Below are 72,089 nucleotides of genomic sequence, written 5' to 3' on the forward strand. Positions count from 1 at the left end.
AGGGGGTGGGGTGGTCAGTGGAGGGGGTGGGGTGGTCAGTGGAGGGGGTGGGAGGGTCAGTGGAGGGGGTGGGGTGGTCAGTGGAGGGGGTGGGAGGGTCAGTGGAGGGGGTGGGGTGGTCAGTGGAGGGGGTGAGAGGTCAGACTGCTCTGGGTTTTAAACCTTCTGGCTACTGTGGCCCGTCTTTAGAGGAAGGTTAAATAAACAAGGAATAGACTGGATGGACTGGGACGTCTCACCAGCGCCAGGTACCTGGGGAACCAAGGCTGGGTCTCGAATGGCCCCCTATTCCCTGGGGAACCAAGGCTGGGTCCTGAATGGCACCCTATTCCCTGGGGAACCAAGGCTGGGTCCCGAATGGCCCCCTATTCCCTGGGGAACCAAGGCTGGGTCCCTAATGGCACCCTATTCCCTGGGGAACCAAATCCCGAATGGCACCCTATTCCCTGGGGAACCAAGGCTGCATCCTGAATGGCACCCTATTCCCTGGGGAACCAAGGCTGCATCCTGAATGGCCCCCTATTCCCTGGGGAACCAAGGCTGCATCCTGGATGGCACCCTATTCCCTGGGGAACCAAGGCTGGGTCCCGAATGGCCCCCTATTCCCTGGGGAACCAAGGCTGGGTCCCGAATGGCCCCCTATTCCCTGGGGAACTCAGTCAGACATCTTCTGTCTCAGTATCCTGTATGTTTCTGTCTGTCTTTTGTCCTTTTCTGTTACAGGAGTTGATCCCCAGCATCATGGCCGTCAGTCAGGAATCATCAACAAGTTCAATGTCACTGCTGTCTCCTTCAGTTTGCTCTGAGCTTCTTGTGGCTTTAGAGAGTTCTATGTAATTAGTGTCTGTCTGTCTAAATTGCACAGCCCAGATGCTGAGGAGTCAGTGACGGAATGTGTTTCACTTCTTCTTCCCACAACGGTCTGGTCTAACCACTATCTAGCCAGGAGACGCAGTCATGTAGTCATGACTGAACTCAGTCAGACCCAGAGAAACATCAGAACAATCTAACCTGGTGGAGCCACTGGTCTGCTCAGAACAATACAATCTAAATGGACCTGGTGGAGCCACTGGTCTGCTCAGAACAATACAATCTAAATGGACCTGGTGGAGCCACTGGTCTGCTCAGAACAATACAATCTAAATGGACCTGGTGGAGCCACTGGTCTGCTCAGAACAATACAATCTAAATGGACCTGGTGGAGCCTCTGCTCTGCTCAGAACAATACAATCTAAATGGACCTGGTGGAGCCACTGGTCTGCTCAGAACAATACAATCTAAATGGACCTGGTGGAGCCTCTGGTCTGCTCAGAACAATACAATCTAAATGGACCTGGTGGAGCCACTGGTCTGCTCAGAACAATACAATCTAAATGGACCTGGTGGAGCCTCTGCTCTGCTCAGAACAATACAATCTAAATGGACCTGGTGGAGCCACTGGTCTGCTCAGAACAATACAATCTAAATGGACCTGGTGGAGCCACTGGTCTGCTCAGAACAATACAATCTAAATGGACCTGGTGGAGCCACTGTAGCAATACTGTGATAGGCTAGCCTTGTTAGCAGTAACCTAGCAGTAGCAGTACTGTGATAGGCTAGCCTTATTAGCAGTAACCTAGCAGTAGCAGTACTGTGATAGGCTAGCCTTGTTAGCAGTAACCTAGCAGTAGCAGTACTGTGATAGGCTAGCCTTGTTAGCAGTAACCTAGCAGTAGCAGTACTGTGATAGGCTAGCCTTGTTAGCAGTAACCTAGCAGTAGCAGTACTGTGATAGGCTAGCCTTGTTAGCAGTAACCTAGCAGTAGCAGTACTGTGATAGGCTAGCCTTGTTAGCAGTAACCTAGCAGTAGCAGTACTGTGATAGGCTAGCCTTGTTAGCAGTAACCTAGCAGTAGCAGTACTGTGATAGGCTAGCCTTGTTAGCAGTAACCTAGCAGTAGCAGTACTGTGATAGGCTAGCCTTATTAGCAGTAACCTAGCAGTAGCAGTACTGTGATAGGCTAGCCTTGTTAGCAGTAACCTAGCAGTAGCAGTACTGTGATAGGCTAGCCTTGTGTTAGAAGAAACCTAGCAGTTTCTAAATTCTCCAGACTTTAGTCATTCAGAGGGCTGTCTGACTGGGAGACTGAGTGGAAAATTGAAGCAGCAGCTGAAACATGAGTCTGATCAGCATCTTTAGCGCCATGCTAATCTGCTACACACACACACACACACACACACACACACACACACACACACACACACACACACACACACACACACACACACACACACACACACACTCTCTGCTAGAATGTACTCCAGCCACAGTCAGATCGGGGCAGAGGAATGGAAAAGCCATTATTTGGAACAAAAAGGGCCCATTATTTAGAGAAGCAGGCACAGAGCAGGAACATGACATCAGGAAACAATTACCCTGCTTTCCACACAGACTGGCTCTAAACCCCACCTCTACCTCTCTCTACCCCACCTCTCTACCTCTCCTCTCTACCTCCACCTCTCTACCCCCACAGCCCTACCCCCACCTCTACCTCTCTCTACCTCCACCTCTCTACCTCTCCTCTCTACCTCCACCTCTCTACCTCTCCTCTCTACCTCCACCTCTCTACCTCTCCTCTCTACCTCCACCTCTCTACCTCTCCTCTCTACCTCCACCTCTCTACCTCCACCTCTCTACCTCTCCTCTCTACCCCCACCTCTCTACCTCTCCTCTCTACCCCCACCTCTCTACCTCTCCTCTCTACCTCTCCTCTCTACCCCCACAGCCCTACCCCCACCTCTACCTCTCTCTAACCCACCTCTCTACCTCTCCTCTCTACCTCCACCTCTCTACCCCCACAGCCCTACCCCCACCTCTACCTCCACCTCTCTACCCCCACCTCTCTACCTCTCCTCTCTACCCCCACCTCTCTACCTCTCCTCTCTACCTCCACCTCTCTACCCCCACAGCCCTACCCCCACCTCTACCTCTCTCTACCCCACCTCTCTACCTCTCCTCTCTACCTCCACCTCTCTACCCCCACCGCCCTACCCCCACCTCTACCTCTCCTCTCTACCCCCACCTCTCTACCTCTCCTCTCTACCTCCACCTCTCTACCCCCACAGCCCTACCCCCACCTCTACCTCTCTCTACCCCACCTCTCTACCTCTCCTCTCTACCTCCACCTCTCTACCCCCACCGCCCTACCCCCACCTCTCTACCTCTCCTCTCTACCTCCACCTCTCTACCCCCACAGCCCTACCCCCACCTCTCTACCTCTCCTCTCTACCTCCACCTCTCTACCCCCACCGCCCTACCCCCACCTCTTCCAGCACCTCTTCCGCTCTCCCTACCCTGCTTTCCACACAAACTGGCTAAACCCCTACCTCTCTCTACCCCCACCACTCTAACTCCACCTCTCTCTACACCACCCCTACCTCTCTCTACCCCCACCACTCTAACTCCACCTCTCTCTACACCACCCCTACCTCTCTCTACCCCCACCACTCTAACTCCACCTCTCTCTACACCACCCCTACCTCTCTCTACCCCCACCACTCTAACTCCACCTCTCTCTACACCACCCCTACCTCTCTCTACCCCCACCACTCTAACTCCACCTCTCTCTACACCACCCCTACCTCTCTCTACCCCCACCACTCTAACTCCACCTCTCTCTACACCACCCCTACCTCTCTCTACCCCCACCACTCTAACTCCACCTCTCTCTACACCACCCCTACCTATCTCTACCCCCACCACTCTAACTCCACCTCTCTCTACACCACCCCTACCTCTCTCTACCCCCACCACTCTAACTCCACCTCTCTCTACCCCACATCTCTACCTCTCTCTACCCCCACCACTCTAACTCCACCTCTCTCTACACCACATCTCTACCTCTATCCATCTCTCTACCTCTACCCCACCTCTCTACATCTACCTCTCTCTACCCCACCTCTCTACCCCCACCTCTCTACCCCACATCTCTACCTCTACCTCTCTATCTCTACCTCTCTCTACCCCCACATCTCTACCCCACATCTCTACCTCTACCTCTCTACCTCTAACTCTCTCTACCCCAGCTCACTGCCCACAAAATGAGGTAGAGGTAGAGAGTTGGGGGTCAGACATATGGTCAGACATTTGGCAGGAGGTTAGGAATTGCAGCTCAGTTTCCACCTCATTTTGTGGGCAGTGTGCACATAGCCTGTCTTCTCTTGATAGCAAGGCTATGCTCACTGAGTCTGTACATAGTCAAAGCTTTCCTTAAGTTTGGGTCAGTCACAGTGGTCAGGTATTCTGTCACTGTGTACTCTCTGTTTAGGGCCAAATATAATTCTAGTTTGCTCAGTTTTTTTTGTTAATTCTTTCTAATGTGTCAAGTAACTGTCTTTTAGTTTTCTCATGATTTCGTTGTGTCTAATTGTGTTGCGCTCCTGGGGCTCTGTGGGGTCTGTTTCTGTTTGTGAACAGAGCCCCAGGACCAGCTTGCTTAGGGGACTCTTCTCCAGGTTCATTTCTCTGTAGGTGATGGCTTTGTTATGGAAGGTTTGGGAATCGCTTCCTTTTAGGTGGTTGTAGAATTTAACGGCTATTTTCTCGATTTTGATAATTAGCGGGTATCGGCCTAATTCTGCTCTGCATGCATTAGTTGGTGTTTTACGTTGTACACAGAGGATATTTTTGCAGAGTTCTGCATGCGGAGTCTCAATTTGGTGTTTGTCCCATTTGGTGACTTCTTGGTTGGTGAGCGGACCCCAGACATTTACATTTACATTTACGACAGTTAGCAGACGCTCTTATCCAGAGCGACTTACAAATTGGTGCATTCACCTTATAGCCAGTGGGATAACCACTTTACAAATATATATATATATATTTATTTTTTTGGGGGGGTGGGGGGTAAGGGGGGGGGGGGGGGGGGGGGTAGAAGGATTACTTTATCCTTTCCCAGGTATTCCTTAAAGAGGTGGGGTTTCAAATGTCTCCGGAAGGTGGTGAGTGACTCCGCTGTCCTAGCGTCGTGAGGGAGCTTGTTCCACCATTGGGGTGCCAGAGCAGCGAACAGTTTTGACTGGGCTGAGCGGGAACTATGCTTCCGCAGACATAGGGGAGCCAGCAGGCCAGAGGTGGATGAACGCAATGCCCTTGTTTGGGTGTAGGGACTGATCAGAGCCTGAAGGTACGGAGGTGCCGTTCCCCTCACAGCTCCGTAGGCAAGCACCATGGTCTTGTAGCAGATGCGAGCTTCAACTGGAAGCCAGCGGAGTGTGCGGAGGAGCGGGGTGACGTGAGAGAACTTGGGAAGGTTGAACACCAGACGGGCTGCGGCATTCTGGATGAGTTGTAGGGGTTTAATGACACAGGCAGGGAGCCCAGCCAACAGCGAGTTGCAGTAATCCAGACGGGAGATGACAAGTGCCTGGATTAGGACCTGTGCCGCTTCCTGTGTAAGGCAGGGTCGTACTCTCTGAATGTTGTAGAGCATGAACCTGCAGGATCGGGTCACCGCCTTGATGTTAGCGGAGAACGACAGGGTGTTGTCCAGGGTCACGCCAAGGCTCTTCGCACTCTGGGAGGAGGACACAATGGAGTTGTCAACCGTGATGGCGAGATCATGGAACGGGCAGTCCTTCCCCGGGAGGAAGAGCAGCTCCGTCTTGCCAAGGTTCAGCTTGAGGTGGTGATCCGTCATCCATACTGATATGTCTGCCAGACATGCAGAGATGTGATTCGCCACCTGGTTATCTGAAGGGGGAAAGGAGAAGATTAGTTGTGTGTCGTCTGCGTAGCAATGATAGGAGAGGCCATGTGAGGATATGACAGAGCCAAGTGACTTGGTGTATAGCGAGAATAGGAGAGGGCCTAGAACTGAGCCCTGGGGGACACCAGTGGTGAGAGCACGTGGTGCGGAGACAGCTTCTCGCCACGCCACTTGGTAGGAGCGACCGGGCAGGTAGGACGCAATCCAAGAGTGAGCCGCGCCGGAGATGCCCAGCTCGGAGAGGGTGGAGAGGAGGATCTGATGGTTCACAGTATCAAAGACAGCAGACAGGTCTAGAAGGACAAGAGCAGAGGAGAGAGAGTTAGCTTTAGCAGTGCGGAGAGCCTCCGTGACACAGAGAAGAGCAGTCTCAGTTGAATGACCAGTCTTGAAACCTGACTGGTTTGGATCAAGAAGGTCGTTCTGAGAGAGATATCAAGAGAGTTGGCTAAAGTAGTTTTGGAGAGAAAAGAAAGAAGGGATACTGGTCTGTAGTTGTTGACATCAGAGGGATCGAGTGTTGGTTTTTTGAGAAGGGGTGCAACTCTCGCTCTCTTGAAGACGGAAGGGACATAGCCAGCGGTCAAGGATGAGTTGATCAGCGAGGTGAGGTAAGGGAGAAGGTCACCGGAGATGGTCTGGAGAAGAGAGGAGGGGATATGGTCAAGCGGGCAGGTTGTTGGGCGGCCAGCCGTCACAAGTCGCAAGATTTTATCTGGAGAGAGAGGGGAGAAAGAAGTCAAAGCATAGGGTAGGGCAGTGTGAGCAGGACCAGCAGTGTCATTTGACTTAACAAACGAGGATTGGATGTCGTCAACCTTCTTTTCAAAATGGTTGACAAAGTCATCCACAGAGAGGGAGGAGGGTGGTGGAGGGGGAGGAGGATTCAGCAGGGAGGAGAAGGTGGCAAAGAGCTTCCTAGGGTTAGAGGCAGATGCTTGGAATTTAGAGTGGTAGAAAGTGGCCTTAGCAGCAGAAACAGATGAAGAAAATGTAGAGAGGAGGGAGTGAAAAGATGCCAGGTCCGCAGGGAGTCTAGTTTTCCTCAATTTCCGCTCGGCTGCCCGGAGCCCTGTTCTGTGAGCTCGCAATGAGTCATCAAGCCACGGAGCTGGAGGGGAGGACCGAGCCGGCCGGGAGGATAGGGGACATAGAGAGTCAAAGGATGCAGAAAGGGAGGAGAGGAGGGTTGAGGAGGCAGAATCAGGAGATTGGAGGGAGAAGGATTGAGCAGAGGGAAGAGATGATAGGATGGAAGAGGAGAGAGTAGCGGGAGAGAGAGAGCGAAGGTTGCGACGGCGCATTACCATCTGTGTAGGGGCAGAGTGAGTAGTGTTGGAGGAGAGCGAGAGAGAAAAGGATACAAAGTAGTGGTCGGAGACATGGAGGGGAGTTGCAGTGAGATTAGTAGAAGAGCAACATCTAGTAAAGATGAAGTCAAGCGTTTTGCCTGCCTTGTGAGTAGGGGGGGACGGTGAGAGGGTGAGGTCAAAAGAGGAGAGGAGTGGAAAGAAGGAGGCAGAGAGAAATGAGTCAAATGTAGACGTAGGGAGGTTGAAATCCCCCAAAACTGTGAAGGGTGAGCCATCCTCAGGAAAGGAACTTATCAAGGCGTCAAGCTCATTGATGAACTCTCCAAGGGAACCTGGAGGGCGATAGATGACAAGGATATTAAGCTTAAATGGGCTAGGGACCATCAGCAAAAAGTAGACATTTGACTTCAGTTTCTAGTAGGGTGAGGCCGGGTGCTGCAAACTGTTCTAGTGCCCTCACCAATTTGTTGAAATATAAGTTGAAGAGGGTGGGGCTTAAGCTCCATCCCTGTCTCACCCCACGGCCCTGTGGAAAGAAATGTGTGTGTTTTTTGCCTATTTTAACCGCACACTTGTTGTTTATGTACTTGGATTTTATAATGTTGTGTTTTTCCCCCAACACCACTTTCCATCAATTTGTATAGCAGACCCTGAGTCAAAAGCTTTTTTGAAATCAACAAAGCATGAGAAGACTTTGCCTTTGTTTTGTTTGTTTGTCAGTCAATTAGGGTGTGCAGGGTGAATACGTGGTCTGTCGTACGGTAATTTGGTAAAAAGCCAATTTGACATTTGCTCTGTACATTGTTTTCTCTGTGGAAATGTACGAGTCTGCTGTTAATGATAATGCAGAGGATTTTCCCAAGGTTGCTGTTGACGTATATCCTACGGTAGTTATTGGGGTCAAATTTGTCTCCACTTTTGTGGATTGGGGTGATCAGTCCTTGGTTCCAAATATTGGGGAAGATGCCAGAGCTGAGGATGATGTTAAAGAGTTTAAGTATAGTCAATTGGAATTTGTCGTCTGTATATTTTATCACTTCATTGAGGATACCATCAACACCACATGCCTTTTTGGGTTGGAGGGTTTGTATTTTGTACTGTAGTTCATTCAATGTAATTGGAGAATCCAGTGGGTTCTGATAGTCTTTAATAGTTGATTCTAAGATTTGTATTTGATCATTTATATGTTTTTGCTGTTTGTTCTTTGTTATAAGGCCAAAAAGATTGGAGAAGTGGTTTACCCATACATCTCCGTTTTGGATAGATAACTCTTTGTGTTGTTGTTTGTTTAGTGTTTTCCAATTTTCCCAGAAGTGGTTAGAGTTTATGGATTCTTCAATTACATTGAGCTGATTTCTGACGTGCTGTTCCTTCTTTTTCCATAGTGTATTTCTGTATTGTTTTAGTGATTCACCATAGTGAAGGCGTAGGCTCAGGTTTTCTGGGTCTATGTTTTTGGTTGGATATGTTTCTCAATTTCTTTCTTAGGTTTTTGCATTCTTCATCAAACCATTTGTCATTGTTATTAATTTTCTCCGGTTTTCTGTTTGAAATTTTTAGATTTGATAGGGAAGCTGAGAGGTTAAATATACTATTCAGGTTTTCTACTGCCAAGTTTACACCTTCACTATTACAGTGAAATGTTTTGTCCAGGAAGTTGTCTAAAAGGGATTTAATTTGTTGTTGACTAATTGTTTTTTGGTAGGTTTCCACGCTACTTTACTTCCATCTATAGCATTTCTTAATATTATTCAGTTCCTTTGACTTTGATGCCTCATGATTGAGTATTGCTCTGTTCAAGTAGGCTGTGATTTTGGCTGACTGAACGCTCTGAGAGATTCTGGGTTGAGGTCAGTGATAAAGTAGTCTACAGTACTACTGCCAAGAGATGAGCTATAGGTGTACCTACTGTAGGAGTCCCCTCGAAGCCTACCATTGACTATGTACATACCCAGCGTGCAACAAAGCTGCAGGAGTTGTGACCCGTTTTTGTTGGTTATGTTGTCGTAGTTGTGTCTAGGGGGGCATATGGGGGAGGGAATGCTGTCACCTCCAGGTAGGTGTTTGTCCCCCTGTGTGCTGATGGTGTCAAGTTCTTGTCCAGTTCTGGCATTTAGGTCGCCACAGACTAGTACATTTCCCTGGGCCTGGAAATGATTGATTTCCCCCTCCAGGATGGAGAAGCTGTCTTCATTAAAGTATGGGGAGTCTAGTGGGGTGATATAGTCAGCATACAGGAGGACATTTTTCTCTGTTGAGATCATTTCCTTTTGAATTTCTAGCCAAATGTAAAATGTTCCTGTTTTGATTAATATAATAGAGTGGGTTAGGTCTGCTCTATACCAAATTAGCATACCCCCTGAGTCCCTTCCCTGTTTCACACCTGGTCGTTTGGTGGATGGGACTACCAGCTGTCTGTAACCTAGAGGGCAACCAGTGGGTCCATCTCCTCTATACCATGTTTCTTGTAGGATGACAATTTCTGTATTTCTGATTTAGTCCAGGTTCCTGCTCTTTAGGCCAAAGGCAGATGACTTCAGGCCTTGGATATTCCAGGATGAGATAGTGAAGGCTTTGTGCTCCATAAAGTGTCCAATGTTGTTAGTCGTGTGGTTTGGCCTCAGACCAGTAAGTGTGTGCAGAGCTTGCTGAGCATCTGGTACATGCCATTTGCTTGGGCTAGTGTAAGAGTGGGGGTTGGGCATGTTTGCCTGCTCACGGCCTGGGCGTATGTGTGACTTTAAATAATAAATAATAATAATATGCCATTTAGCAGACGCTTTTATCCAAAGCGACTTACAGTCATGCGTGCATACATTTTTTTTTTTTGTGTATGGGTGGTCCCGGGGATCGAACCCACTACCTTGGCGTTACAAGCGCCGTGCTCTACCAGCTGAGCTACAGAGGACCACTTTCATGTCGAGGCCCTCTTTGCGGGAGTGGGGGGCATGGGGTGGGCATGAGGGGCATAGGTCTGATCTGAGGGGGCCTAAATGGGGTGTGGGCATGGTGGACTTTGGGGGGTGTTGATTGGTTGGGGTGGGGTTGTGGATGTGGCTGGAGGTGCTATGGTCTGGATGTAGGTCCTCTCGGCGTGGGTCCTCTATGTGTAGGTCCGGGAGAGTGTCTCGCTGGTCTGGGCTGGTCTGTTGATCTGTTGCTTGACACAACGGGCCAAGCAAGCTGTACAAACAAAATGGAAACATCACAGGACGTCTTATTTAATGAAAGGGGTTGCAGTCTGCCGTGAAGCGTTCATCCATGTATCGGGGTAAGAGTCTAGCTACAGTTTCAGATATTATACGTTCCAAATTTAGTCAGAAAGTCATTTTCATTGCTAGTTAAAGCGTACTGTTATCTAGCTAGCGGACGTTAGCTGGCTGGCTAGCTAGCTAACATTACGTGTATGATCTGTGTAGTAATATTATCTCAGAAAACCATTTGCATTGCTAGTTATAGCCTAATGTTAGCTAGCTAACTAACATTGAACCTAGTTGGTTAGCTTTAACTACTATGACAATCGGTTTGTATTGCTAGTGCTCAATGGATTGGGATTATGGTTCATTGTTTAGTTAACTAGCTAGCTACATGTCTAAACAAAAGACTCCACTTCATCAGATGATTACATGACCCATCAAGTTATCCAGGTGTGTCTGGCGGTGATTACCGCCATCTATTGTATAATAATGCTAAAATATTTGTATCTGGAATGTGTCTTTCCGCATCAGTAGAACACGCCTGACTCTCCTCCACCAGTAGTACAAGGAGAATGGTCTAGTGCCTCCCATCAAAAAGAGAGCTGGCCCAAACAAGCACAGGTTACACCTGAAGCACGAGGACTTGCAGCGAGTTGTGAAGTTCATCAACAACTACGCAGAGGATAATGCAATAGTATTACCAGGACGCCACCCAGGACACAAACTGCAGCCATCTCGAATCCCCTGTAGCTCAGTTGGTAGAGCATGGCACTTGCAACGCCAGGGTTGTGGGTTCGTTTCCCACGGGGGGCCAGTATGAAAATGTATGCACTCACTAACTGTAAGTCGCTCTGGATAAGAGAGTCTGTTAAATATGTAAAATGTAATGTGACAAAAGCGGCGGAGTGGAATCGATGACAACACTTGGTATGTAAAGCATAAACAACACATATTTTGATGAATTCATTTACCTCCAACATTATTGGCACTACATTTATTGATCTCACATTATGTGTGTATTTTTCAGAGGTACGTGTAGTCGGGCTGCCTTCCTTCAGGAATCTGTGGAGAGATGGCTGGTGTGGTGAAGGACAGCACTGTGACAGGGGTCAACATCCCACAGCTGGTTGGACTGGAGGATGGTACGGTGCTGGTGGAAAGCTATGGCAAAACTGCTCCAGCTCCTTCAGGTTGGATGGTTTCCGCTGGTGTACAGCAATCTTTAAGTCATACCACAGATTCTCAATTGGATTGAGGTCTGGGCTTTGACTAGGCTATTCCAAGACATTTAAATGTTTCCCTTTAATCCACTCGAGTGTTGCTTTAGCACTATGCTTAGGGTCATTGTCCTACTGGAAGGTGAACCTCCGTCCCAGTCTCAAATCTCTGGAAGACTGAAACAGGTTTCCCTTAAGAATTTCCCTGTATTTAGCGCCATCCATCATTACTTCAATTCTGACCAGTTTCCCAGTCCCTGCCGATAAAAAACATCCCCACAGCTTGATGCTGCCACCACTATGCTTCACGGGGATGTTGTTCTCGGGGTGATGAGAGGTGTTGGGTTTGCGCCAGACGTAGCGTTTTCCTTGATGGCCAAAAAGCTCAATTTTAGTCTCATCTGAGTACCTTCTTCCATATGTTTTGGGAGTCTCCCACATTGCTTTTGGCGAACACCAATCGTGTTTGCTTATTTGTGACACTTAGATTGCACACAGGTGGACTTTATTTAACTAATTATGTGACTTCTGAAGGTAATTGGTTGCACCAGATCTTATTTAGGGGCTTCATAGCAAAGGGGGTGAATACATATGCACGCACCACTTTTCCGTTATTTATTTTTTAGAAGTTATTTTTTTCATTTCACTTCACCAATTTTGACTATTTTGTGTATGTCCATTACATGAAATCCAAATAAAAATCTATTTAAATTACAGGTTGTAATGCAACAAAATAGGAAAAACACCAAGGGGGATGAATACTTTTGCAAGGCACTGTAATTACCTTGTGTATCACTAGTATCACTGATATCGTTATTGATATTGTTCTTGTACATACTGTATATTATTTTGTTCTTTCTCTACTGGCATTGACATTTTCTTTTTTGATATTGCTACTTTGCAAATATGCAAGTAACCATTTTACTGTACCGTTTACACGTTCTGTAGAGACCACTTAGCAAGATGTGGCTGGGGGTTATAGCATTTCTTTCACATGACACATCAATTTAGAAAAGTGTGTCTGGGTAAGCGTCATCTAATATTTTCATCTGGACACTTTGTTTTTGATATTGCTACTATGCAAATATTCAAGCAACCATTACATCTTCTGTATCCTGTGCATGTGACAAATAAACTTTGATTTTATTTGATATAGTGTGTGTTTACCAGAGACGGTACAGTGAAGAACAACTTGACCTGCACCAAAGTCAGATTAGGATAAAGGCCAAGGACTAGATAAAGTGTATTTTACCTGGAGTTTTTCTTTATTGTAGGCTGCTACTTTCACCACTTTTAGTCTTGGAATCTTTGGTTGTTTACTACCTTACTCACTCTGTTTAGCACATGGCCTCACGTGAATCCTTAAAGAGATGGGTGGGGCTAAGGCTTAAGAGGGTGTGAACGATGCTGAATGGGTGTAGACAAAGAAGAGCTCTCCAGTAGGTTTACCATTTTGTTTATCAACTTTCAAAAGTTTATCAACTTTCAAAGCAGAATTACTTTCCCATTGTTCCTCAACTGCAGTGTATTTTATACCATTCTGTATCTCTGAGTGTCTACTTTTATCCAATGTAAAAAACACAATTCAAGATTTTGCTAGGTTGATAGGACCGAATCCAGGTGGTGGGTCACATATTTGACTAAAACATAATAATTTATAGAGGTCCTGGATGGCAGGAAGCTTGGCCCCAGTGATGTACTGGGCTGTACGCACCACCCTCTGTAGTGCCTTGCGGTCAGTGGCCAAGCAGTTGTCATACCAAGCGGTGATGCAACCAGTCAGGATGCTCTCAATGGTGCAGCTGTATAACTTTTTGAGGATCTAAAGGACCCATGCCAAATCTTTTCTGTCTCTTGAGGGGGAATAGGCTTTGTCGTGCCCTCTTCACGACTGTCTTGGTGTGTTTGGACCATGATAGTTCGTTGGTGATGTGGACACCAACGAACTTGACACTCTCAACCTGCTCCACTAAAGCCCCGTTGATGAGAATGGGGTCGTGCTCAGTCCTCTTTTTTTTCCTGTAGTCCACAATCATCTCCTTTGTCTTGGTCACGTTGAGGGAGAGGTTGTTATCCTGGCACCACACGGCCAGGTCTCTGACCTCCTCCCTATATGCTGACTCATCGTTGTCGGTGATCAGGCCTACCACTGGTTGAGAGAATGCCAAGAGTGTGCAAAGCTGTCATCAAGGCAAAGGGTGGCTATGTGAAGAATCTCAAATATAAAATATATTTTGATTTGTTTAACACTTTTTTGGTTACTACATGATTCCCTATGTGTTATTTCATAGTTTTGATGTCTTCACTATTATTCTACAATGTAGAAAATAGTAAAAATAAAGAAAAACCCTTGAATGAGTAGGTGTGTCCAAACTTTTGACCGGTAGTGTATGTTGAAGAGGGTGCACCCCTGTCTTACCCCACGGCCCTGTGGAAAGAAATGTGTGTGTTTTTGCCAATTTTAACCGCACACTTGTTGTTTGTGTACATGGATTTTATAATGTTGTATGTTTCCCCCCCAACATCACTTTCCATCAATTTGTATAGCAGACCCTCATGCCAAATTGAGTCAAAAGCTTTTTTGAAATCAACAAAGCATGATAAGACTTTGCCTTTGTTTTGTTTTTTTGTTTGTCAATTAGGGTGTGCAGGGTGAATACGTGGTCTGTCTTATGGTAATTTGGTAAAAATCCTATTTGACATTTGCTCAGTACATTGTTTTCACTGAGGAAATGAACTAGTCTGCTGTTAATGATAATGCAGAGGATTTTCCCAAGGTTGCTGTTGAAACATATCCCACGGTAGTTATTGGGGTCAAATTTGTCTCCACTTTTGTGGATTGGGGTGATCAGTCCTTGTTTCCAAATATTGGGGAAGATGCCAGAGCTGAGGATGATGTTAAAGAGTTTGTGGTCTGTATATTTTAACATTTCATTTAGGATACTATCAACCCCACAGGCCTTTTTGGGTTGGAGGGTTTGTATTTTGTCCTGTAGTTCATCTCAGGTCTATCTCTATAATACAGTCGTGGTCAAAAGTTTTGAGAATGACACAAATATTGGTCTTCACAAAGTTTGATGCTTCAGTGTTTTTAGATATTTTTGTCAGATGTTACTATGGTATACTGAAGTATAATTACAAGCATTCCATAAGTGTCAAAGGCTTTTATTGACAATTACATTAAGTTTATGCAAAGAGTCAATATTTGCAGTGTTGACCCTTCTTTTTCAAGACCTCTGCAATCCGCCCTGGCATGGAGTCAATTCACTTCTGGGCCACATCCTGACTGATGGCAGCCCATTCTTGCATAATCAATGCTTGGAGTTTGTCAGAATTTGTGGGTTTTTGTTTGTCCACCCGCCTCTTGAGGATTGACCACAAGTTCTGTATGGGTGGTCCTCTGTAGCTCAGCTGGTAGAGCACGGCGCTTGTAACGCCAAGGTAGTGGGTTCGATCCCCGTGACCACCCATACACAAAAATGTATGCGCGCATGACTGTAAGTCGCTTTGGATAAAAGCGTCTGCTAAATGGCATATTATATTATATTATTATTCTCAATGGGATTAAGGTCTGGGGAGTTTCCTGGCCATGGACCCAAAATGTCGATGTTTTGTTCCCCGAGCCTCTTAGTTATCACTTTTGCCTTATGGCAAGGTGCTCCATCATGCTGGAAAAGGCGTTGGTCGTCACCAAACTGTTCTTGGATGGTTGGGAGAAGTTGCTCTCGGAGGATGTGTTGGTACAATTCTTTCTTCATGGCTGTGTTCTTAGGCAAAATTGTGAGTGATCCCACTCCTTTGGCTGAGAAGCAACCCAACAGATGAATGGTCTCAGGATGCTTAACTGTTGGCATGACACAGGACTGATGGTAGCGCTCACCTTGTCTTCTCCGGACAAGCTTTTTTTCTGGATACCCCAAACAATCGGAAAGGGGATTCATCAGAGAAAATGACTTTACCCCAGTCCTCAGCAGTCCAATCCCTGTACCTTTTGCAGAATATCAATCGGTCCCTGATGTTTTTCCTGGAGAGAAGTGGCTTCCTCGCTGCCCTTCTTGACACCAGGCCATCCTCCAAAAGTCTTCGCCTCACTGTGCGTGCAGATGCACTCACACCTGCCTGCTGCCATTCCTGAGCAAGCTCTGCACTGGTGGTGCCCCGATCCTGCAGCTGAATCAACTTTAGGAGACGGTTCTGGCACTTGCTGGACTTTCTTGGGCGCCCTGAAGCCTTCTTCACAACAATTGAACCTCTCTCCTTGAAGTTCTTGATGATTCGATTAATGATTGATTTAGGTTCAATCTTACTAGCAGCAATATCCTTGCCTGTGAAGCCCTTTTTGTGCAAAGCAATAATGACGGCACGTGTTTCCTTGCAGGTAATCATGGTTAACAGAGTAAGAACAATGATTTCAGCACGGCGCTTGTAACGCCAAGGTAGTGGGTTCGATCCCCGGGACCACCCATACACAAAAAAAAATGTATGCACGCATGACTGTAAGTCGCTTTGGATAAAAGCGTCTGCTAAATGGCATATTATTATTATTATTATTATTATTATTTCAAGCACCACCCTCCTTTTAAAGCTTCCAGTCTGTTATTCTAACTCAATCAGCATGACAGAGTGATCTCCAGCCTTGTCCTCGTCAACACTCTCACCTGTGTTAACGAGAGAATCACCGACATGATGTCAGCTGGTCCTTTTGTGGCAGGGCTGAAATGCAGTGTAAATGTTTTTTTGGGATTAAGTTCATTTTCATGGCAAAGAGGGACTTTGCAATTAATTGCAATTCATCTGATCACTCTTCATAACATTCTGGAGTATATGCAAATTGCCATCATAAAAACTGAGGCAGCAGACTTTGTGAAAATTAGTATTTGTGTCATTCTCAAAACTTTTGACCACGACTGTATACTACTATTGATACCAGAACACATTGACCTTATTCTCACACATTGAAACATTTGCTTTTATTAGTCCATTGTAATAGTCAGCGTGTTAACTTTTCAGCTGCGCTCCAAATCGTTTTGAAATGGGAGCATCTCTCAATCTCTTTCCCTCTCTCTCGCTCTCTCTCTCTCTCTCTCTCACAGTCCTCCCCTCCCTCTCTCTCTCTCTCTCTCTCATAGTCCTCCCCTCCCTCTCTCTCTCTCTCTCTCTCTCTCATAATCCTCCCCTCCCTCTCTCTCTCTCTCTCTCTCTCTCTCATAGTCCTCCCCTCTCTCTCTCTCTCTCTCTTTCTCTCTCTCTCATAGTCCTCCCCTCTCTCTCTCTCTCTCCTGCCTGAGTGGTTTATTTGTTTTATTGTGTAGTTGCAGAGGGACCCGAGTTTCAGCTTTGAAGTTGTGAGCAATTGCAGGACCCTTGGCTTGTGTACACTCAGTTCACACGCCAGAGATAGAGGGAGAGGAGAGGAGAGGAGCGTGAGAGGGCAGAAAGGAGAGGAGAAAGTGGGAGGAGAGAGGAGAGAGGAGAAAGTGGGCCCGCCCATGTATTTAAAAGCAGTCCTTGTATTGCTCAACAGAGTCAGATTGTAGCTCCGTTTATTGCAGTTTGCATCTAATTTCTGAAATTCAAGGAAACCTCTGTAAAATGTGGAAAATGTATGCTGATAACACACAGACAACCTTTAGAAAAGGGAACAATCCCTTGATAAACATTTGACTTTTAAATTCCTCTGTACCGTGACAAATATACATTGTAAATGTTTGAATTTATTGCTGGGGATGGACTAAGGCTAACTGATATTTCAGCTGATTATAATGATGAGTTGTAGTAGGCTACATACAGTATTTGATGGTAGTTTAACAATGAGTTGGTCGTGAAAAGTAAGATTGAGGGTTTTTGTCCATATGGCTGAGGGAGTAGAGGTGTTAACATTCTCTCCTAGACCAGAGGGGTGTGTGTGTATTTGTATGTGTGTGTGTGTGCATATGTGAATGTGTGCGTGTGGCCTGTTTGTGTGTGTGTGTGTGTGTGTGTGTGTGTGTGTGTGTGTGTGTGTGTGTGTGTGTGTGTGTGTGTGTGTGTGTGTGTGTGTGTGTGTGTGTGAGAGAGAGAGAGAGGCGCAACACCTCTGTCTAAGATCTCTCAAACCACTAACGTTCAGGCTAACGACATTGAGTTGAAAATAAACACAGGAAATAAAAAAAGGTCAAAGACACAAACTAGACAACAGATGAACAATAAAACAAACAGTACACCTTGAGTGGGTTGCTCTGAAGGAAAACTATGCTCAACTGAGGTAGAGGTGGTTAAAAATATGTTTATAAAGTTATAGTTTGAACGAAAATGTACTCTTAGCAGTGCAGTAAATGTACTCTTAGCAGTGCAGTAAATGTACTCTTAGCAGTGCAGTAAATGTACTCTTAGCAGTATTCATAGTTCAAGTGTGGTTCATGTCATGTCACAAGAGTCAACCAGTAATCTTTCTACATTTGATAGACGCGTGTGGGCCCTTGAACCCAGACTTCTTGCCTTCTTCTCCAGCCTTCTGTATAAGCGGCCACAGTTTCTCCCTGGCGGTATCAGAGCCTGTCCCATGATATTGACAGTTTTCCTGCAAATAGTCTGTTATGAAGCTTTTTGGACCTAGACTTGGTGCTCCAGTACCGCTTGCCATGCGGTAGCAGAGAGAACAGTCTATGACTAGGGTGGCTGGGGTCTTTGACAATTTTTAGGGCCTTCCACCGCCTGGAATAGCCTGGTATAGAGTTCCTGGAGGGCAGGAAGCTTGGCCCCAGTGATGTACTGGGCCGTATGCACTACCCTCTCGATGGTGCAGCTGTATAACTTTTTGAGGATCTGAGGACCCATGCCAAATCTTTTCAGTCTCTTGAGGGGGAATAGGCTTTGTCGTGCCCTCTTCACGACTGTCTTGGTGTGTTTGGACCATGATAGTTTGTTGTTGATGTGGACACCAAGGAACTTAACGCTCTCAACCTTCTCCACTACAGCCCGTCGATGAGAAAGGGGGCGTGCTCAATCCTCTTTTTTCCCTGTAGTCCACAATCATCTCCTTTGTCTTGGTCACGTTGAGGGAGAGGTTGCTCTCCTGGCACCACACGGCCAGGTCTCTGACCTCCTCCCTATAGGCTGTCTCATCGTTGTCGGTGATCAGGCCTACCACTGTTGTGTTGTCAGCAAACTTAATGATTGTGTTGGAGTCGTGCCTGCCCATGCAGTCATGGGTGAACAGGGAGTACAGGAGGGGACTGAGCACGCACCCCTGAGGGGCCCCCGTGTTGAGGATCAGAGTGGCGGATGTGTTGTTACCTACCCTTACCACCTGGGGGCGGCCCGTCAGGAAGTCCAGGATCCAGTTGCAGAGGGAGGTATTTAGTCCCAGTGTCCTTAGCTTAGTGATGAGCTTTGAGGGCACTATGCTGTTGAACGCTGAGCTGTAGTCAATTAATAGCATTCTCACGTTGTGTTTCTCTTGTCCAGGTGGGAAAGGGCAGTGTGGAGTGCAATAGAGATTGCATCATCTGTGGATCTGTTGGGGCGGTATGCAAATTGGAGTGGGTCTAGGGTTTCTGGGATGATGGTGTTGATGTGAGCCATGACCAGCCTTTCAAAGCGCTTCATGGCTACAGACGTGAGTGATACGGGTCTCTAGTCATTTAGACAGGTTATCTTAGTGTCCTTGGGCACGGGGACAATGGTGGTCTGCTTGAGACATGTTGTTATACAGACTCAGTCAGGGACAGGTTGAAAATGTCAGTGAAGACACTTGCCAGTTGGTCAGCGCATGCTCGGAGTACACGTCCTGGTAATCCGTCTGGCCCCGCGGCCTTGTGAGGGTTGACCTGCTTAAAGGTCTTACTGGGGCTAGACTGGGGCTGGGCTGGGACTGGGCTGGGACTGGGGCTGATCTAGTCTGAGGCTGGGGCTGAGGCTGGGGCTGGGCTGAGGCTGGGCTGGGACTGGGCTGGGACTGGGGGATGGGCTAAGGCTGGGGCTAGACTGGGGCTGGGCTGAGGCTGGGCTGGGACTGGGGCTGGGGGATGGGCTAAGGCTGGGGCTAGACTGGGGCTGGGGCTGAGGCTGGGGCTGGGCTGAGGCTGGGCTGGGACTGGGCTGGGACTGGGGGATGGGCTAAGGCTGGGGCTAGACTGGGGCTGGGCTGAGGCTGGGCTGGGACTGGGGCTGGGGGATGGGCTAAGGCTGGGGCTAGACTGGGGCTGATCTAGTCTGAGGCTGGGGCTGAGGCTGGGGCTGAGGCTTGGCTGGGGCACACAGAACTACACTCCAACCCCCACTCCAACCCCCACTCCAACCCCCACTCCCACCCCCACTCCAACCCCCACTCCAACCCCCACTCCAACCCCCACTCCCACCCCCACTCCAACCCCCACTCCCACCCCCACTCCAACCCCCACTCCCACCCCCACTCCAACCCCCACTCCAACCCCCACTCCCACCCCCACCCCCACTCCAACCCCCACTCCCACCCCCACTCCCACCCCCACTCAACCCCCACTCCCACCCCCTTCCAACCCCCACTCCCACCCCCACTCCCACCCCCACTCCAACCCCCACTCCAACCCCCACTCCAACACCCACTCCAACCCCCACTCCCACCCCCACTCCCACCCCCACTCCAACCCCCACTCCAACCCCCACTCCCACCCCCACTCCCACCCCCACTCCAACCCCCACTCCCACCCCCACTCCAACCCCCACTCCCACCCCCACTCCAACCCCCACTCCCACCCCCACTCCAACCCCCACTCCCACCCCCACTCCAACCCCCACTCCCACCCCCACTCCCACCCCCACTCCAACCCCCACTCCAACCCCCACTCCCACCCCCACTCCCACCCCCACTCCCACCCCCACTCCAACCCCCACTCCCACCCCCACTCCAACCCCCACTCCAACCCCCACTCCCACCCCCACTCCAACCCCCACTCCAACCCCCACTCCAACCCCCACTCCCACCCCCACTCCAACCCCCACTCCCACCCCCACTCCAACCCCCACTCCCACCCCCACTCCAACCCCCACTCCCACCCCCACTCCAACCCCCACTCCCACCCCCACTCCAACCCCCACTCCCACCCCCACTCCCACCCCCACTCCAACCCCCACTCCCACCCCCACTCCAACCCCCACTCCAACCCCCACGCCAACCCCCACTCCAACCCCCACTCCCACACTCTTCCAAACCAACACCACCAGTACACACTGGTACAGATGTTGGAATAGGTCACCAAGGATATCGGCTCAATTCAATATCTATCTCACTTCGTAATGGGTTAGTAAGCCTTTGATGACATGGCTGTGTGTCTGTGTGTGTGTGTGTGTGTGTGTGTGTGTCTGTATGTGTGTGCCTGTCTGTGTGTGTGTGTGTGTGTGTGTGTGTGTGTGTGTGTGTCTGTATGTGTGTGTCTGTCTGTGTGTGTGTGTCTTCTAGTCTGGCTCCTCTAACACCCTCACAGTGTGTTGCTGTCAGATGGTACAATCAGGAACATGTGGGTGATGATGTCAGATGATATAATCAGGAACATGTGGGTGATGATGTCAGATGATATAATCAGGAACATGTGGGTGATGAGGTCAGATTATATAATCAGAAACATGTAGGTGATGATGTCAGATGATATAATCAGGAACATGTGGGTGATGATTTCAGATTATATAATCCTAAACGTGGGTGATGATGTCAGATGGTATAATCAGGAACATGTGGGTGATGATGTTAGATGGTATAATCAGGAACATGTGGGTGATGATGTCAGATGATATAATCAGGAACATGTGGGTAATGATGTCAGATTATATAATCAGAAACATGTAGGTGATGATGTCAGATGATATAATCAGGAACATGTGGGTGATGATGTCAGATTACATAATCAGAAACATGTAGGTGAGGATGTCAGATGATATTATCAGGAACATGTGGGTGATGATGTCAGATTATATAATCCGAAACGTGGGTGGGTAATGATGTCAGATGGTATAATCAGGAACATGTGGGTGATGGTGTTAGATGGTATAATCAGGAACATGTGGGTGATGATGTCAGATGGTATAATCAGGAACATGTGGGTGATGATGTCAGATGGTATAATCAGGAACATGTGGGTGATTATGTCAGATGATATAATCAGGAACATGTGGGTGATGATGCCAGATGGTATAATCAGGACATGTGGGTGATGATGTCAGATGATATAATCAGGAACATGTGGGTGATGATGTCAGATGGTACAATCAGGAACATGTGGGTGATGATGTCAGATGGTACAATCAGGAACATGTGGGTGATGATGTCAGATGATATAATCAGGAACATGTGTGTGATGATGTCAGATGATATAATCAGGAACATGTGGGTGATGATGTCAGATGGTACAATCAGGAACATGTGGGTGATGATGTCAGATGATATAATCAGGAGCATGTGGGTGATGATGTCAGATTATATAAGCAGAAACATGTGGGTAATGATGTCAGATATAATCAGTAACATATGGGTGATGATGTCAGATGGTATAATCAGGAACATATGGGTGATGATGTCAGATGATATAATCAGGAACATGTGGGTGATAATGTCAGATTTTATAATCCGAAACATGGGTGATGATGTCAGATGGTATAATCAGGAACATGTGGGTGATGATGTCAGATGGTATAATCAGGAACATGTGGGTGATGATGTTAGATGGTATAATCAGGAACACATGGGTGATAATGTCAGATGATATAATCAAGAACCGGTGCTTATATATTAGCAGACCCAGATCAATACAACAAAACACATGCTTGGTTTGGTCAACATAATTAAATCCATACATTCCACTATTAAAAACTAGACACAGCTATGTGTGTAGGTGATTGGTATATATATTTTTTTTATTCATCAATACTTTGTTTCGTTAATCATGTCAGCTACTATATAGTATGTAGAGAGTTAATTGGTTGAACATGTTGTCAGCTAGCTTCATGCTCATTTTAGGACAGAAAACACCCTGAATAGCAATGGATTTGACCTAAATTACCTATCCATTGGATACAGCAGGATATCACTCTGCCCAACCCTACTGTAGAAAGGTTGGGAGGAAGGGGTGAGGGAGGAAGGGGTGAGGGAGGAAGTTAAAAGAGTGAAAAAGTAACATGTGGTAACTGCCCTGCCATTACATCCTCCCCTGGTACTAGGAGTTCCCCCTCAACAGCAAGCTCAGCACACAGCACAGTTAGACATGTTTCCACCCAGCCTCAGCTCTGGTTTCAAGTAGTGTTTGTTTTCTTTCAAATACTCTGAGAGTTTGACTAAGCCTGCATGGAGTGTCAGATGGGTAGGTTTTGCACTTTTGGGACTATTCCATCGATTCCATTTCAACAGGAAAGCTCAATCGAGCACGGCTAAGGTATTGAGGTATTTGAAAGAAAACAATTACTACTTGAACCTAGGTGGTGTGGTTTCAACCCAACCCTGACCTGATCCATCTCTGGCAGTCAAACACATCTGCAGCTGGGAGAGGAGCCAGGTTCAGTGGGTTGGAGTGGGGGTCTTCTCCCCCCTTGTAATCAGAAAATTAGGCTACATATAGAATCCCTATTCATTCAATAGGCTCTCTATGGGCCTAATGGTGTAGATTTGTCGTTTATCTTTTAAAATGTATTAGCCCACCTTTTAACGTGGCATAAACACAACCAGCTATGATGTTTTCATCTGACTGTCAAACAATTACTTCAAAAGGCTCATGTAGGCTAGCCCATTACATTACACGGAAGAGTCATTGGACGAAGGCGTCTCCCTGTACGGGAGATTTTTGTTAAGAGTGCCGACGCTCGGTCTGAACATTAACATGCATCGCTTGCGATGTGGTTTTGGAAGCATAAGGAACTTAACTTTCATATCAGTGAGAAATCATTTTCAAAAAACAAAACATTAATTTGATACACACCTTTATAGTGTTCGCACAAGCCCATATCTCCATATTACAGCGCGTGTTTACCGAAAACAGACAGAAGACAGAGGAACCACCTGTGCTAATTAGCTATCTAGCATGCGCCGAACACCTGTGTGTAACGGAAGAAGGCAGCCAGAAACGTGTTGTCACTGACATATGCTGTCGGCTGCAACTTGTGATAAAACCAGTTTAAACAGTGGCGGTCGGTGCTGTTTAAGATGAGGGAGGACGATACAATATTTTTAGGAGCAGGGCCTTATTTCTATTACAGCATATGTGGCGGACCGACTCGATTCTGTGTTTTTTACATTGGATAAAAGTAGAGACTCAGAGCTAGAAAATGGTGTATCATACACTACAGGAACAATGGGAAAGTAATTCTGCTTTGGAAGTTGATAAACTTGTAACCTCACTTTTGAGAAAATGGCACTTGAATGTTTTGGTACACCCACTGGAGAGCTCTTCTTTGTCTTTACCCATTCAGCATCGTTCACACCCTTTTAAGCTTTAGCCCCACCCATGTATTTAAGGATTCACATGTGAGGCTATGTACTTAACAACCAAAGATTTCTAAAGGCTGGTTTATACTACAGGTGTGTTTTAATCTGGAGTGCCAGAGTGTGCTCTGGGCGTTGGTAACCTCAGAGCATGTCAGATTGTGTGATGGTATTGAAAATCCTCACGACCAAGGGAAGAATCTTGTAGTGTGACCCCCGTCTGTGCTCACCATTGTCCCTTTGATGCGGTGAAGTTGTCCTGTCCCCTTAGCAGAAAAACACCCCCAAAGCATAATGTTTCCACCTCCATGTTTGACGGTGGGGATGGTGAATCATTCAGATGTTCATTGGCAATCTTCAGACGGGCCTGTATATGTGCTTTCTCTCACCACTACGTTAGCAAGACCAAAAAAATGACAGGACAGACAGTCGTTGAATGTAAGACGCTAAGCGATGTTAGGATTTTGAAAGCCATGTAGTATCCACCCGGCTTTTTAAGTTTATCCCCGTTTCGTTCTGTTTGCTTCCATTTAAGAAAAGTTTTTCAACAGAATCGGCGGAATGAATACACCCCTTATCACCCTCAAACACAGTTCACTTTCATAGCAGCCACATACAAACAGCATGATCCCTTTGATCATTGTATAATTCCTTCTCGCATCTACGCGCCTCTCCTCCTCTCACCTTTTCCCTTCGCTTGTGGACTTCAGTGCACAACACATCAGCTGTCTGTGACCAGGTAAAAAAAAAAATCCAAGCCAAACCTTCATATCATGACCGCTAACCGCTACACACAGCCTACATCGTAGTCAACATAGCTTCTAGAACTAACAAGTTAGTAAACCCGCTAAAATCATGCAGTACGGTTAGTTAGCTAGCAGTTAACCCGGCGGCAATACATTAATAAAACCAAAAGCTTTCCTTGACTTTGAAGAGTTCCAGTGTTGGATAGCCATAGCCAGCTAGCTAACATAGCATCCCTCTCTGTTTGAGGCGGGTGTTTTAGTAGGTTAAACTAGCTAGCTGCATTAGCTAGATAAGTAAGTGGAAGTGAAAAAATAAATACTATGAAATATAGCTAGCTCTCTCTCTCGCTTCTCTATCATTTTGGAAGAAATGTATTTGTTCAAAACTGTTCAACTATTGTCTTTCTCTCTCTTTGAGTGAACTACTCACCACATGTTATGCACTTCAGTGCTAGGTAGCTGTAGGTTATGCTTTCAGTGCTAGATTCATTCGCTGATGCTTTGATTGGGTGGACAACATGTCAGTTCATGCTGCAAGAGCTCTGATAGGTTGGAGGACATCCTCCGGAAGTTGTCATAATTACTGTGTGAGTCTATGGAAGGGGTTGAGAACCATGAGCCTCCTAGGTTTTGTATTGAAGTCAATGTACCCAGAGGAGGACAGAAGCTAGCTGTCCTCCTGCTACACCATGGTGCTACCCTACAGAGTGCTGTTGAGGCTACTGTAGACTTTCATTGCAAAACAGTGTGTTTTTATTTGGTGATGTGAATATTTTTAGTATAGTTTTATCTAAAAATGATAACTTTTTTAATGTTTCACTACCTTTATGAAATTCACTGAGTAGGATGGTCCTCCCCTTCCTCCACTGAGGAGCCTCCACTAGTCTGTAAGGTCCCCCAATCTAGTAGTGAATTTTAAGCACAGATTCAACCACAAAGACCAGGGAGGTTCAACAATGCCATGCGAAGAAGGGCACCGATTTGCAGGTGTGTAAATATAAAAAAACAGATGCTGAATATCCCTTTGAGCAAGTTATTAATTCGGATTTGGATGGTGTATCAATACACCCAGTCACTACAAAAATGCAGGCGTCCTTCCTAACTCTGTTGCTGCTCAGAGATTTCACCATGAGGTCAATGGGGATTTTAAAACAGTTACAGAGTTTAATGGCTGTGATAGGAGAAAACTGAGGATGGATCAACAACATTGTAGTTACTCCACAACACTAACCTAAATGATAGAGTGAAAATAAGGAAGCTTGTACAGAATAAAAGTATTCCAAAATATGCATTCTGTTTGCAACAAGGCAAAAAATGTGGCAAAGAAATTCACTTGTTGTCCTGAATATACAACGTTATGCTTGGGGCAAACACAACACATCACTTAGTACCACTCTTCATATTTTCAAGCATGGTGGTGGCTGCATCATGTTATGGGTGTGCTTGTCATCGGCAATGACTAGTGAGTTGTTTTGGATAAAAAGAAATGGAATAGAGCTAAGCACAGGCAACGTCCTAGAGGAAAACCTGGTTCAATCTTCTTTCCAACAGACACTGGGAGATGAATTCACCTTTCAGCAGGACAATAACCTAAAACACAAGGCTTACCAAGATTTGCTTACCAAAACAACATTGAATGTTCATGAGTGGCCTAGTTACAGTTTGGACTTAAATCAGCTTGAAAATATATGGCAAGACATGAAAATGGCTTTCTAGCAATGATCAACAACCAACTTGACAGAGCTTGAAGAATTGTATAAATAATAATGGGCTAATATTGTACAATCCAGGTGTGGAAAGCTCTTATAGACTTACCCAGAAAGACTCACAGCTGTAATCGCTGCTAAAGGTGTTTCTAGCATGTATTGTCTCAGGGGGGGTGAATACCTATCTAATTAAGATATGTTAATGTTTTATTTTTTAATATTTTTTTATAAAGGTTAGAAGTTTTCGTCCACTTTGACAGAGCATTTTGTGTAGATCGTTGACAAAAATGACAATTAAAACCATTTTAATCCCACTTTGTAACACAACAAAGATGTAGAATATGTCAAGGGGTGTGAATACTTTCTGAAGGCACTGAATGTGTGCCGTTGTCAGCAGCAGTACTCGCTGGACCACACAGGAGATAAACATTTATTTATTTTGTCTAATGCTTGACTAAAAATATATCTAACCATAACCCTAACCATAACCATAACCCTAACCCTAACCCTAACCCTAACCATAACCCTAACCCTAACCCTAACCCTAACCCTAACCCTAACCATAACCCTAACCCTAACCATAACCCTAACCCTAACCCTAACCCTAACCCTAACCACAACCCTAACCACAACCCTAACCATAACCCTAACCCTAACCACAACCCTAACCACAACCCTAACCATAACCCTAACCCTAACCATAACCCTAACCATAACCCTAACCCTAACCATAACCCTAACCCTAACCATAACCCTAGCCATAACCCTACTCACAGAGTCATAAATGTAAAGTGGAAACGGAGTAATGGTGTTTCCATCTGACCTTCACCTTTAGTTGAAGCTCTTCTCTTATAGAGCCCACAGTGGAGGCACTATAGAGGGGAATATCTAGCGTTGCTTTGGGTACAAAGTGGGATTGTTCTGGTGCTGGGTGTTAGCTTACTGCACAGGAAGTGCAGGTTAGGGTCGTTGGGGGGGGCGGCGGGGCGCTGTGTCTGGCCACATCTGTTCAAATAAGAGAAAGCTTTGAGTTGGACAGGAAGCATAGAGAGGAATGGAGTCTATTCACATAACTAACTGTGTGAACATAGAACATACTACTGTTTAGTACCATAATATTCACAGGACTAGCCGTGTGAACACAGACCGTACTACTGTTTAGTACCATAATATTCACAGGACTAGCCGTGTGAACACAGACCGTACTACTGTTTAGTACCATAATATTCACAGGACTAGCCGTGTGAACACAGACCGTACTACTGTTTAGTACCATAATATTCACAGGACTAGCCGTGTGAACACAGACCGTACTACTGTTTAGTACCATAATATTCACAGGACTAGCCGTGTGAACACAGACCGTACTACTGTTTAGTACCATAATATTCACAGGACTAGCCGTGTGAACACAGACCGTACTACTGTTTAGGACACAGACCGTACTACTGTTTAGGACACAGACCGTACTACTGTTTAGGACACAGACCGTACTATTCCCTACAACCTGAATATTATGGCACCCTACTCCCTGTTCCCTTTATAGAGCACTACTTTTGACCAGGGCCCATAGGGAATAGGGTGCCATTTGGAATTTAGCCTCTGTTCCCATCTTTCCCAGGATGCTGTAAATGTAACTACAGCAGCTGACATCATGACTAACCCCAAGACATAAACTCTACTTCATGACTAAACCCAAGACATAAACTCTACATCATGACTAACCCCAAGACATAAACTCTACTTCATGACTAACCCCAAGACATAAACTCTACATCATGACTAACCCCAAGACATAAACTCTACATCATGACTAACCCCAAGACATATTCTCTATGTGTCTTGTAGGACCTGCCTTGTTGATAATGCTGTTAAGAAGGCAGAGCAGCGCTTTATTACGGACAGACTTCTCCCCATCTTAGCTACTGTTGTATCAATATGTTTTGACCATGACAGTTTACAATCCAGGGTTACTCCAAGCAGTTTAGTCACCTCAACTACCTTGCTACCCATTCTGAAACGTACTGCTGCTTTTTGTTAAGTGTTGCAGTTATTTCAGTCGCTGTAGTAGCTGACGTGTATAGTGTTGAATCATCCCCATACATAGACACACTGGCTTTACTCAAAGCCAGCGGCATGTCATTAGTAAAGATAGAATAAAGTAATGGGTCTAGACAGCTGCCCTGGGGTATTCCTGATTCTACCTGGATTATGTTGGAGAGGCTTCCATTAAAGAACACCCTCTGTGTTCTGTTAGACAAGTAACTCTTTATCCACAATATAGCAGGGGGTGTAAAGCCATAACACATACGTTTTTCCAGCAGCAGACTACGATTGATAATGTAAAAAGCTGCACTGAAGTCTAACAAGACAGCCCCCACAATCATTTTATCATACATTTCTCTCAGCCAATTATCAGTCATTTGTGTAAGTGCTGTGCTTGTTGAGTGTCCTTCCCAATAAGCGTGCTGAAAGTCTGTTGTCAATTTATTTACTGTGAAATGGCATTGTATCTGGTCAAACACAATTTTTTCCAGAAGTTTATTAAGAGTTGGTAACAGGCTGATTGGTCGGCTATTTGAGCCAGTAAAGGGGGCTTTACTATTCTTAGGTAGCGGAATGACTTTTGCTTCCCTCCAGGCCTGAGGGCACACACTTTCTACTAGGCTTAAATTGAAGATATGGCAAATAGGAGTGGCAATATCGTCCGCTATTATCCTCAGTAATTTTCCATCCAGATTGTCAGACCCCGGTGGCTTGTCATTGTTGATAGACAACAATAATTATTTCAACCCCTTCCAAACTGACTCTATGGAATTCAAAAGTACAGTTATTGTCTTTCATAATTTGGTCAGATATGCTTGAATGTGTAGTGTCAGCGTTTGTTGCTGGGATGTCATACCTAAGTTTGCTTATCATGCCAATGAAGAAGTCATTAAAGCAGTTGGCAATGTGAGTGGGTTTTGTGATGAATGAGCCATCTGATTCAATGAGACTTTGCCTTTTCCCCCAACATTTCATTTAAGGTGCTCCAAAGCTTTTTACTATCATTCTTTATATCATTTATTTTTGTTTCATAGTATAGTTTATTTTAATTTTTATTTAGTTTAGTCACATGATTTCTTAATTTGCAGTACATTTTCCAATCAGTTGTGCTGCCAGACTTATTTGCCATTCCTTTTGCCTCATCCCTCTCAACCATTCAATCTTTCAATTCCTCATCAACCCACGGGATTTAACAGTTTCTACAGTCCTTTTCTTAATGGGTGTGTGATTATTAGTAACTGGAATAAGCAATTTCATAAATGTGTCAAATGCAGCGTCTGTTTGCTCATCAGTACTCACCACGGACCAACAAATATTCTTTACATCATCAACATAGGAATCACTACACAACTTATTGTATGACCTCTTATACACTATATTAGGCCCAGCCTTTGGAACTTTGGTTTTCCTAGATATGGCTACTATATTGTGATCACTACATCCGATGGATTTGGATACTGCTTTAAAGCAGATTTCTCAGCATTAGTAAAGATGTGATCAATACATGTTGATGATTTAATTCCTGTGCTGTTTCATAACTACCCTGGTAGGTTGACTGATAACCTGAACCAGGATGCAGCCACTGGTTACAGTTTGAAGCTTTTTCTTGAATGGGCAGCTTGATGAAAGCCAGTCAATATTTAAATCACCCAGAAAGTTTACCTCTCTGTTGATATCACATACATTATCAAGCATTTCACACGTTATCCAGATACTGACTGTTATCACTTGGTGGTCTATAGCAGCTTCCCACCAGAATGGGCTTTAGGTGAGGCAGATGAACCTGTAGCCATATTACTTCAACAATATTTAACATGAGATCGTCTCCAAGCTTTACAGGAATATGGTTCTGAATATAGACCGCAACACCGCCCCCGTTGGCATTTCTGTCTTTTCTGTAGAGTTTATGCATTGCTACCACTGTATCATCAAAGGTATTATCTAAGTGAGTTTCAGAGATGGTCATAATATGAATGTCATCTGTTACAAGCAAGTTATTGACTTCATGAACCTTGTTTCTCAGGCTGCATATGTTAATATTTTTTTGCACTTTTCTGGATTGCTTGATTGTTTTTAATGCTTTACTGGGAAGCTTATCAGAAGTAGACATGCTCATGTTATGTATATTTGAGCTAATAGTGCAGGGTGAGCTGCACACAATGGTCTTCCTACTAGGGCACACCGCCTCAGTGCTAACAGTATAACTCTGGTTCATAGGCTCATGATTACTGCATACAATAGCTGTAGGATCAACAGAGGTATTCAGGGCAATTAGGGGGACATAAATTAAGTTACTTACATTGTGTCTTCCAACGCCCCTAGGATAATGTAACATTTGACGCAGCATTATGACGACTCATTGACACAATGGCAGGGATTAACTGAGCTGGTCTTGGGTCATTGATAAGTCAATGTTTCAACGCAGCCTTGACATTTTAGTGATCCAATTGACATTTTAGTCATTTAGGAGACGCTCTTATCCAGAGCGACTTACAATTAGTGAGTGCATACATTTTTCATACTGGCCCCCCGTGAAATGCGTGGACAGAGTCCAGGAGCCAAGATGATTTGGATGGCTTAGTCATTCCTGTGGAGTATCTTCTGTTTCCAGAAGGTGTCCAGGTTATCTATAAAAGTGATTCCAGCAGAGCTACAGTAATCTATTAGCCAGAGGTGTAATGCCAGTAGTCTGCTGAATCTTTCACACCTGCGGCCCAACGATGGTACTGGACCTGAAATGATTGGTCGTTTAAGGAGTCTTTTACTGCTAAAATCAGTTCTTTCAAATCAATTTTCAGACGTTCCGAGCTGATGTCGTTTGACCCCACATGGACTATGACAGCGTCTGCTCCCGGTATCTGTACTGTTCTACTGTATTGTACTGTACTACTGTATTGTATTGTACTGAACTACTGTATTATACTACTGAATTGTATTGTACTGTACTACTCTATTGTACTGTAATACTGTATTGTATTGTACTGTTCTACTATATTGTACACACCAGAGTAAAGTAAAGTAGAGTAGTGTTCAGCACAGTACAGTAGAGGACAGTACAACATACTGAACTCTACTATACTTTACTGTACTATACTCTACTATACTTTACTGTACTATACTCTACTTGTATTAACTGCTTTGTATTGCACTGTACTGTATTGTACTGTAAAACTGTATTGTACTTTACTACTGTATTGTATTGTACTGTAATACTGTATTGTATTATCCTGTACTACTGTATTGTTTTGTACTACTGTATTGTATTGTAGTACTGTATTGTATTGTACTGTACTAATGTATTGCATTGTACTACTGTATTTTACTGTACTACTGATTGGTATTAAAATGTACTACTGTATTATATTGTACTCTACTGTGCTCTACTGTGCTCTACTCACTGTACTGTAATGTGCTATCAAAACTTGTGAAACATAAATCTATGATAGATTCAGATTTGGTCCAGTCCCTCCGTAGACGTTAACATCAAGGCCAGGGTGGACTGACAAAATGTAAATTGTACTGAACAAAAATGTAAATGCAACATGTAAAGTATTTCATGAGCTGAAATGAAAGATCACAGAAATTTTCCATATGGTCAAAAAGCTTATTTCTCTCAAATGTTGTACACAAATGTGTTTACATCCCTTTTAGTGAGCATTTATTATTTGCCAAGATAATCCATCCACCTGACAGGTGTGGCAAATCAAGAAGCTGATTAAACAGCATGATCATTACACAGGTGCACCTTGTGCTGGGGACAATAAAAGGCCACTCTAAAATGTGCAGTTTTGTTACGCACATTGTGGACTACAGGGGAAAAAAAGAGGACCGAGCACGCCCCCATTCTCATCGACGGGGCTGTAGTGGAGCAGGTTGAGAGCTTCAAGTTCCTTGGTGTCCACATCACCAACAAACTATCATGGTCCAAACACACCAAGACAGTCGTGAAGAGGGCACGACAAAGCCTATTCCCCCTCAGGAGACTGAAAAAATTTGGCATGGGTCCTCAGATCCTCAAAAAGTTATACAGCTGCACCATCGAGAGCATCCTGACTGGTTGCATCACTGCCTGGTATGGCAACTGCTCGGCCTCCGACCGCAAGGCACTACAGAGGGTAGTGCGTATGGCCCTGTACATCAATGGGGCCAAGCTTGCTGGCATCCAGGCCATCTATACCAGGCGGTGTCAGAGGAAGTCCCTATACATTTTCATAGACTGTTCTCTCTGCTACCACACGGCAAGCGGTACCGGAGCGCCAAGTCTAGGTCCAAAAGGCTTCTTAACAGCTTCTACCCCCGCCATAAGACTCCTAAACAGCTAATCAAGGCTACCCAGACAATTTGTATTGTCCTTATTTACTTATTTTTCTTAAAACTGCATTGTTGGTTAAGGGCTGTAAGTAAGCATTTCACTGTAAGGTCTACACCTGTTGTATTTGGCGCATGTGGCAAATAAAATTTGATTCGATTTGATTAGAAAAAAATGCCACAGATGTCTCAATTTTTGAGGGAGTGTGCAATTGGCATGCTGACTGCAGGAATGTCCACCAGAGCTGTTGCCAGATAATTGAATGTTCATTTCTCTACCATAAGCCACCTCCAACGTCATTTTTTAGAATTTGGAAGTACTGTATGTCCAATTGGCCTCACAACCGCAGACTACCTGTAACCACGCCAACCCAGGACCTCCCCAGACTACCTGTAACCACGCCAGCTCAGGACCTCCCCAGACTACCTGTAACCACGACAGCTCAGGACCTCCACATCTGGCTTCTTCACCTGGGGGATCATCTGAGACCAGCCATTCGAACAACTGATAAAACAGTGGTTTTGCACAACCGAAGAATTTCTGCACAAACTGTCAGAAACAGTCTCAGGGAAGCTCATCTGCGTGCTCGTCGTCCTCACCAGGGTCTTGACCTGATTGCAGTTTGGCGTTGTAACCAACTTCAGTGGGAAAATGCTCACCTTCGATGGCCACTAGCACGCTGGAGAAGTGTGGCCTTCACGGATGAGGCCACTAGAGGGCGATTTGGTCATTTGACTGCAGGAAAGGACAACAACTCGTAAATCCGAATTAACAAAACTGAATTACTGCAGCTGAATTGACTACAATGGGAAATCATAATAGTCACAAACCACAGTTGGGTTACCTGCTACTGTCCTCCCTATGGAGCGATTTCAGTACCAACAGAAATTGTATATGAATGTTATAATTTGGAATTTGTGTTAGGATATTGAATTTGTATAGCACAAATTGAATCATTAAATTACTAAATTGAACGTGTATTTCATGATTTGAAACTGAATTGAATTAATATTGCATTTAGTTTTAAAATTCAATTTCAATTTCAATTCAATTCAATTTCAATTTCATTCACTATTCAAATTCAGTTTTCAAATTCAGTTTCCAAATTCAGTTTTCAAATTCAGTTTCTAAATTCAGTTTCTAAATTCAGATTCAAAACTGCTCTCAACAACATCCTGGTACTTTGCCAGCCAGGAAAAGTAGAACAACAATTACAAATCTAACTCCTTTCCAGCCAATTGCTAAGTAAAAGGCCACCACCTAACCTCATTAACGGCTGTTGCATTGACTGTGCTGGCAGAAGAAGCAAGAGACAATAGTGATCACTGAGCAGTCATATTGACTAACTATTCTCTGTCATAGTTTCATAATTAATCAACATTATTACCAAAAACAACGCTGAAAGTCTGGTGTTTCTATGTCACTATAACTCACTGGTAGGTCCTTTACTGTACGTGTGATCTTTCACCATCCTCCCTCCTCATCAGGGAGTGAAATTAGAAAATATCTTAAAGATATGTTGGTTTTTGGTAACGCAATTACAAGGCACAAGGAAATATTTCTTAAACATACAGAAGGTAAACAATTTCTCCCAAACTACATCTAAGTGTTGGTGTTAGTTGGCAGGGGTCTTTACTTCAACATCAATGTGTTTTGATGTATTTCTAATACCGTTTAAGACTTTTCTGGTAGATGTTTTCTAAGACCCCTTTTCCATTTGTTTGACCAGAAATCAAAGCCTAATTTTGACATTGGAAAACAGTTGAAAAATGTATCTGTGCCTTTATTTCCCAAAAAATAATGACTCTTCGCTTTTCATTTGATTTGCTCCTATGAACTTCACGTTGGTGCTCATGGGTCCTTTAAAATAACACAGCCTTTAAACAAAGACAGGGAGCTCCACAAAACGAAAGAAAACAACAGCAGTTTGGTCTCCTGGCTCCTGGCAGTGTCCTCATCACTGCTGCCACGTTCCCTGTAGCCTACTGTAATCACGCCTCACTCAGTTCTGTTCTGGCCGGCCTGACTGGAGAAAGAAAAGCCCATTGAGAGGGAGTTCCCCCTGTGGTGGTTTAACATGGTTTAACCTTCAGCCTTCTGTCTGAAACTGTAGTCTACACTTACTACATTTACAGTAACGTGGTATCCATTGCAAAACATATTTATAAAAATGTATATATACTGTAAAATGTAAAATATGGTTTCATCCAACAAACTGAGTGTAATTGACAGGCTCCTGAGGAGGTTAAAGAGACAGGATATCTCTCTACTCGTGTTGTACTTAATTCGATCCACGTCAATCGAGCAGTGAACAGATCAAACAAAAAAATATTGTGATATTGTCGTTGTTTTTTAAATATTATTTTTAAGCTTATAAGGAATCTGTCTAATCTGTATCTCTAACCCAGATGATAATTTAATTTCCTAAACAATGGGACTTGGCATGTTATTGTATTGATGGACCATGACAGTTTAGCACAGAACTGATGTGTGTTGTGGCTAGTGCCCACCATCTAGTGGACATGGTCAGTACTGCAGAACTGTTTGTCAGCGTCGTCTTACCTCCCAGCTCTCACAGTCTCATGTCAGAATTAGACGTTCATCCATGTTTCTCACACGTCAAATTTGGAAGAAATGTTTACGGTTAGAGTTACGTTTAGGCATTAACTCTGAATGGTTAAGGTAAGGGTTAACTCTGAATGGTTAAGGTAAGGGTTAACTCTGAATGGTTAAGGTAAGGGTTAACTCTGAATGGGTTAGGGTTAGGGTTAGGGTTAGGGTTAGGGTTAGGGTTAGGATTAAAACGAAAATATCAAAATCAACTTTCTACAGCTGGATTCAAACTACCAACGTTTGGAATCAGAGGCAGATGCTTACGCCCATCCACACCACCCTCCCCATCTACACCACCCTCCCCATCTACACCACCCTCCCCATCTACACCACCCTCCCCATCTACACCACCCTCCCCATCCACACCACCCTCCCCATCTACACCACCCTCCCCATCTACACCACCCTCCCCATCCACACCACCCTCCCCATCCACACCACCCTACCACCCTCCCTGTCCAACCACCCTCCCCATCCACACCACCCTACCACCCTCCCTGTCCAACCACCCTCCCCATCCACACCACCCTACCACCCTCCCTGTCCAACCACCCTCCCCATCCACACCACCCTATCACCCTCCCTGTCCAACCACCCTCCCACCCTCCCTGTCCAACCACCCTCCCCATCCACACCACCCTACCACCCTCCCCGTCCACACCACCCTACCACCCTCCCCATCCACACCACCCTCCCCATCCACACCACCCTACCACCCTCCCCATCCACACCACCCTACCACCCTCCCCATCCACACCACCCTACCACCCTCCCCATCCACACCACCCTACCACCCTCCCCATCTACACCACCCTACCACCCTCCCCATCTACACCACCCTACCACCCTCCCCTTCCACACCACCCTACCACCCTCCCCATCCACACCACCCTCCCCATCCACACCACCCAACCACCCTCCCCATCCACACCACCCTACCACCCTCCCTGTCCAACCACCCTCCCCATCCACACCACCCTACCACCCTCCCCATCCACACCACCCTCCCCATCCACACCACCCTACTACCCTCCCCGTCCACACCACCCTACCACCCTCCCCATCCACACCACCCTCCCCATCCACACCAACCTACCACCCTCCCCATCCACACCACCCTCCCCGTCCACACCACCCTACCACCCTCCCCATCCACATCACCCTCCCCATCCACACCACCCTACCACCCTCCCCATCCCCACCACCCTCCCCATCCACACCACCCTACCACCCTCCCCATCCACACCACCCTCCCCATCCACACCACCCTACCACCCTCCCCATCCACACCACCCTACCACCCTCCCCATCCACACCACCCTACCACCCTCCCCATCCACACCACCCTACCACCCTCCCCATCCACACCACCCTCCCCATCCACACCACCCTCCCCTTCCACACCACCCTACCACCCTCCCCATCCACACCACCCTACCACCCTCCCCATCCACACCACCCTACCACCCTCCCCATCCACACCACCCTACCACCCTCCCCATCTACACCACCCTACCACCCTCCCCTTCCACACCACCCTACCACCCTCCCCATCCACACCACCCTCCCCATCCACACCACCCTCCCCGTCCACACCACCCAACCACCCTCCCCATCCACACCACCCTACCACCCTCCCCATCCACACCACCCTCCCCATCCACACCACCCTAACACCCTCCCCATCCACACCACCATACCACCCTCCCCATCTACACCACCCTCCCCATCCACACCACCCTACCACCCTCCCCATCCACACCACCCTACCACCCTCCCCATCTACACCACCCTCCCCATCCACACCACCCTACCACCCTCCCCATCCACACCACCCTCCCCATCCACACCACCCTACCACCCTCCCCATCCACACCACCCTACCACCCTCCCCATCTACACCACCCTACCACCCTCCCCTTCCACACCACCCTACCACCCTCCCCATCCACACCACCCTCCCCATCCACACCACCCTCCCCGTCCACACCACCCAACCACCCTCCCCATCCACACCACCCTACCACCCTCCCCATCCACACCACCATACCACCCTCCCCATCTACACCACCCTACCACCCTCCCCTTCCACACCACCCTACCACCCTCCCCATCCACACCACCCTCCCCATCCACACCACCCTCCCCATCCACACCACCCTACCACCCTCCCCATCTACACCACCCTACCACCCTCCCCTTCCACACCACCCTACCACCCTCCCCATCCACACCACCCTCCCCGTCCACACCACCCTACCACCCTCCCCGTCCACACCACCCTACCACCCTCCCCATCCACACCACCCTACCACCCTCCCCATCCACACCACCCTACCACCCTCCCCATCCACACCACCCTCCCCATCCACACCACCCTCCCCGTCCACACCACCCTACCACCCTCCCCATCCACACCACCCTACCACCCTCCCCATCCACACCACCCTCCCCATCCACACCACCCTCCCCGTCCACACCACCCTACCACCCTCCCCATCAACACCACCCTACCACCCTCCCCGTCCAACCACCCTCCCCATCCACACCACCCTACCACCCTCCCCATCTACACCACCCTCCCTATCCACACCACCCTACCACCCTCCCCATCCACACCACCCTCCCCATCCACACCACCCTACCACCCTCCCCATCAACACCACCCTCTCCATCTACATAACCCTACCACCCTCCCCATCCACACCACCCTCCCCATCCACACCACCCTCCCACCCTCCCCATCCACACCACCCTCCCCATCCACACCACCCTCCCCATCCACACCACCCTCTCCATCTACATAACCCTACCACCATCCCCGTCCACAACACCCTAGCAAAACTGAAACCTACTTGAAGATAACAGCGCTCACTGTTGCCCCTAGTGGCCCGTTTCCAATTCCTCTCCTGACATCCTCAGACATGGATGGACGTCGAATACTGACTTGTATCACAGGTGACCTGGCTGGTCCCCATTCAGAACAAGGCATTGGTTCACAGGTGACCTGGCTGGTCTCCATTCAGAACAAGGCATTGGTTCACAGCTGACCTGGCTGGTCTCCATTGGCTGCATCACAATTCTGATCCTTCTCCAGCAGTGTGCACTTGAACACGTTCTCTCATGGATTTGACCATGGTGGGAACTCCCTCCAGCCAATGCTGATTGATTTGACCATGGTGGGAACTCCTTCCAGCCAATGCTGACACCAATGCAAAGCATTTAAATCCAATATGGGGAATGTGCAAATTCACCCTTCTGTTACAGGGAAGAGAATTAGGATGCAGCCATTGTTGTGAACACTAGCATGTTCTAACCTTGTTAGAGGCTGTTGTTAACACTAGCCTCATCCATGAGATGTACGTCATCCCTACGGTACTGCCCAGGGACACAGTGCTTTATGGCAGAGTGGTGGATTGTTGGCATGCACCTGTCATGGAGAAATGCAAACACCAGCTGGTTGACAGAGCGCTGGGCCATCTCTATGGGCTTGTTGATGTCCTCCTCTCACTGGAACATCTCCATGGGCATTTTTTTTGGCATTTAGCAGACACACTTATCCAGAGCGACTTACATGAGCAATTAGGGATAAGTGCCTTGCTCAAGGGCACATCGACAGATTTTTCACCTAGTCGGCTCGGGGATTAGAACCAGCGACCTTTCGGTTACTGGCACAACGCTCTTAACCACTAAGCTACCTGCCGCCCGAAAACAAGGACATTTCTAAGTGACCCCAAACCTTTGAACGGTAGTGTACATATTACCTCAATTACCTCGACTAACCTGTGCCCCTGCACATTGACTCCGTACCGGTACCCCCTGTATATAGCCTCGTTATTGTTGTTTTATTGTATTGTATTACTTTTGTGTATAGCCTTGCTATTGTTATTTTACTGCTGCTCTTTAATCATTATTATTTTTTACTTATATATTTTTTACTTAAAACTTATTTTTCTTAAAACTGCATTGCTGGGTATGGGCTTGTAAGTAAGCATTTCACTGTAAGGTCTACACCTTTTATTTTTTATTTTTTTTATTTCACCTTTATTTAACCAGGTAGGCCAGTTGAGAACAGGTTCTCATTTACAACTGCGACCTGGCCAAGATAAAGCAAAGCAGTGCAATAAAAACAACACAGAGTTACATGTGGGGTAAAAAAACATAAAGTCAAAAATACAACAGAAAATATATATACAGTGTGTGCAAATGTAGCAAGTTATGGAGGTAAGGCAATAAATAGGCTATAGTGCAAAATAATTACAATAGTATTAACACTGGAATGCTAGATGTGCAAGAGATGATGTGCAAATAGAGATACTGGGGTGCAAAAGAGCAAAATAAATAACAATATAGGGATGAGGTAGTTGGGTGGGCTAATTTCAGATGGGCTGTGTACAGGTGCAGTGATCGGTAAGGTGCTCTGACAACTGATGCTTAAAGTTAGTGAGGGAGATAAGAGTCTCCAGCTTCAGAGATTTTTGCAATTCGTTCCAGTCATTGGAAGCAGAGAACTGGAAGGAATGGCGGCCAAAGGAGGTGTTGGCTTTGGGAATGACCAGTGAGATATACCTGCTGGAGCGCAGACTACGGGTGGGTACTGCTATGGTGACCAATGAGCTAAGATAAGGCGGGGATTTGCCTATCAGTGATTTATAGATGGCCTGGAGCCAGTGGGTTTGACGACGAACATGTAGTGAGGACCAGCCAACAAGAGCGTACAGGTCACAGTGGTGGGTAGCGTATGGGGCTTTGGAGACAAAACGGATGGCACTGTGATAGACTACATCCAATTTGCTGAGTAGAGTGTTGGAGGCTATTTTGTAAATGACATCGCCGAAGTCAAGGATCGGTAGGATAGTCAGTTTTACGAGGGCATGTTTGGCAGCATGAGTGAAGGAGGCTTTGTTGCGAAATAGGAAGCCGATTCTAGATTTAACTTTGGATTGGAGATTCTTTATGTGAGTCTGGAAGGAGAGTTTACAGTCTAACCAGACACCTAGGTATTTGTAGTTGTCCACATACTCTAGGTCAGACCCGTCGAGAGTGGTGATTCTAGTCGGGTGGGCGGGTGCCAGCAGCGTTCGATTGAAAAGCATGCATTTAGTTTTACTAGTGTTTAAGAGCAGTTGGAGGCTACTGAAGGAGTGTTGTATGGCATTGAAGCTCGTTTGGAGGTTTGTTAACACAGTGTCCAATGAAGGGCCAGATGTATACAAAATGGTGTCGTCTGCGTAGAGGTGGATCTGAGAGTCACCAGCAGCAAGAGCGACATCATTGATATACACGGAGAAAAGTGTCGGCCCAAGAATTGAACCCTGTGGCACCCCCATAGAGACTGCCATAGGTCCAGACAACAGGCCCTCCGATTTGACACACTGAACTCTATCTGAGAAGTAGTTGGTGAACCAGGCGAGGCAGTCATTTGAGAAACCAAGGCTATTTAGTCTGCCAATAAGAATGCGGTGGTTGACAGAGTCGAAAGCCTTGGCCAGGTCGATGAAGACGGCTGCACAGTACTGTCTATTATCAATCGCGGTTATAATATCGTTTAGGACCTTGAGCGTGGCTGAAGTGCACCCATGACCAGCTCGGAAACCGGATTGCATAGCGGAGAAGGTACGGTGGTATTCGAAATGGTCGGTGATCTGTTTGTTAACTTGGCTTTCAAATACTTTCGAAAGGCAGGGCAGGATGGATATAGGTCTGTAGCAGTTTGGATCTAGAGTGTCACCCCCTTTGAAGAGGGGGATGACCGCAGCAGCTTTCCAATCTCTGGGGATCTCAGACGTTATGAAAGAGAGGTTGAACAGACTAGTAATAAGGGTTGCGACAATTTCGGCGGCTAGTTTTAGAAAGAAAGGGTCCAGATTGTCTAGCCCAGCTGATTTGTAGGGGTCCAGATTTTGCAGCGCTTTCAAAACATCAGCTGTCTGAATTTGTGTGAAGGAGAAGCGGGGGGGGCATGGGCAAGTTGCAGCGGAGGGTGCAGAGTTGGTGGCCGGGGTAGTGGTAGCCAGATGGAAAGCATGGCCAGCTGTAGCAAAATGCTTGTTGAAATTCTCGATTATTGTAGATTTATCGGTGGTGATAGTGTTTCCTAGCCTCAGTGCAGTGGGCAACTGGGAGGAAGTGCTCTTATTCTCCATGGACTTTACAGTGTCCCAAAACTTTTGGAGTTAGCGCTACAGGATGCAAATTTCTGTTTGAAAAAGTTAGCCTTTGCTTTCCTGACTGCTTGTGTATATTGGTTCCTAACTTCCCTGAAAAGTTGCATATCGCGGGGGCTATTTGATGCTAATGCAGTACGCCACAGGATGTTTTTGTGCTGGTCAAGGGCAGTCAAGTCTGAGGAGAACCAGGGGCTATATCGGTTCTTAGTTCTGTATTTTTTGAATGGGGCATGTTTATTTAAGATTGAGAGGAAATTACTTTTAAGGAACAACCAGGCATCCTCTACTGACGGAATGAGATCTATATCCATCCAGGATACCTGGGCCAGGTCAATTAGGAAGGCCTGCTCGCTAAAGTGTTTTAGGGAGCGTTTGACAGTGATGAGGGGTGGTCGTTTGACCGCGGACCCGTTACGGACGCAGGCCATAAGGCAGTGATCGCTGAGATCCTGGTTGAAGAGAGCTGAGGTGTATTTAGAGGGTATGTTAGTCAGGATGATATCTATGAGGGTACCCATGTTTACGGATTTAGGGTTGTACCTGGTAGGTTCGTTGATAATTTGCGTGAGGTTGAGGGCATCTAGTTTGGATTGTAGGATGGCCGGGGTATTAAGCATATCCCAATTTAGGTCACCAAGCAGTACGAACTCTGAGGATAAATGGGGGGCAATCAATTCACATATGGTGTCCAGGGCACAGCTGGGGCCTGAGGGGGGTCTGTAGCAAGCGGCAACAGTGAGAGACTTATTTCTGGAAAGGTGGATTTTTAGAAGTAGAAGCTCAAACTGTTTGGGCACAGACCTGGATAGTATGATAGAGCTATGCCGGCTATCTCTACAGTAGATTGCAACTCCACCCCCTTTGGCAGTTCTATCTAGATGGAAAATGTTATAGTTGGGGATGGAAATTTCAGAATTTTTGGTGGCCTTCCTGAGCCAGGATTCAGACACTGCTAGAACATCAGGGTTGGCGGAGTGTGCTAACGCAGTGAATAACTCAAACTTAGGAAGTAGACTTCTGATATTTACGTGCAAGAAACCAAGACTTTTGCGATTACAGAAGTCAGCAAATGATAGCGCCTGGGGAGTAGGAGTGATACTGAGGGCTGCAGGGCCTGGGTTAGCCTCTACATCACCAGAGGAACAGAGGAGGACTAGAATAAGGATACGGCTAAAGGCTTTAAGAACTGGTCTTCTAGTGCGTTGGGTACATAGAATAAAGGGGGCAGATTTCCGGGTGTTGTAGAAAAGATTCAGGGCATTATGTACAGACAAGGATATGGTAGGATATGAGTAAAGTGGAGGTAAACCTAAGCGTTGGGTAACAATGAAAGAGATAGCATCACTGGAGGCACCAATTGAGTCGGTCTCCGCGTGTATGGGGGGTGGGACAAAGGAGCTATCTAAGGCAGGTTTAGCTGGGCTGGGGGATCTACAGTGAAATAGTACAATTAGAAATAACCGAAACAACAATAAGCTAACCATGTTTGGGCTGAGGCTAAACATAAACAGGATGTAGTACCGTAAAAAGGAACAGTCCAGCAGACATCAGCTGTATAGCTGAGTTATCATATGGTCCGGTGAACAGCAATAGGATAGTTCGGAGGCTGCTAAAGCACTAGCGAGTAAGAGGCCACGGCTAGCGTGTGCTATCGGGCCGGGGCTAGCAGATGGAATCTTCGTGATCGACGTCGTAACCACATCAGACGATTTCGTCGGCAGACCAGTCGTGTAGGATCGGCGGGGCTCCGTGTCAACACTAGGTGGTCCCGTCCGGTTGACAGAGAGGTAGCTAGCCGGGAGATGGGCCTAGCTCAGGATGATTAGCCAGACCACAGCGTCCATTTTGTTGCAGCTAGCTGGTAGCGATGAATCCGGAGTTAAAGGTCCAGTGATTCAGTGATTCCGGCAGAAAAACTGATATGTTCTGGGTCGATAACGCGCTGTGCAGACTGGCCGAATATCCGGTGATTAATGTCCAGTGATTAAATTAATCCCGCAGAAAAAAAAATCAAATGTTCTGGGTGAAATACCGCTAACTGTGGCTAATAGCAAGTAGCTAGTTAGCTGGCTAGCTAGTTTCAACTGGAGATTCTAGATAAAAGGTAAGTCAATAATAGAATCCGTTCCACATTGAGTGAGGCGGGTTGCAGGAAAGTCTATTTTGTAGAAGGATGAAAAGTCTGATAGGGAAATATGTACGAAAAATACAAAAAAACAGGGTATTTACAGGCTATTTACAGACACACGACAAAAACAGAACTGCACTACTACGCCATCTTGTATCCGGCGCATGGTCAGACCCTATCAGACTTTATCAGACTTTATCAGACCCTATCAGACTTTATCAGACCCTATCAGACCCTATCCGACTCTATCAGACCCTATCAGACCCTATCAGACCCTATCAGACCCTATCAGACCCTATCAGACCCTGTCAGACCCTGTCAGACCCTATCAGACCCTATCAGACTCTATCAGACTCTATCAGACCCTATCAGACCCTATCAGAACCTGTCAGACCCTATCAGACCCTATCAGACCCTATCAGACCCTATCAGACCCTATCAGACCCTGTCAGACCCTATCAGACCCTATCAGACTCTATCAGACCCTATCAGACCCTGTCAGACCCTATCAGACCCTATCAGACCCTATCAGACCCTGTCAGACCCTATCAGACCCTATCAGACTCTATCAGACTCTATTAGAACCTATAAGATCCTATCAGACTCTATTAGAGGAGAAGAGAGGAAGAGGAGAGGAAGAGGAGAGGCAGGGGAGCTGAGGGCTGGCTGAAACAACAGCAGTGGTGGAGGCAGGGGAGCTGTTGTTTCAGCCAGCCCTCAGCTCTCCTGCCTCCATCACTGCTGTTGTTTCAGCCAGCCCTCAGCTCCCCTGCCTCCACCACTGCTGTTGTTTCAGCTATCCCTCAGCTCCCCTGCCTCCACCACTGCTGTTGTTTCAGCCAGCCAGCCCTCAGCTCCCCTGCCTCCACCACTGCTGTTGTTTCAGCCAGCCCTCAGCTCCCCTGCCTCCACCACTGCTGTTGTTTCAGCCAGCCAGCCCTTAGCTCCCCTGCCTCCACCACTGCTGTTGTTTCAGCCAGCCCTCAGCTCCCCTGCCTCCACCACTGCTGTTGTTTCAGCCAGCCCTCAGCTCCCCTGCCTCCACCACTGCTGTTGTTTCAGCCAGCCAGCCCTCAGCTCCCCTGCCTCCACCACTGCTGTTGTTTCAGCCAGCCCTCAGCTCCCCTGCCTCCACCACTGCTGTTGTTTCAGCCAGCCAGCCCTCAGCTCCCCTGCCTCCACCACTGCTGTTGTTTCAGCCAGCCCTCAGCTCCCCTGCCTCCACCACTGCTGTTGTTTCACCCAGCCAGCCCTCAGCTCCCCTGCCTCCACCACTGCTGTTGTTTCACCCAGCCCTCAGCTCCCCTGCCTCCACCACTGCTGTTGTTTTAGCCAGCCAGCCCTCAGCTCCCCTGCCTCCACCACTGCTGTTGTTTCAGCCAGCCCTCAGCTCCCCTGCCTCCACCACTGCTGTTGTTTCAGCCAGCCAGCCCTCAGCTCCCCTGCCTCTACCACTGCTGTTGTTTCAGCCAGCCAGCCCTCAGCTCCCCTGCCTCCATCACTGCTGTTGTTTCAGCCAGCCCTCAGTTCCCCTGCCTCCACCACTGCTGTTGTTTCAGCCAGCCCTCAGCTCACCTGCCTCCACCACTGCTGTTGTTTCAGCCAGCCCTCAGCTCCCCTGCCTCCACCACTGCTGTTATTTCAGCCAGCCAGCCCTCAGCTCCCCTGCCTCCACCACTGCTGTTGTTTCAGCCAGCCCTCAGCTCCCCTGCCTCCACCACTGCTGTTGTTTCAGCCAGCCCTCAGCTCCCCTGCCTCCATCACTGCTGTTGTTTCAGCCAGCCCTCAGCTCCCCTGCCTCCACCACTGCTGTTGTTTCAGCCAGCCCTCGGCTCCCCTGCCTCCACCACTGCTGTTGTTTCAGCCAGCCAGCCCTCAGCTCCCCTGCCTCCACCACTGCTGTTGTTTCAGCCAGCCCTCAGCTCCCCTGCCTCCACCACTGCTGTTGTTTCAGCCAGCCAACCCTCAGCTCCCCTGCCTCCACCACTGCTGTTGTTTCAGCCAGCCCTCAGCTCCCCTGCCTCCACCACTGCTGTTGTTTCACCCAGCCAGCCCTCAGCTCCCCTGTCTCCACCACTGCTGTTGTTTCACCCAGCCCTCAGCTCCCCTGCCTCCACCACTGCTGTTGTTTCAGCCAGCCAGCCCTCAGCTCCCCTGCCTCCACCACTGCTGTTGTTTCAGCCAGCCAGCCCTCAGCTCCCCTGCCTCCACCACTGCTGTTATTTCAGCCAGCCCTCAGCTCCCCTGCCTCCACCACTGCTGTTGTTTCAGCCAGCCCTCAGCTCACCTGCCTCCACCACTGCTGTTGTTTCAGTCAGCCCTAAGCTCCCCTGCCTCCACCACTGCTGTTGTTTCAGCCAGCCCTCAGCTCCCCTGTGTGACACTCTGGCTCCATGGACTTTGATTATTGAGCCAGGGTTGTTCATTTTCATTGTTTGGGTGTATTTCTATGTTGGGGATTCTAGTTGTTCATTTCTATGTTGGGTGATTGTTCTTGATTAGTCATATGACTCCCAATCGGAGGTAACGAGTGTCAGTTGTCGGCTCGTTATCTCTGATTGGGAGCCATATTTAAACTGTGTGGTTTCTCCTTGGTTTGTGGGTTTTTGTTCCATGTTTCTGTCAGTGTTACAGAGGACTTCACTATCGTCATTTGTTGTTTTTCGTGGTTGCTTTATTAAATAAAAGTCATCATGTTCACTCCACGCGCTGCGTATTGGTCCGCTTCTTCAGACGATCGTGACACCCTGCCTCCACCACTGCTGTTGTTTCAGCCAGCCCTCAGCTCCCCTGCCTCCACCACTGCTGTTATTTCAGCCAGCCAGCCCTCAGCTCCCCTGCCTCCACCACTGCTGTTGTTTCAGCCAGCCAGCCCTCAGGTGAGGTTGATTAGTTCATAGTGCACTATATGGAGAATAGGGTGCAATTTGGGATGCAGATCTTAACTTAAAAGGATTCAAGTTCAATTGAGTTAGTATTACTACGGCGAGTCAGACATGTTTCAGGGGAATCTAATCTACAAAAGGAAGCTAAAAGGGGTCAACGTTGTTATACACATTAAATATGTAGATAAATGTCACATTCATTTTGACGGTCGCCTCAGTCACTCAAAGTTTTATAAACCATCATATCTGATCATGTTTGTGGGGAAATCTCCCGAGGGAATAACACAGTCCATTCTGTCAAGCTGTTGTTCTGAGTTTAGAAAAGGTCAAAATGAAAGAAAGAAATATAGAAAAGACAATAGTTCTGTCAACTCTCAGAGATAAAGAGAACATATCTAAAGAATAAAGAAAATGTTTTTATTTGTCCATCCTCAGATATGGTTATTATTATTATTATTATTATTATTATTATTATTATTATTATATGGTCTGTATTGACAGAAAGGCTTCTCCATCTATACATATGAGATGAGGTTCTGTGGGTTCAGAACAGTCATGAAAGCACTTAACTTCAAGTGAATGGCAGAACCGTACCCTCAACCTCTTTCCACTGTTCAAATTCAAATTCAACAAGCTTCATTTTCCATCAAATGCATGTAAAACCGAAATTATCCTTGGCATGAGGCTCACTTTCAGCCAGTCTTGAAGAGGAAAAATCATTGCAACCAGTGATGAAGCAACCACTAGTTAACATAAAAATGTCATATTATGGTGCATTTTCAAAGAAAACATTACATTTGTATCTATGTGAGAAATATAATGACTGATCCAGTATTGTTATAGCCTGGGTACCATGATGTTTCTACTCTCTTCCTAACTCCTGATGGAAATGTCATGCAAAACGATATTTGGCTTGACAATGACATCAATGGAGTTGGCATTTCACAAACAGGTCTGGGACCTGGTTAGTATTGTTATATGATGCATAATAACAGATCTGGGATCCGCCTATATGTATTTGACCTGAAGTCACCCTCAGAATTACAACACAGTACTGATCTCCAGCCTGTTATCTCCACGTGGAGACAGTACTGATCAATAGCCATGTGGAGACAGTACTGATCTACAGCCATGTGGAGACAGTACTGATCTACAGTCTGTTATAGCCATGTGGAGACAGTACTGATCTATAGCCATGTGGAGACAGTACTGATCTATAGCCTGTTATAGTCATGTGGAGACAGTACTGATCTATAGCCTGTTATAGCCATGTGGAGACAGTACTGATCTATAGCCATGTGGAGACAGTACTGATCTACAGTCTGTTATAGCCATGTGGAGACAGTACTGATCTACAGCCATGTGGAGACAGTACTGATCTACAGCCATGTGGAGACAGTACTGATCTATAGCCATGTGGAGACAGTACTGATCTATAGCCATGTGGAGACAGTACTGATCTACAGCCTGTTATAGCCATGTGGAGACAGTACTGATCTACAGCCATGTGGAGACAGTACTGATCTATAGCCATGTGGAGACAGTACTGATCTACAGTCTGTTATAGCCATGTGGAGACAGTACTGATCTATAGCCATGTGGAGACAGTACTGATCTATAGCCATGTGGAGACAGTACTGATCTACAGCCTGTTATAGCCATGTGGAGACAGTACTGATCTATAGCCATGTGGAGACAGTACTGATCTATAGCCATGTGGAGACAGTACTGATCTATAGCCATGTGGAGACAGTACTGATCTACAGCCTGTTATAGCCATGTGGAGACAGTACTGACCTACAGCCTGTTATAGCCATGTGGAGACAGTACTGATCTACAGCCTGTTATAGCCATGTGGAGACAGTACTGATCTATAGCCATGTGGAGACAGTACTGATCTACAGTCTGTTATAGCCATGTGGAGACAGTACTGATCTACAGCCTGTTATAGCCATGTGGAGACAGTACTGATCTATAGCCATGTGGAGACAGTACTGATCTACAGCCTGTTATAGCCATGTGGAGACAGTACTGATCTACAGTCTGTTATAGCCATGTGGAGACAGTACTGATCTATAGCCATGTGGAGACAGTACTGATCTACAGTCTGTTATAGCCATGTGGAGACAGTACTGATCTACAGTCTGTTATAGCCATGTGGAGACAGTACTGATCTACAGTCTGTTTTAGCCATGTGGAGACAGTACTGATCTATAGCCATGTGGAGACAGTACTGATCTATAGCCATGTGGAGACAGTACTGATCTATAGCCATGTGGAGACAGTACTGATCTACAGCCATGTGGAGACAGTACTGATCTACAGCCTGTTATCTCCATGTGGAGACAGTACTGATCTATAGCCATGTGGAGACAGTACTGATCTACAGCCTGTTATCTCCATGTGGAGACAGTACTGATCTATAGCCATGTGGAGACAGTACTGATCTATAGCCATGTGGAGACAGTACTGATCTACAGCCATGTGGAGACAGTACTGATCTACAGTCTGTTATAGCCATGTGGAGACAGTACTGATCTACAGCCTGTTATAGCCATGTGGAGACAGTACTGATCTATAGCCTGTTATAGCCATGTGGAGACAGTACAGATCTACAGTCTGTTATAGCCATGTGGAGACAGTACTGATCTACAGTCTGTTTTAGCCATGTGGAGACAGTACTGATCTACAGTCTGTTATAGCCATGTGGAGACAGTACTGATCTACAGCCATGTGGAGACAGTACTGACCTATAGCCATGTGGAGACAGTACTGATCTATAGCCATGTGGAGACAGTACTGATCTACAGCCTGTTATAGCCATGTGGAGACAGTACTGATCTACAGTCTGTTATAGCCATGTGGAGACAGTACTGATCTACAGCCTGTTATAGCCATGTGGAGACAGTACTGATCTATAGCCATGTGGAGACAGTACTGATCTACAGCCTGTTATCTCCATGTGGAGACAGTACTGATCTATAGCCATGTGGAGACAGTACTGATCTACAGTCTGTTATAGCCATGTGGAGACAGTACTGATCTACAGTCTGTTATAGCCATGTGGAGACAGTACTGATCTATAGCCATGTGGAGACGGTACTGATCTATAGCCATGTGGAGACAGTATTGATCTACAGCCTGTTATCTCCATGTGGAGACAGTACTGATCTACAGCCTGTTATAGCCATGTGGAGACAGTACTGATCTATAGCCATGTGGAGACAGTACTGATCTACAGCCTGTTATAGCCATGTGGAGACAGTACTGATCTACAGTCTGTTATAGCCATGTGGAGACAGTACTGATCTACAGTCTGTTATAGCCATGTGGAGACAGTACTGATCTATAGCCATGTGGAGACAGTACTGATCTACAGCCTGTTATAGCCATGTGGAGACAGTACTGATCTACAGTCTGTTATCTCCATGTGGAGACAGTACTGATCTACAGTCTGTTATAGCCATGTGGAGACAGTACTGATCTACAGTCTGTTTTAGCCATGTGGAGACAGTACTGATCTATAGCCATGTGGAGACAGTACTGATCTATAGCCATGTGGAGACAGTAATGATCTACAGCCATGTGGAGACAGTACTGATCTACAGCCTGTTATCTCCATGTGGAGACAGTACTGATCTATAGCCATGTGGAGACAGTACTGATCTACAGCCTGTTATCTCCATGTGGAGACAGTACTGATCTATAGCCATGTGGAGACAGTACTGATCTACAGCCATGTGGAGACAGTACTGATCTACAGTCTGTTATAGCCATGTGGAGACAGTACTGATCTATAGCCATGTGGAGACAGTACTGATCTACAGCCTGTTATAGCCATGTGGAGACAGTACTGATCTATAGCCTGTTATAGCCATGTGGAGACAGTACAGATCTACAGTCTGTTATAGCCATGTGGAGACAGTACTGATCTACAGCCATGTGGAGACAGTACTGATCTACAGCCATGTGGAGACAGTACTGATCTATAGCCATGTGGAGACAGTACTGATCTACAGTCTGTTATAGCCATGTGGAGACAGTACTGATCTATAGCCATGTGGAGACAGTACTGATCTACAGCCATGTGGAGACAGTACTGATCTATAGCCATGTGGAGACAGTACTGATCTACAGTCTGTTATAGCCATGTGGAGACAGTACTGACCTACAGCCTGTTATAGCCATGTGGAGACAGTACTGATCTACAGCCTGTTATAGCCATGTGGAGACAGTACTGATCTATAGCCATGTGGAGACAGTACTGATCTACAGTCTGTTATCTCCATGTGGAGACAGTACTGATCTACAGTCTGTTATAGCCATGTGGAGACAGTACTGATCTACAGTCTGTTTTAGCCATGTGGAGACAGTACTGATCTATAGCCATGTGGAGACAGTACTGATCTATAGCCATGTGGAGACAGTACTGATCTACAGCCATGTGGAGACAGTACTGATCTACAGCCTGTTATCTCCATGTGGAGACAGTACTGATCTATAGCCATGTGGAGACAGTACTGATCTACAGCCTGTTATCTCCATGTGGAGACAGTACTGATCTATAGCCATGTGGAGACAGTACTGATCTACAGCCATGTGGAGACAGTACTGATCTACAGTCTGTTATAGCCATGTGGAGACAGTACTGATCTATAGCCATGTGGAGACAGTACTGATCTACAGCCTGTTATAGCCATGTGGAGACAGTACTGATCTATAGCCTGTTATAGCCATGTGGAGACAGTACAGATCTACAGTCTGTTATAGCCATGTGGAGACAGTACTGATCTACAGCCATGTGGAGACAGTACTGACCTATAGCCATGTGGAGACAGTACTGATCTATAGCCATGTGGAGACAGTACTGATCTACAGCCTGTTATAGCCATGTGGAGACAGTACTGATCTACAGTCTGTTATAGCCATGTGGAGACAGTACTGATCTACAGCCTGTTATAGCCATGTGGAGACAGTACTGATCTACAGTCTGTTTTAGCCATGTGGAGACAGTACTGATCTACAGTCTGTTATAGCCATGTGGAGACAGTACTGATCTACAGCCATGTGGAGACAGTACTGACCTATAGCCATGTGGAGACAGTACTGATCTATAGCCATGTGGAGACAGTACTGATCTACAGCCTGTTATAGCCATGTGGAGACAGTACTGATCTACAGTCTGTTATAGCCATGTGGAGACAGTACTGATCTACAGCCTGTTATAGCCATGTGGAGACAGTACTGATCTATAGCCATGTGGAGACAGTACTGATCTACAGCCTGTTATCTCCATGTGGAGACAGTACTGATCTATAGCCATGTGGAGACAGTACTGATCTACAGTCTGTTATAGCCATGTGGAGACAGTACTGATCTACAGTCTGTTATAGCCATGTGGAGACAGTACTGATCTATAGCCATGTGGAGACAGTACTGATCTATAGCCATGTGGAGACAGTATTGATCTACAGCCTGTTATCTCCATGTGGAGACAGTACTGATCTACAGCCTGTTATAGCCATGTGGAGACAGTACTGATCTATAGCCATGTGGAGACAGTACTGATCTACAGCCTGTTATAGCCATGTGGAGACAGTACTGATCTACAGTCTGTTATAGCCATGTGGAGACAGTACTGATCTACAGTCTGTTATAGCCATGTGGAGACAGTACTGATCTATAGCCATGTGGAGACAGTACTGATCTACAGCCTGTTATAGCCATGTGGAGACAGTACTGATCTACAGTCTGTTATCTCCATGTGGAGACAGTACTGATCTACAGTCTGTTATAGCCATGTGGAGACAGTACTGATCTACAGTCTGTTTTAGCCATGTGGAGACAGTACTGATCTATAGCCATGTGGAGACAGTACTGATCTATAGCCATGTGGAGACAGTAATGATCTACAGCCATGTGGAGACAGTACTGATCTACAGCCTGTTATCTCCATGTGGAGACAGTACTGATCTATAGCCATGTGGAGACAGTACTGATCTACAGCCTGTTATCTCCATGTGGAGACAGTACTGATCTATAGCCATGTGGAGACAGTACTGATCTACAGCCATGTGGAGACAGTACTGATCTACAGTCTGTTATAGCCATGTGGAGACAGTACTGATCTATAGCCATGTGGAGACAGTACTGATCTACAGCCTGTTATAGCCATGTGGAGACAGTACTGATCTATAGCCTGTTATAGCCATGTGGAGACAGTACAGATCTACAGTCTGTTATAGCCATGTGGAGACAGTACTGATCTACAGCCATGTGGAGACAGTACTGATCTACAGCCATGTGGAGACAGTACTGATCTATAGCCATGTGGAGACAGTACTGATCTACAGTCTGTTATAGCCATGTGGAGACAGTACTGATCTATAGCCATGTGGAGACAGTACTGATCTACAGCCATGTGGAGACAGTACTGATCTATAGCCATGTGGAGACAGTACTGATCTACAGTCTGTTATAGCCATGTGGAGACAGTACTGACCTACAGCCTGTTATAGCCATGTGGAGACAGTACTGATCTACAGCCTGTTATAGCCATGTGGAGACAGTACTGATCTATAGCCATGTGGAGACAGTACTGATCTACAGTCTGTTATCTCCATGTGGAGACAGTACTGATCTACAGTCTGTTATAGCCATGTGGAGACAGTACTGATCTACAGTCTGTTTTAGCCATGTGGAGACAGTACTGATCTATAGCCATGTGGAGACAGTACTGATCTATAGCCATGTGGAGACAGTACTGATCTACAGCCATGTGGAGACAGTACTGATCTACAGCCTGTTATCTCCATGTGGAGACAGTACTGATCTATAGCCATGTGGAGACAGTACTGATCTACAGCCTGTTATCTCCATGTGGAGACAGTACTGATCTATAGCCATGTGGAGACAGTACTGATCTACAGCCATGTGGAGACAGTACTGATCTACAGTCTGTTATAGCCATGTGGAGACAGTACTGATCTATAGCCATGTGGAGACAGTACTGATCTACAGCCTGTTATAGCCATGTGGAGACAGTACTGATCTATAGCCTGTTATAGCCATGTGGAGACAGTACAGATCTACAGTCTGTTATAGCCATGTGGAGACAGTACTGATCTACAGCCATGTGGAGACAGTACTGATCTACAGCCATGTGGAGACAGTACTGATCTATAGCCATGTGGAGACAGTACTGATCTACAGTCTGTTATAGCCATGTGGAGACAGTACTGATCTATAGCCATGTGGAGACAGTACTGATCTACAGCCATGTGGAGACAGTACTGATCTATAGCCATGTGGAGACAGTACTGATCTACAGTCTGTTATAGCCATGTGGAGACAGTACTGACCTACAGCCTGTTATAGCCATGTGGAGACAGTACTGATCTACAGCCTGTTATAGCCATGTGGAGACAGTACTGATCTATAGCCATGTGGAGACAGTACTGATCTATAGCCATGTGGAGACAGTACTGATCTACAGTCTGTTATAGCCATGTGGAGACAGTACTGATCTATAGCCATGTGGAGACAGTACTGATCTACAGTCTGTTATAGCCATGTGGAGACAGTACTGATCTACAGCCTGTTATAGCCATGTGGAGACAGTACTGATCTATAGCCATGTGGAGACAGTACTGATCTACAGTCTGTTATAGCCATGTGGAGACAGTACTGATCTACAGTCTGTTATAGCCATGTGGAGACAGTACTGATCTACAGTCTTTTTTAGCCATGTGGAGACAGTACTGATCTATAGCCATGTGGAGACAGTACTGATCTACAGTCTGTTTTAGCCATGTGGAGACAGTACTGATCTATAGCCATGTGGAGACAGTACTGATCTACAGTCTGTTTTAGCCATGTGGAGACAGTACTGATCTATAGCCATGTGGAGACAGTACTGATCTATAGCCATGTGGAGACAGTACTGATCTACAGCCTGTTATCTCCATGTGGAGACAGTACTGATCTATAGCCATGTGGAGACAGTACTGATCTACAGCCATGTGGAGACAGTACTGATCTACAGCCATGTGGAGACAGTACTGATCTACAGTCTGTTATAGCCATTTGGAGACAGTACTGATCTATAGCCATGTGGAGACAGTACTGATCTACAGCCTGTTATAGCCATGTGGAGACAGTACTGATCTATAGCCTGTTATAGCCATGTGGAGACAGTACAGATCTACAGTCTGTTATAGCCATGTGGAGACAGTACTGATCTACAGCCATGTGGAGACAGTACTGATCTACAGCCATGTGGAGACAGTACTGATCTACAGTCTGTTATAGCCATGTGGAGACAGTACTGATCTATAGCCATGTGGAGACAGTACTGATCTACAGTCTGTTATAGCCATGTGGAGACAGTACTGATCTACAGTCTGTTATAGCCATGTGGAGACAGTACTGATCTATAGCCATGTGGAGACAGTACTGATCTACAGCCATGTGGAGACAGTACTGATCTACAGCCTGTTATCTCCATGTGGAGACAGTACTGATCTACAGCCTGTTATCTCCATGTGGAGACAGTACTGATCTACAGCCTGTTATAGCCATGTTGAGACAGTACTGATCTATAGCCATGTGGAGACAGTACTGATCTACAGTCTGTTATAGCCATGTGGAGACAGTACTGATCTACAGCCTTTATAGCCATGTGGAGACAGTACTGATCTACAGTCTGTTATAGCCATGTGGAGACAGTACTGATCTACAGCCTGTTATAGCCATGTGGAGACAGTACTGATCTACAGCCTGTTATAGCCATGTGGAGACAGTACTGATCTATAGCCATGTGGAGACAGTACTGATCTACAGCCTGTTATAGCCATGTGGAGACAGTACTGATCTATAGCCATGTGGAGACAGTACTGATCTATAGCCATGTGGAGACAGTACTGATCTATAGCCATGTGGAGACAGTACTGATCTACAGTCTGTTATAGCCATGTGGAGACAGTACTGATCTACAGTCTGTTATAGCCATGTGGAGACAGTACTGATCTACAGTCTGTTTTAGCCATGTGGAGACAGTACTGATCTATAGCCATGTGGAGACAGTACTGATCTATAGCCATGTGGAGACAGTACTGATCTACAGCCTGTTATCTCCATGTGGAGACAGTACTGATCTATAGCCATGTGGAGACAGTACTGATCTACAGCCATGTGGAGACAGTACTGATCTACAGCCATGTGGAGACAGTACTGATCTACAGCCTTTTATCTCCATGTGGAGACAGTACTGATCTATAGCCATGTGGAGACAGTACTGATCTATAGCCATGTGGAGACAGTACTGATCTACAGCCATGTGGAGACAGTACTGATCTACAGTCTGTTATAGCCATGTGGAGACAGTACTGATCTATAGCCATGTGGAGACAGTACTGATCTACAGCCTGTTATAGCCATGTGGAGACAGTACTGATCTATAGCCATGTGGAGACAGTACTGATCTACAGTCTGTTATAGCCATGTGGAGACAGTACTGATCTACAGCCATGTGGAGACAGTACTGATCTACAGTCTGTTATAGCCATGTGGAGACAGTACTGATCTACAGTCTGTTTTAGCCATGTGGAGACAGTACTGATCTATAGCCATGTGGAGACAGTACTGATCTATAGCCATGTGGAGACAGTACTGATCTACAGCCTGTTATCTCCATGTGGAGACAGTACTGATCTATAGCCATGTGGAGACAGTACTGATCTACAGCCATGTGGAGACAGTACTGATCTACAGCCATGTGGAGACAGTACTGATCTACAGCCTGTTATAGCCATGTGGAGACAGTACTGATCTATAGCCATGTGGAGACAGTACTGATCTACAGCCATGTGGAGACAGTACTGATCTACAGTCTGTTATAGCCATGTGGAGACAGTACTGATCTATAGCCATGTGGAGACAGTACTGATCTACAGCCTGTTATAGCCATGTGGAGACAGTACTGATCTATAGCCTGTTATAGCCATGTGGAGACAGTACAGATCTACAGTCTGTTATAGCCATGTGGAGACAGTACTGATCTACAGCCATGTGGAGACAGTACTGATCTACAGCCATGTGGAGACAGTACTGATCTATAGCCATGTGGAGACAGTACTGATCTACAGTCTGTTATAGCCATGTGGAGACAGTACTGATCTACAGTCTGTTATAGCCATGTGGAGACAGTACTGATCTATAGCCTGTTATAGCCATGTGGAGACAGTACTGATCTATATCCATGTGGAGACAGTACTGATCTATAGCCATGTGGAGACAGTACTGATCTACACCCATGTGGAGACAGTACTGATCTACAGTCTGTTATAGCCATGTGGAGACAGTACTGATCTATAGCCTGTTATAGCCATGTGGAGACAGTACTGATCTATAGCCATGTGGAGACAGTACTGATCTAAAGCCATTTGGAGACAGTACTGATTTACAGTCTGTTATAGCCATGTGGAGACAGTCCTGATCTCCAGCCTGTTATAGCCATGTGGAGACAGTACTGTTCTATAGCCTGTTATAGCCATGTGGAGACAGTACTGATCTATAGCCATGTGGAGACAGTACTGATCTAAAGCCATTTGGAGACAGTACTGATTTACAGTCTGTTATAGCCATGTGGAGACAGTACTGATCTATAGCCATGTGGAGACAGTACTGATCTACAGTCTGTTATATTCATGTGGAGACAGTACTGATCTATAGCCATGTGGAGACAGTACTGATCTACAGTCTGTTATATCTATGTGGAGACAGTACTGATCTTCAGTCTGTTATCTCCACGTGGAGACAGTACTGATCTATAGCCATGTGGAGACAGTACTGATCTACAGTCTGTTATAGCCATGTGGAGACAGTACTGATCTACAGTCTGTTATAGCCATGTGGAGACAGTACTGATCTACAGTCTGTTATAGCCATGTGGAGACAGTACTGATCTATAGCCATGTGGAGACAGTACTGATCTATAGCCATGTGGAGACAGTACTGATCTACAGTCTGATATAGCCATGTGGAAACCGTACTGATCTATAGCCATGTGGAGACAGTACTGATCTACAGCCATGTGGAGACAGTACTGATCTACAGTCTGTTATAGCCATGTGGAGACAGTACTGATCTATAGCCATGTGGAGACAGTACTGATCTACAGTCTGTTATAGCCATGTGGAGACAGTACTGATCTATATCCATGTGGAGACAGTACTGATCTACAGCCATGTGGAGACAGTACTGATCTACAGTCTGTTATAGCCATGTGGAGACAGTACTGATCTACAGCCTGTTATCTCCATGTGGAGACAGTACTGATCTACAGCCATGTGGAGACAGTACTGATCTACAGTCTGTTATAACATGTGGAGACAGTACTGATCTATAGCCATATGGAGACAGTACTGATCTACAGTCTGTTATAGCCATGTGGAGACAGAACTGATCTATATCCATGTGGAGACAGTACTGATCTACAGCCATGTGGAGACAGTACTGATCTACAGTCTGTTATAGCCATGTGGAGACAGTACTGATCTATAGCCATGTGGAGACAGTACTGATCTACAGTCTGTTATAGCCATTTGGAGACAGTACTGATCTATAGCCATGTGGAGACAGTACTGATCTATAGCCTGTTATAGCCATTTGGAGACAGTACTGATCTATAGCCATGTGGAGACAGTACTGATCTATAGCCATGTGGAGACAGTACTGATCTACAGCCTGTTATCTCCATGTGGAGACAGTACTGATCTGTAGCCATGTGGAGACAGTACTGATCTACAGCCATGTGGAGACAGTACTGATCTACAGTCTGTTATAGCCATGTGGAGACAGTACTGATCTACAGCCTGTTATCGCCATGTGGAGACAGTACTGATATATAGCCATGTGGAGACAGTACTGATCTACAGTCTGTTATAGCCATGTGGAGACAGTACTGATCTATAGCCATGTGGAGACAGTACTGATCTACAGCCATGTGGAGACAGTACTGATCTACAGTCTGTTATAGCCATGTGGAGACAGTACTGATCTATAGCCATGTGGAGACAGTACTGATCTACAGTCTGTTATAGCCATGTGGAGACAGTACTGATCTATAGCCATGTGGAGACAGTACTGATCTACAGTCTGTTATAGCCATGTGGAGACAGTACTGATCTATAGCCATGTGGAGACAGTACTGATCTACAGTCTGTTATAGCCATGTGGAGACAGTACTGATCTATAGCCATGTGGAGACAGTACTGATCTACAGTCTGTTATAGCCATGTGGAGACAGTACTGATCTATATCCATGTGGAGACAGTACTGATCTACAGCCATGTGGAGACAGTACTGATCTACAGTCTGTTATAGCCATGTGGAGACAGTACTGATCTACAGCCTGTTATCTCCATGTGGAGACAGTACTGATCTACAGCCATGTGGAGACAGTACTGATCTACAGCCATGTGGAGACAGTACTGATCTACAGTCTGTTATAGCCATGTGGAGACAGTACTGATCTATAGCCATGTGGAGACAGTACTGATCTACAGTCTGTTATAGCCATGTGGAGACAGTACTGATCTATAGCCATGTGGAGACAGTACTGATCTACAGTCTGTTATAGCCATTTGGAGACAGTACTGATCTATAGCCATGTGGAGACAGTACTGATCTATAGCCTGTTATAGCCATGTGGAGACAGTACTGATCTACAGCCATGTGGAGACAGTACTGATCTACAGTCTGTTATAGCCATGTGGAGACAGTACTGATCTACAGCCTGTTATCGCCATGTGGAGACAGTACTGATCTACAGTCTGTTATAGCCATGTGGAGACAGTACTGATATATAGCCATGTGGAGACAGTACTGATCTACAGTCTGTTATAGCCATGTGGAGACAGTACTGATCTATAGCCATGTGGAGACAGTACTGATCTATAGCCATGTGGAGACAGTACTGATCTACAGTCTGTTATAGCCATGTGGAGACAGTACTGATCTATAGCCATGTGGAGACAGTACTGATCTATAGCCTGTTATAGCCATGTGGAGACAGTACTGATCTACAGCCATGTGGAGACAGTACTGATCTACAGTCTGTTATAGCCATGTGGAGACAGTACTGATCTACAGCCTGTTATCGCCATGTGGAGACAGTACTGATCTACAGCCATGTGGAGACAGTACTGATCTATAGCCATGTGGAGACAGTACTGATCTACAGCCATGTGGAGACAGTACTGATCTACAGCCTGTTATCGCCATGTGGAGACAGTACTGATCTACAGCCATGTGGAGACAGTACTGATCTATAGCCATGTGGAGACAGTACTGATCTATAGCCATGTGGAGACAGTACTGATCTATAGCCATGTGGAGACAGTACTGATCTATAGCCATGTGGAGACAGTACTGATCTACAGCCTGTTATAGCCATGTGGAGACAGTACTGATCTACAGTCTGTTATAGCCACGTGGAGACAGTACTGATCTACAGTCTGTTATCTCCATGTGGAGACAGTACTGTTCTACAGCCATGTGGAGACAGTACTGATCTACAGCCTGTTATAGCCATGTGGAGACAGTACTGATCTACAGTCTGTTATCTCCATGTGGAGACAGTACTGATCTATAGCCATGTGGAGACAGTACTGATCAACAGCCTGTTATCGCCATGTGGAGACAGTACTGATCTACAGCCATGTGGAGACAGTACTGATCTATAGCCATGTGGAGACAGTACTGATCTACAGCCATGTGGAGACAGTACTGATCTACAGCCTGTTATCGCCATGTGGAGACAGTACTGATCTACAGCCATGTGGAGACAGTACTGATCTATAGCCATGTGGAGACAGTACTGATCTATAGCCATGTGGAGACAGTACTGATCTATAGCCATGTGGAGACAGTACTGATCTACAGTCTGTTATAGCCATGTGGAGACAGTACTGATCTACAGTCTGTTATCTCCATGTGGAGACAGTACTGATCTACAGTCTGTTATAGCCATGTGGAGACAGTACTGATCTACAGCCTGTTATCACCATGTGGAGACAGTACTGATCTACAGCCATGTGGAGACAGTACTGATCTATAGCCATGTGGAGACAGTACTGATCTACAGCCATGTGGAGACAGTACTGATCTACAGCCTGTTATCGCCATGTGGAGACAGTACTGATCTACAGCCATGTGGAGACAGTACTGATCTATAGCCATGTGGAGACAGTACTGATCTATAGCCATGTGGAGACAGTACTGATCTATAGCCATGTGGAGACAGTACTGATCTATAGCCATGTGGAGACAGTACTGATCTACAGCCTGTTATAGCCATGTGGAGACAGTACTGATCTACAGTCTGTTATAGCCACGTGGAGACAGTACTGATCTACAGTCTGTTATCTCCATGTGGAGACAGTACTGTTCTACAGCCATGTGGAGACAGTACTGATCTACAGCCTGTTATAGCCATGTGGAGACAGTACTGATCTACAGTCTGTTATCTCCATGTGGAGACAGTACTGATCTATAGCCATGTGGAGACAGTACTGATCAACAGCCTGTTATCTCCATGTGGAGACAGTACTGATCTATAGCCATGTGGAGACAGTACTGATCTACAGCCATGTGGAGACAGTACTGCTCTATAGCCATGTGGAGACAGTACTGATCTACAGCCTGTTATAGCCATGTGGAGACAGTACTGATCTACAGCCTGTTATAGCCATGTGGAGACAGTACTGATCTATAGCCTGTTATAACCATGTGGAGACAGTACTGATCTATAACCTGTTATAGCCATGTGGAGACAGTACCGATCTATAGCCATGTGGAGACAGTACTGATCTACAGCCATGTGGAGACAGTACTGATCTACAGCCATGTGGAGACAGTACTGATCTACAGCCTGTTATCTCCATGTGGAGACAGTACTGATCTATAGCCATGTGGAGACAGTACTGATCTACAGCCTGTTATAGCCATGTGGAGACAGTACTGATCTATAGCCATGTGGAGACAGTACTGATCTACAGCCATGTGGAGACAGTACTGATCTATAGCCATGTGGAGACAGTACTGATCTACAGTCTGTTATAGCCATGTGGAGACAGTACTGATCTATAGCCTGTTATAGCCATGTGGAGACAGTACTGATCTATAGTCTGTTATAGCCATGTGGAGACAGTACTGATCTATAGCCATGTGGAGACAGTACTGATCTACAGCCTGTTATAGCCATGTGGAGACAGTACTGATCTATAGCCATGTGGAGACAGTACTGATCTACAGTCTGTTATCTCCATTCGGAGACAGTACTGATCTACAGCCTGTTATAGCCATGTGGAGACAGTACTGATCTACAGCCTGTTATAGCCATGTGGAGACAGTACTGATCTATAGCCATGTGGAGACAGTACTGATCTATAGCCATGTGGAGACAGTACTGATCTACAGTCTGTTATCTCCATTCGGAGACAGTACTGATCTACAGTCTGTTATCTCCATGTGGAGACAGTACTGTTCTACAGCCATGTGGAGACAGTACTGATCTACAGCCTGTTATAGCCATGTGGAGACAGTACTGATCTACAGTCTGTTATCTCCATGTGGAGACAGTACTGATCTATAGCCATGTGGAGACAGTACTGATCAACAGCCTGTTATCTCCATGTGGAGACAGTACTGATCTATAGCCATGTGGAGACAGTACTGATCTACAGCCATGTGGAGACAGTACTGCTCTATAGCCATGTGGAGACAGTACTGATCTACAGCCTGTTATAGCCATGTGGAGACAGTACTGATCTACAGCCTGTTATAGCCATGTGGAGACAGTACTGATCTATAGCCTGTTATAACCATGTGGAGACAGTACTGATCTATAACCTGTTATAGCCATGTGGAGACAGTACCGATCTATAGCCATGTGGAGACAGTACTGATCTACAGCCATGTGGAGACAGTACTGATCTACAGCCATGTGGAGACAGTACTGATCTACAGCCTGTTATCTCCATGTGGAGACAGTACTGATCTATAGCCATGTGGAGACAGTACTGATCTACAGCCTGTTATAGCCATGTGGAGACAGTACTGATCTATAGCCATGTGGAGACAGTACTGATCTACAGCCATGTGGAGACAGTACTGATCTATAGCCATGTGGAGACAGTACTGATCTACAGTCTGTTATAGCCATGTGGAGACAGTACTGATCTATAGCCTGTTATAGCCATGTGGAGACAGTACTGATCTATAGTCTGTTATAGCCATGTGGAGACAGTACTGATCTATAGCCATGTGGAGACAGTACTGATCTACAGCCTGTTATAGCCATGTGGAGACAGTACTGATCTATAGCCATGTGGAGACAGTACTGATCTACAGTCTGTTATCTCCATTCGGAGACAGTACTGATCTACAGCCTGTTATAGCCATGTGGAGACAGTACTGATCTACAGCCTGTTATAGCCATGTGGAGACAGTACTGATCTATAGCCATGTGGAGACAGTACTGATCTATAGCCATGTGGAGACAGTACTGATCTACAGTCTGTTATCTCCATTCGGAGACAGTACTGATCTACAGTCTGTTATCTCCATTCGGAGACAGTACTGATCTACAGCCTGTTATAGCCATGTGGAGACAGTACTGATCTACAGTCTGTTATCTCCATGTGGAGACAGTACTGTTCTACAGCCATGTGTAGACAGTACTGATCTACAGCCATGTGGAGACAGTACTGATCTACAGCCATGTGGAGACAGTACTGATCTATAGCCATGTGGACACAGTACTGATCTACAGCCTGTTATAGCCATGTGGAGACAGTACTGATCTACAGTCTGTTATCTCCATGTGGAGACAGTACTGATCTACAGTCTGTTATCTCCATTCGGAGACAGTACTGATCTACAGCCATATGGAGACAGTACTGATCTATAGCCTGTTATAGCCATGTGGAGACAGTACTGGGCTTTACACCCCCTGCTATATTGTGGATAAAGAGTTACTTGTCTAACAGAACACAGAGGGTGTTCTTTAATGGAAGCCTCTCCAACATAATCCAGGTAGAATCAGGAATTCCCCAGGGCAGCTGTCTAGGCCCATTACTTTTTTCAATCTTTACCAATGACATGCCGCTGGCTTTGAGTAAAGCCAGAGTGTCTATGTGTATGGATGACTCAACACTATACACGTCAGCTACTACAGCGACTGAAATGACTGCAACACTTAGCAAAGAGTTGCAGTTAGTTTCAGAGTGGGTGGCAAGGAATAAGTGTCACGACTTCCGCCGAGGCTGCCTCCTTGTTCGGGCAAGTTTCAGTGTTCGTCGTCACCGGTTTACCGCTCCATTCTCATCACTCCACTTGTCATGTATTGTCTTGTCAGTCACACACACCTGGTGCTCATCCCCTAATTAGTCTGTGTATAAGTGTTCCCTCTGCCCCCTTGTCTTTGTGAGTGATTGTTCTATGTGGGAGGAGAGTAGCTCGTTTGAGATACTCTCTCATTTATTTTGCCAGTGTTGATTTTCCCCTGTGTCATTACATTTATTGTATTTTCTGAGACTGTGCTTGGTCAGGAAGGATTGTTTCCCCTTTACCTGTTTTGATTGCCGTTGTAGGCGCATTGAATGTCTGGAAGGAATAAATCTACATTCGGTTATTTTACTCCTGCGCCTGACTCCGTCCATCATTCACCACAATAAGTTAGTCCTAAATATTTCTAAAACTAAAAGCATTCTATTTGGAACAAATCATTCACTAAACCCTAAACCTCAACAAAATCTTTTAATAAATAATGTGGAGATTAGGCATGTTGAGGTGACTAAACTGCTTGGAGTAACCCTGAATTGTAAACTGTCAGGGTCAAAACATTTTGATACAAAAGTAGCTAGGATGGGGAAAAGTCTGTCCATAATAAAGTGCTGCTCTGCCTTCTTAACAGCACTATCAACAAGGCAGGTCCTACAGGCCCTAGTTTTGTCGCACCTGGACTACTGTTCAGTAGTGTGGTCAGGTGCCTCAAAGAGGGAAATTGCAATTGGCTCAGAACAGGGCAGCACGGCTGGACCTTGGATGTACACAGAGAGCAAACGTTAATAATATGCATGTCAATCTCTCCTGGCTCAAAGTGGAGGAAAGATTGACTTCATCACTGCCTGTGTTTGTGAGAGGTGTTGACATGTTGAATGAACCGAGCTGTCTGTTTGAACTACTAGCACACAGCTCAGACACCCATGCATAACCCACAAGACATGCCACCAGAGGTCTCTTCACAGTCCCCGAGTCCAGAACAGACTATGGGAGGCGCACAGTACTACATAGAGCCATGACTACATGGAACTCTATTCCACATCAAGTAACTGATGCAAGCAGTAGAATCAGTTTTACAGATCCAAAACAGATAAAAACCACCTTATGGAACAGCGGGGACTGTGAAGCAACACAAACATAGGCACAGACACATGCATACACACACACGATAATATACGCACTATACACACACGTACACATGGATTTTGTGTTGTAGATATGTGGTAGTAGAGTAGGGGCCTGAGGGCACACAGTGTGTTGTGAAATCTGTTATGAATGTATTGTAATGTTTTTTAAATGTATGAACTGCCTTAATTTTGCTGGACCCCAGGAAGAGTAGCTGCTGCCTTGGCAGGAGCTAATGGGGATCCATAATAAATACAAATACAAATCTAGGACTGGAAACTATACAGGGTAAAGCTAATCTAGGACTGGAAACTATACAGGGTAAAGCTAATCTAGGACTGGAAACTATACAGGGTAAAGCTAATCTAGGACTGGAAACTATACAGGGTAAAGCTAATCTATGACTGGAAACTATACGGGGTAAAGCTAATCTATGACTGGAAACTATACAGGGTAAAGCTAATCTAGGACTGGAAACTATACAGGGTAAAGCTAATCTAGGACTGGAAACTATACAGGGTAAAGCTAATCTATGACTGGAAACTATACAGGGTAAAGCTAATCTATGACTGGAAACTATACAGGGTAAAGCTAATCTATGACTGGAAACTATACGGGGTAAAGCTAATCTATGACTGGAAACTATACAGGGTAAAGCTAATCTAGGACTGGAAACTATACAGGGTAAAGCTAATCTATGACTGGAAACTATACAGGGGGTGTGACAGTAGCTACATTAGCCATTATAATATGTTATACCATATATATACACTGAGTGTACAAAACATTAGGAACAGCTCTTTCAATGACATAGACCAGGGGTGTCAAACGTCCGGCCCGCGGGCCGGATTAGGCCCGCAAACGGGTTTAATCCGGCCCGCGAGATGATTTTGTAAAGTATAAAAATGAGCTGCAATTTTTCAATAAAAGAAACCGCTGTTCCAATTGTGTCCACTGGATGGCGCAATAGCAAATGTGTTAAGCAAGCAAACTGTTTATACTGGGGCAGAGCAAATAGGTCAAGCAAGTGCAGCCAGTCCGGATGAGCTACTTTGTTTTGCCCGCGATATTTATTACGGCTTCTACTTTTAACATTATGTGCTTTGGCACCCTCATTGCCCCAATATGTCTCTGTCAAAAAAGAGAAAAGTGGACGCAGAGTGTTCCAAGAAAAATTGTCATCCTTCTATTTATTCACGGAATTGAATGGGAAAGCTGTATGTTTGGTGTGTTCAGAGCATGTTGCAGTGCTGAAAGAATATAACCTTCGTCGCCACTATGTGAGTCTTCATGCCGACAAATATGACATCTTTCAAGGACAGCGGAGAAGAGAGAAGGTGAATGAACTGTTGGTGGGTCTGAAGAAACAGCAGTCTGTGTTTACTCACAGCCGAAACATCAGTGACGCTGCAGTGAAAGCTAGCTACCTCATTGCTAATGAAATCGCAGTGGCTTCAAAACCATTTAGTGAGGGTGAATTTGTAAAAACATGCATGATGAAGGCAGCAGAGATTGTGTGCCCTGAAAAGCATCAGGCTTTTGCAAATATCAGCCTGACAAGAAACACAGTTGCAGACATGATTTCCGATCTTTCAGTGGATTTGGACAGCCAGTTGAAGCAAAAAGTAAAGTCGTTTATTGCGTTTTCGGTTGCAATTGATGAAAGCACGGACATTACAGATGTTGCACAACTGGCCATTTTCATCCGCGGAGTTGATGACACATTGACCGTCACGAGGAGTTCGTGGAGTTGGTGCCGATGACAGATACAACGACAGCAGCTGATATTTTCACTGCACTCGTCGGCGCGCTGGACAGGGTCGGAGTGGACTGGTCCCGCGCTGTCAGCCTGGCTACAGATGGTGCGCCCTCAATGATCGGGAAAAAAGCAGGCGTTGTCACAAAGTTCAGAGAGAAAGTGCAATCTGCAAATGGAGGACGTGATTTTTGGACTTTTCCACCAGGAGGCTTTGTGTTGCAAGTCATTAAAGATGGATAACGTCATGAAGGTGGTCATCCAAACTGTTAATTTAATCCGATCCAGAAGCCTGAATCACCGTCAGTTTGACAGCCTTCTCAGAGAGAAAGACCACATCTATGGCCTGCCATACCACACTGAGGTAAGATGGTTAAGCCGAGGTGCTGTGCTGAGGCGTTTCTTTGATTTACGAGAAGAAATTGAACAGTTCATGGAAGAAAAGGGCAAACCAGTGTTATAATTTCATTCCGCAGAATGGATGCAGGACCTTGCATTTATGGTGCATGTTACAGAGCACCTGAATAACTTGAACAAACAGCTGCAAGGGCGCAACAAAGTTGCCACGCAGTATTATGACAGCATACGTTCTTTCAAGTTGAAGCTGTCATTGTGGGAGACGCAACTCGCCGGTGGTGATGCAGCTCACTTCCCCTGTCTGAAAAATGTGTGCGCGACCCAACATGTGGCAGACATGAAGCGGTTCAAAGATAAAATAACGGGACTGTTAAGGGAGTTTGAGCAACGCTTTCAGATTTTTGGTGAACTGGAGAAAGACTTCAAAGTTTTTTGTTTGCCATTCTCCGTGAATCCCTCTGATCTGCCCGTCAGCATCCAACTTGAAATAATAGACTTGCAGTGTGACTCGGATTTGAAGGGCAAATTTGCCGCAGCTGGCTTGGACACATTTTATCAGAATCTCTTGCCAGGTTACCCCAACTTGACAGCCCTCGCTGCAAAACTGTTGTGCATGTTTGGAACCACATATCTTTGTGAGCAAGTTTTCTCTGTAATGAGCATAAATAAAACAAAGCTGCGCTCAAGGCTCACGCACAAGCACTTGAATCACATCCTGAAGTTGGCTGCCACTCAGGATGTGACGCCTGATATTGATGCGCTGGTGAAAGCTAAAAGATGCCAGGTATCAGGAGTCAAATAAACTATGCAACCCCACTTAAAGTGCTGCATGAGACATCCTGATATAGTTCTGTGATCTGCTCCAGCTTTATGTTTATATGTTTTTATGTTGATGTGCTATTGTTTTTAATTGATTTTATTTTATTTGTATATTTAACCTATTCTTGACTTTGTGGTTCTTGCACTTGTTTGGGGAACAGGATTTCATTATTTGTATCTACATTTCTGCCTGAGAAATGACACCCTGATATAGTTCTGTGAATCACTGAGGCATTGTGTGTTTGTGTGTTCTTTTTCTTTAGAATTTTCAAATAAACTTGAGGTGTTTTATGATTAATAGTGATGTTGTGCTTGTACTATTTTGGACACACTGTCCTCAGGTTCCAGCTTTATGTTTTATGTTGATCGTATTAAAACAAAGAAAACAATCTGAAGTTGTTGTTTTTAAGTTATATATACCATGATTTTACCGGTCTGGCCCACTTGGGAATAGATTTTCCTCCATGTGGCCCCTGAGCTAAAAAGAGTTTGACACCCCTGACATAGACTGACCAGGTGAAAGCTACGATACGTTATTGATGTCAATTATTAAATCCACTTCATTTAGTGTAGAGATCAAGGGGAGGAGACAGGTTAAAGAAGGATTTTCAAGCCTTGAGACATTTTAGACATGGATTGTGTATGTGTGCCATTCAGAAGGTGAATGAGCAAGACAAAATATTTAAGTGCTTTTGAAGGGAGTATGGTAGTAGGTGCCAGGAGCACCAGTTTGAGTTTGTCAAAAACTGCAACGCTGCTGGGTTTTTCACACTCAACAGTTGCCCGTGTGTATCAAGAATGGTCCACCACCCAAAGGACATCCAGACAACTTGACACAACTGTGGGAAGCATTGGAGTCAACATTGGCCAGCATCCCTGTGGAAGCATTGGAGTCAACATGGGCCAGCATCCCTGTGGAAGCATTGGAGTCAACATGGGCCAGCATCCCTGTGGAAGCATTGGAGTCAACATGGGCCAGCATCCCTGTGGAGGCATTGGAGTCAACATGGGCCAGCATCCCTGTGGAACGCTTTCGACACCTTGTAGTCCATGCCCCTACGAAACTCAATATTAGGAAGGTTTTTTTAATGTTATGTACGCTCAGTATACAGTGGGGAAAAAAAGTATTTAGTCAGCCACCAATTGTGCAAGTTCTCCCACTTAAAAAGATGAGAGAGGCCTGTAATTTTCATCATAGGTACACGTCAACTATGACAGACAAAATGAGAAAAAAAAATCTAGAAAATCTCATTGTAGGATTTTTAATGAATGTATTGGCATATGATGGTGGAAAATAAGTATTTGGTCAATAACAAAAGTTTCTCAATACTTTGTTATATACCCTTTGTTGGCAATGACACAGGTCAAACGTTTTCTGTAAGTCTTCACAAGGTTTTCACACACTGTTGCTGGTATTTTGGCCCATTCCTCCATGCAGATCTCCTCTAGAGCAGTGATGTTTTGGGGCTGTCGCTGGGCAACACAGACTTTCAACTCCCTCCAAAGATTTTCTATGGGGTTGAGATCTGGAGACTGGCTAGGCCACTCCAGGACCTTGAAATGCTTCTTACGAAGCCACTCCTTCGTTGCCCGGGCGGTGTGTTTGGGATCATTGTCATGCTGAAAGACCCAGCCACGTTTCATCTTCAATGCCCTTGCTGATGGAAGGAGGGTTTCACTCAAAATCTCACGATACATGGCCCCATTCATTATTTCCTTTACACGGATCAGTCGTCCTGGTCCCTTTGCAGAAAAACAGCCCCAAAGCATGATGTTTCCAACCCCATGCTTCACAGTAGGTATGGTGTTCTTTGGATGCAACTCAGCATTCTTTGTCCTCCAAACATGACGAGTTGAGTTTTTACCAAAAAGTTATATTTTGGTTTCATCTGACCATATGACATTCTCCCAATCCTCCTCTGGATCATCCAAATGCACTTCAGACGGGCCTGGACATGTACTGGCTTAAGCAGGGGGACACGTCTCGCGCTGCAGGATTTGAGTCCCTGGCGGTGTAGTGTGTTACTGATGGTAGGCTTTGTTACTTTGGTCCCAGCTCTCTGCAGGTCATTCACTAGGTCCCCCCGTGTGGTTCTGGGATTTTTGCTCACCGTTCTTGTGATCATTTTGACCCCACGGGGTGAGATCTTGCGTGGAGCCCCAGATCGAGGGAGATTATCAGTGGTCTTGTATGTCTTCCATTTTCTAATAATTGCTCCCACAGTTGATTTCTTCAAACCAAGCTGCTTACCTATTGCAGATTCAGTCTTCCCAGCCTGGTGCAGGTCTACAATTTTGTTTTTGGTGTCCTTTGACAGCTCTTTGGTCTTGGCCATTGTGGAGTTTGGAGTGTGACTGTTTGAGGTTGTGGACAGGTGTCTTTTATACTGATAACAAGTTCAAACAGGTGCCATTAATACAGGTAACGAGTGGAGGACAGAGGAGCCTCTTAAAGAAGAAGTTACAGGTCTGTGAGAGCCAGAAATCTTGCTTGTTTGTAGGTGACCAAATACTTATTTTCCACCATAATTTGCAAATAAATTCATAAAAAATCCTACAATGGGATTTTCTGGATTATTTTTTCTCAATTTGTCTGTCATAGTTGACGTGTACCTATGATGAAAGTTACAGGCCTCTCTCATCTTTTTAAGTGGGAGAACTTGCACAATTGGTGGCTGACTAAATACTTTTTTTCCCCACTGTATATCAATAATATAATATCATCATTACATACTGTACTTTGAAAGTTCTGTTTCCAGCCTGGATTGGACCATGAGTCTTCGTCTGCGTCCCAACGACACCCTATTCCCTATTTTTGACAAGAACCCTATGGTCAAAAGTAGTGCACTATATAGGGAATAGGGTGTCATTCTCTGGTCTAAAGTAGTGCACTATATAGGGAATAGGGTGTCATTCTCTGGTCTAAAGTAGTGCACTATATAGGGAATAGGGTGACATTTGTGACGAAGCCTTCACCATCTTCTAAAGAGATTTCCCAGAAGCTGTGATAGAACGTCCTGTTGAATATTTCAGCTGGTGTCGGTTGTGGCCCTTCTGTCTAAAGTCCTCCCTATCAACTTGTCTGTCCACAGCCTGGTCTCATAGACTAGACATAAGATAGTAAACGTAAATCCAGGACACTCAAATTATACTGAACAAAAATATTAATGCAACATGCAACAATTTCAAAGATTTTACTGAGTTACAGTTCATATGAGGAAATCAGTCATTTGAAATAAATGCATTAGGCCCTAATCAATGGGCAGGGGCGCAGCCATGGGTGGGCCTGGGAGGGCATAGGCCCACCCACTGGGGAGCCAGGCCCAGCCAATCAGAATGAGTTTTTCCCCACAAAAGGGCTTTATTACAGACATAAATTCTCCTCAGTTTCATCAGCTGTCTGGGTAGCTGATCTCAGACGATCCCGCAGGTGAAGAAGCCGGATGTGGAGGTCCTGGGCTGGCGTGGTTACACGTGGTCTGCGGTTGTGAGGCCTGTTGAACATACTGCCAAATTCTGTAAAACAACATTGGAGGCGGCATATTGTAGAGAAATTAACATTCAATTCTCTGGCAACAGCTCTGGTGGACATTCCTGCAGTCAGCATGCCAATTGCACGCTCCCTCAAAACTTGGGACATCTGTGGCATTGTGTTGTGTGACAAAACTGCACATTTTAGAGTGGCCTTTTATTGTCCTCAGCACAAGGTGCACCTGTGTAATGAACATGCTGCTTAATCAGCTTCTTGATATGCCACACCTGTCATGTGGAAGGATTACCTTGGCAAACAAGAAATGGTCATTAACAGGGATGTAAACAAATTTGTGCAGAACGTTTTAGAGAAATAAGCTTTTTGTGTGTGTGGAACATTTCTGGGATCTTTTATTTCAGCTCATGAAACATGGGACCACACTTTACATGTTGCGTTTATATTTTTGTTCAGTGTAGTATGATACGTTACGTTTGGTTACATAAGACAGATGGTTACTTAAGGTCAAAAACAAAAGTAGGGTGGTTGGTCGGGGTGGTTTAACACGTCAAGCAACCCAAAGGTTGCGACTTCGAATCTCATCACGGACAACTTTTGCATTTTAGCTAATTAGCAACTTTTCAAGTACTTGTTACCTTTTAGCTACTTTGCAACTAATTAGCATGTTAGCTAATCCTTCCCCTAACACTAACCCT

The sequence above is a fragment of the Coregonus lavaretus genome (genome assembly GCF_964263955.1).
Source record: "Coregonus lavaretus genome assembly, contig: HAP1_SCAFFOLD_204, whole genome shotgun sequence".
Taxonomy (NCBI): Eukaryota; Metazoa; Chordata; class Actinopteri; order Salmoniformes; family Salmonidae; genus Coregonus; species Coregonus lavaretus.